At 44.3% G+C, this 70,433-nt stretch overlaps 13 protein-coding genes across 13 annotated transcripts in view; 6 read left to right on the top strand and 7 right to left on the bottom strand.

The window, feature by feature from the left end:
* Positions 1–45, bottom strand: part of C922_04056 (succinyl-CoA synthetase alpha subunit) — a gene marked incomplete at both ends in the record, with an annotated part of 1,368 nt that extends 1,323 nt beyond the window's left edge. The window contains one exon of the mRNA XM_008819641.1: positions 1–45. This exon is cut by the window's left edge and continues 48 nt beyond it. Coding sequence (XP_008817863.1) covers positions 1–45 — 45 coding nt within the window.
* Positions 46–1,633: 1,588 nt separating this feature from the next.
* C922_04055 (CMGC/CK2 protein kinase) lies at positions 1,634–2,641 on the bottom strand (the record flags this gene model as incomplete). Its single annotated transcript, XM_008819640.1, has 1 exon — positions 1,634–2,641. One exon carries the CDS (start codon positions 2,639–2,641, stop codon positions 1,634–1,636), a length of 1,008 nt encoding a protein of 335 aa, XP_008817862.1.
* A 1,864-nt stretch (positions 2,642–4,505) lies between these two features.
* C922_04054 (4a-hydroxytetrahydrobiopterin dehydratase) lies at positions 4,506–5,144 on the bottom strand (the record flags this gene model as incomplete). The annotated part of the gene is made up of 2 exons (XM_008819639.1): positions 4,506–4,730; positions 5,028–5,144. The coding sequence occupies 2 exons, from the start codon at positions 5,142–5,144 to the stop codon at positions 4,506–4,508; spliced, it is 342 nt and encodes a 113-aa protein (XP_008817861.1).
* Positions 5,145–5,517: 373 nt separating this feature from the next.
* C922_04053 (D-tyrosyl-tRNA(Tyr) deacylase) lies at positions 5,518–6,012 on the bottom strand (the record flags this gene model as incomplete). The annotated part of the gene is made up of 1 exon (XM_008819638.1): positions 5,518–6,012. One exon carries the CDS (start codon positions 6,010–6,012, stop codon positions 5,518–5,520), a length of 495 nt encoding a protein of 164 aa, XP_008817860.1.
* A 1,047-nt stretch (positions 6,013–7,059) lies between these two features.
* On the bottom strand, positions 7,060–9,965 carry C922_04052 (hypothetical protein; the record flags this gene model as incomplete). Its single annotated transcript, XM_008819637.1, has 3 exons — positions 7,060–7,128; positions 7,287–7,314; positions 7,468–9,965. The coding sequence occupies 3 exons, from the start codon at positions 9,963–9,965 to the stop codon at positions 7,060–7,062; spliced, it is 2,595 nt and encodes an 864-aa protein (XP_008817859.1).
* Positions 9,966–12,096: 2,131 nt separating this feature from the next.
* Positions 12,097–13,946, bottom strand: C922_04051 (hypothetical protein; the record flags this gene model as incomplete). The annotated part of the gene is made up of 2 exons (XM_008819636.1): positions 12,097–12,988; positions 13,087–13,946. 2 exons carry the CDS (start codon positions 13,944–13,946, stop codon positions 12,097–12,099), a joined length of 1,752 nt encoding a protein of 583 aa, XP_008817858.1.
* A 3,904-nt stretch (positions 13,947–17,850) lies between these two features.
* Positions 17,851–22,797, top strand: C922_04050 (hypothetical protein; the record flags this gene model as incomplete). The annotated part of the gene is made up of 1 exon (XM_008819635.1): positions 17,851–22,797. The coding sequence occupies one exon, from the start codon at positions 17,851–17,853 to the stop codon at positions 22,795–22,797; it is 4,947 nt and encodes a 1,648-aa protein (XP_008817857.1).
* A 9,765-nt stretch (positions 22,798–32,562) lies between these two features.
* On the top strand, positions 32,563–38,441 carry C922_04049 (hypothetical protein; the record flags this gene model as incomplete). Its single annotated transcript, XM_008819634.1, has 2 exons — positions 32,563–35,553; positions 35,733–38,441. The coding sequence occupies 2 exons, from the start codon at positions 32,563–32,565 to the stop codon at positions 38,439–38,441; spliced, it is 5,700 nt and encodes a 1,899-aa protein (XP_008817856.1).
* A 1,270-nt stretch (positions 38,442–39,711) lies between these two features.
* On the bottom strand, positions 39,712–41,577 carry C922_04048 (hypothetical protein; the record flags this gene model as incomplete). The annotated part of the gene is made up of 1 exon (XM_008819633.1): positions 39,712–41,577. One exon carries the CDS (start codon positions 41,575–41,577, stop codon positions 39,712–39,714), a length of 1,866 nt encoding a protein of 621 aa, XP_008817855.1.
* A 2,129-nt stretch (positions 41,578–43,706) lies between these two features.
* Positions 43,707–46,949, top strand: C922_04047 (hypothetical protein; the record flags this gene model as incomplete). Its single annotated transcript, XM_008819632.1, has 1 exon — positions 43,707–46,949. One exon carries the CDS (start codon positions 43,707–43,709, stop codon positions 46,947–46,949), a length of 3,243 nt encoding a protein of 1,080 aa, XP_008817854.1.
* An 858-nt stretch (positions 46,950–47,807) lies between these two features.
* On the top strand, positions 47,808–48,651 carry C922_04046 (hypothetical protein; the record flags this gene model as incomplete). The annotated part of the gene is made up of 3 exons (XM_008819631.1): positions 47,808–47,974; positions 48,208–48,312; positions 48,540–48,651. The coding sequence occupies 3 exons, from the start codon at positions 47,808–47,810 to the stop codon at positions 48,649–48,651; spliced, it is 384 nt and encodes a 127-aa protein (XP_008817853.1).
* A 1,713-nt stretch (positions 48,652–50,364) lies between these two features.
* C922_04045 (DNA repair protein RAD51) lies at positions 50,365–51,417 on the top strand (the record flags this gene model as incomplete). Its single annotated transcript, XM_008819630.1, has 1 exon — positions 50,365–51,417. The coding sequence occupies one exon, from the start codon at positions 50,365–50,367 to the stop codon at positions 51,415–51,417; it is 1,053 nt and encodes a 350-aa protein (XP_008817852.1).
* A 6,750-nt stretch (positions 51,418–58,167) lies between these two features.
* On the top strand, positions 58,168–69,969 carry C922_04044 (hypothetical protein; the record flags this gene model as incomplete). Its single annotated transcript, XM_008819629.1, has 2 exons — positions 58,168–60,783; positions 60,964–69,969. 2 exons carry the CDS (start codon positions 58,168–58,170, stop codon positions 69,967–69,969), a joined length of 11,622 nt encoding a protein of 3,873 aa, XP_008817851.1.
* Between the last annotated feature and the right edge of the window lie 464 nt (positions 69,970–70,433).

The raw sequence follows: 70,433 nt of genomic DNA, 5'->3' as shown, positions 1-70,433 counted from the left end.
TGCCTCCATGGAGGAACTCCAACTTCTCATAGCTCCGCTCTTCATTTATATTAAGTGGGAGTGAAAAAGAAGTGGAATATTCAGTCAAAAGATTTTGCGAAAAGGAAATGCCAATGGTGGGGGGCAAAACTATGACTTTCGCATTTCACGTAAACTTTTCCTTTGTGCCTTCTAAATGTTTTCTCCTTCTTAAGGGAGGAAATTAAAAGTAGCAGAAGGCGGGGTTCCACTTGGGGTTCCAGTTTCCGTTCAAGTTGGTTTTCCAGGTTTGGTACGAAAAGGTGTTCCTTTACGAGGGAGGAATTCCACAGGGTGGGGAAAAAAAAAAAAAGGCAACTCAACTCAAATTCATTCAAATGAATTCAATTCAATCCAAATAAATTTCAATCAATTCAAATTAAGGTACAGACGGATGCGTGAAAAATATGTGAACAAATGAGCCCAGCACACCCAAGGGGATCCCAAGAACGGGGGATGCCAAACCAGTATGCACTGTGCAAACGGATTTTTATCCGCAAGGGGAAGTCATAAAATGTACGTACCGATGGGTGTTCCCCGCAAAGCAGCAACTTTGGGTTTAGCTAGCCGCGTTTTGTCACCCAATCTGAGTGACGTCAGCAGTGTCGTAGTGGCTAAGAAATGGGAAGGGGTGAGCACGCGGCCCACACAACCGCTGCCGCGCATCATCGTAACATAGCACAGGGAAAGAGCGCAGGGGTGAAAATGAGGGGCGTTCTCCGTGGAGTAATTTTTTCTCCTTCCAAATGTGAAAGGGACCATTGGGGGCCCTCTTTTTGTGCCCCTTTTTCTGATGAGGGGAAGTTATGTCTAAGTGCGGGTCTCCTTTTTTTGATAGTCCACAATAGGGGGGGTGTCATGCGAGTGTCTCACATGTGCGCTGAAGGGAATGTGCAAAAGGAGGGCAGCAGCTCTGCCTGCTCCGTTCTCTTTGCGAAGAAGAAGAACTAATCTGCCCTTCGCAGTATGGCGCAAAGTTGATTGACCCGCCAACCTGCCCGCTTCACCGACCTTACCATCGTTGTTTTACGAATCACCTTCGACAAAGTGGCGGCTGCGCATAGAGCTCCACGTAAAAAACAGCGACGGGGCAATTGAAAAAAAAAATATATATCTTAACAATTTCACAGTTTAACAGCTTAGCAATTTAGCAGCTTAACAAGAGGTGGGGGGGGTGCTCAGTATGCGTGCATACACATGCGGATGCAAAGGGGGGGAAGAGAGAAAGGTGCAGGGGTAGAAGTACCCCTTCGCTACTTGCAGGTGTAGATGCACCCACTTGCGAAATCATGTCATATGTGCTCTCGCTTTGCACTGCTGCGTTGGGGAGAGGGGGCCAGGCCTCTACAGGGGGAGGTATTATACGCACAGGGGCACAAAAATGGATGTGAAAAAAAAAGGAGAAAGAAAAAAGAAAAGAACTGAACTTGTGTTCATATTAACAAGTGTGCATTGTACAAAAATGAGAGGAGCGCTTTTCCCCCGGGGGGTTAGGCTCACGGCGATTGTACAACCTTTTCGCAGTGCTGCTTCGGTGACCATCTCAACAGGTGTGGACATCAGCATGTCGGCACATCTGCATATTTGCACATCTGCACGTCTGTCGCAGATCCGGTCAGGACTCCTCGCGGACCTCACTGAAGTAGGGATGCTCCATGGCTTCCTTGGGGGCAATCCTCTTGGCGTGGTCGTAAATAAGCATCTTATCAATGAGGTCAATTACCTCATCCTTGGCGATGTCGATGTTGGACTGAGTGAGGAAGTGAGACCAGGGTTTCCTCTCATACTCTCCCAGGATGTTTAAATAATGGGGCTTCAATTTTATATTGTATTTTTTTAAGTACGCATGAAGATCATCCGTGCCTAACACTTTGGCAATTTTTACAAGTTGATCATAATTATCATGGCCACAAAAAAAAGGTTCCTTCTTAAATATCATGCCAGCAAGCATACATCCTAGACTCCAAATATCTAGAGAATAATCATACAGCTGCAGATCGATGAGAAGTTCTGGTCCTTTGTAATACCTGCTCGCTACTCTCACGTTGTATTCTTGTCCAGGGTGATAAAACTCAGCTAATCCCCAATCGATGAGTCTAATTTGCTTGTTCTCATGATCAATCATTATGTTGTGTGGCTTCACATCTCTATGCATGATGCCCTGACTATGGCAATAATCTAGCGCCTTCAGAATCTGATAAATATAGTAGCGTATATCTTTATCGGTAAACTTCGGATAGAGGGTCTTAAAATCGATGTTATTAATGTATTCAAAAATGAGAGAAGGAGTCTTCGTGACTGGATCTTTGACTATGTCTAACAGCTTGATAATGTTTGGTCCTCCATGTAGGTTTTGCAATATTTTGATTTCTCTTTTTATTTTTTTTTTCTTCACCGGTTTTAATACTTTTATTGCACAGGGTCTGTTGTACTCCGTGTCATACCCATTAAACACTTCGCTATATTTCCCCCTTCCTATCTTCTTCATAATTTCGTACCGATTTGGCTTGTTCCATTGTAGCTCCAAGTTATCATAGTCATAATATTCTTTGGGCTTATGGATATTTACATCAGCGTAGAATTTGGGAATGTAGATCCTTTTGCTGATGGAGCTGGAAGACATTTCTTTTGTATTGCAAAGCGGGGCAAGGTGGGGAAAGAGGCGAAAGAGGAGGTTCTCTTCTGCGCAACTTCTCAGCGCGTGGTCTTCTACCACAGAAGGGCAAGTACAGTTTATGGGGAAAATTGGATGTCTCTGATCATATGGTGTATGTGTCCCTACAAAGAGGAGAGATGTATATACAGGGGCCAGCAGTACGAAGAGGACACTGTGCACACGACGCAAATGACGCAAACTATTGAGTAGCACTACCCACAGTTGTGCGAATATAGAGATGTATACTCGTATATACCACCCCGCGGAAAAATCTGCCTTCATGCTCAGTGAGAACTGTTTTCCTCTCCCACTGTTTGCTCCCGATCAGCGCGCCTCCAACGAATGGGTCGATATATTTCGTGCCCCAGCGCGAACCGGTTGTTCTCAATATACGCAGCGTTCACGGTGGTAGGGAAGTTTCTGCAATTCGCACCGTTCGTCCCGCTAGCGGCTTTCGCTCGGTTAGCGGCTTCCTCTCCTTTAGAGGCTTCCTTTTCGTTAATGGCCTCTGCAGCGGCGCAACCCCTTTCGCTGGGGCTCTAAGCTCACAAATCTTCGTAGATTAAGGAACGGGCTCGCGCTCTGCATAAAGCAGGCACTTGCAAAAAGGTTCACAAAGATGGGACGTTAATTATATTTTTATAAAAAAAAAAAAGAAAAAAAAAAAAAAAAAAAAAAAAAAAAAAAAAAAAAAAGGTAACATGAAAGGAAAAAAAAAAAAAAAAAAAAAAAAAAGAAAAAAAAAAAAAAAAAAAAAAAAAAAAAAAAAAAAAAAAAAAAGGTACAATAAAATGTAGTGAAGCATAAAATAATATTAAACCCCTCCGGAGCGGGCCATCCCAGCTGTGCCTTTTTTTTAATGTACCCCCTACGAGGGTGACGACACTCCCCCCTCAGGTAGTAGGGCACATTCGGATGTGGTCCGTCCACAGAGTTGAGCGTAAGCATATATTATGCTCCTGGACGTATTTTCATATGATCGGTAAGCCTCACCGATGTCATTGCCCTTTTGCGCTTTCATGCAGACTCTCCCTCACTGGGGGCACGGTGGCGCCACCCACGTGGAGAAATAAATAACCCCTCGTGTCGTGTACCTTTGCCAGAACTCCCACGTGCCGCGGCCATGTAGAAATTTTTCGGCCACCGCGATGGCTCGCCGGGGAATGCATGACTGTACGCCGAAAAGGGTACCTTCTGCGCCATAGGGGCTGCTCCATTCGTGCTGCGCCCTTTGTGCTGTTCCAACTGTTTCGCGCGCGGTGTGCCACTTCTCCTTTAAAAAAACCTTTGGTGACTCCCTGCGAGCAGGTAATTTACCCCTTGGAACGGCGAAGCTTGTGGTGTAGTAAGCTCAACCGAAGGCAATCATGCTTTTTTTGGTGTGCCCACACTGCTCCCGTTTGAAGTTTGCCTCGCTGACGAATTAACCTCCCTGTGAAGACCCCCTTCACACGTGCTATATGTCGTTAGTAAAGCATCGAGATGGAAAGAAAAAAATACGAAAAAAAAAAAAAGAAAATTACCCTTGAAGGATATACACATAACGAGAAAAAGGAAAACTGACATGGTAGGAGAAACGTACAAAATGACAGCTACGCATTTTCCACGGAGAATTTATCACGATTTAAGAAGAAAAGGAAAAAGGAAAGGGCGCGAGGGAAAGGGTCTCATATTTAAGTGTCTCACTACAAGTGGTCACTAACCCCTTTCCGTTGTTTGGAAACATTTGCAAAACTCTTGTCCAACATATTAGGATAATCAGTTTAGTGTACCATTCTCACGTTAGAAAAAGAAAAAAAAAAAAAGGAAACCCGTCTAGTTGACGTACCATTTAAGTGTCTCTCTTCCCCCCTGAGTGACTTGCCTTTACCTCTTCATAAGCATAATTATTCAGTGCGCTGTCCACAACATTTGCAAACGCCACGTCCTTTTCTGTTACCCCTTTGGCCGTGTGAGTGTAGATCTTCATTTTCACTTTGGTGTAGTCGCTCGTGTACTTGCAGTGATGGTTCATCTTCTCATTCTGGAGCAGCATGTCTCTCAGGAATGTGGTCGCCTGCGTGGGGGGGAATCGGCGCACCGGTGTAGCGATGTAGCGGTGTAGCGATGCAACGCTGTATTGATGCACGCATGTTGCGGCTACTTCTCGCGCAGGGCACACAGTGGCCTTACCCACAGATTAACTGTCTCACAGGTGGGAAGATATGTTCCCCATGATCGTAGGCCAAACGCTCATGACGCAAATATTTGTGCCACTTATTTAGGGGCATACGTAGACCTGGTATGATGTCCTCATCGTCACCCATCATAACCATTTCGTTAAATGTGTACGCATGGATGTGCAGCTTCTTACCTGCGAGAAGGAGGGGAATACGACCTTCCTCTGTATGTAGTCGTAGCAGCCCTGCTTGGTTCTGTAACTCCAGTGAGGCAGGAGGGCGTTAATTCGATTCTTGTTCAGAAGGGTCATTCTGTTTTGCGGCGACTGACTAGTTGGGGATGTTTGCCCAATTAGCCAAGTTTGCCAAATTTTTTTTTTTTTTTTTTTTTTCCAATTTCGATAAATACGCCCATGGAGATACGCGCGAACGTACGCCTATGTACTTTTGCGGTGTGACGCGTGACGTGGAAATTCCCTCTCGTGGCAGAAGCATCCCATGTTTATCTCTTCACAATGCATGAGGGACAAAGGAAAAAATAAAATAAAAAAAATAACATAATACAGACCAGCGGAATGCAACATTTTGCGCAGCGACACACACACGGAGCGACCATTTTTTCCTGGGTGCACCACCTCGATTGGGGCTTATCGCGGCTTAGCGGTTTACTGCTTCCTGTCCAAATCAGCCATCCAAATTGACGTCGTGGCTGTCAATAAAAATAGTAACAGGCCCATCACCTGTCACTTGGATGTTCATATAGCATCCGAATTTGCCCGTTTTTATTTTCTCATGACTGTAGTCCTGGATAAATTGTTCTACCATCTTGTTGTACATAGCTAGTGCTTCTTTGGGTTCTTTCGCCAGGTGGAAATCTGGCTTGCTTCCCTTTCTCGTGTTAGCAAAAAGGGTAAACTGAGAGACAACCAAAACTTCGTAATTTAAATCTTTCACACTTTTATCCCAACTTTTGTTACCATTTGGCCACAATCGGAGGTTCAGACACTTCCGAATGATATACAGCGCATCCTTCCAACTGTCGTTTTTGTGTATCCCCAGGAAGCAGATGATTCCATTTTGTATTTCGCTGAGAAGTTCTAACTGCTTTTCCGTCTCGTTGCTGCCTTCTTTGATTACACTGACCGCGGCATTTTTAACGCGCTGAATGATGACTCGCATTCTGTTCTTCTCAGGGGTGGTGGTGGAGTCTTTTCGCAAGCGGGTCGCTCAGTAATGGGCGGGACTAGGTAGCAATGTAACTATACTTTCTGTCCCCGTGTTGACGGGGTGAGACTGCGGGTGGGCGGCTATTCCCTATGCAGGGTTAATCTTAACGCTAGCAAAAGGCTATACCCTGCACCTGAGAATACCCCTGCTGCGGTGAAAAGGGGAGGAAAAAAAAATGTGTCGGGCTTATCCTTCTAAGCGGTAACACATCCTCCCTACAAGCAAGATGAACCCCCATTTGCAGGTTCCTCGATCGACTCGCTGATAATCTATCAGATATGGAAGCTTCCGATGGAGAGCCAGAAAAAAAATGACACAGAAAAAAGGTTTATCCCCAAATGGCCTATATTTTTTTTTTCACCTGGCAGAAACGGATATTCTGCATGCTCACTTTTTGTGTTGCCTCGCCATGCAGCGCACCCGTCGTTTATGTGGTCACCCATACATAAGCGTTTCGATCGTACCAGGTACTGTTCCCGTCACTAGTTACGTTTCTCAACCTTTAACCCGTTGGTAGGAGAGGGGAGCGAATTACCGGGAGTGCCAAAATAACGCTGCAAATAGGGACGTCGTGGGGATGCATATCATAATTGCCCCCACCTCCACGGGAACCTCCCACTATGGGTGACTTCGTGGCGGTAGCTCTCCACACAGGAATGTTTAAATTAAAAGGTTTACTTAAAACGGAAAAAAAAAGGTCCAAAAAAATAAAATACAATAAAAGGGAGAAGGTTTACTCCTATATAGAGGGAATACACATATTGTGCAGGCCGAAGTGAGGCGGAGTCAAAGGGGACGGGACAAAGGAAGGAAAGCATTTTGTGGGCGACCTCACAGGAGGAAGAAATCGAACGGGGGGGATTTCGCATAATGAGGAAAAAAATTAAGGCAGTGCTACAAAAAAAATAAAAAAACAAAAAAAAACACATACGACGAAGCACATATGAGTAAAATTCCCCTGTCCTTCTTCCACCATCACAACAGCCACAATTGTAACGGTCATTTTGTCCTTTTTCTGGTCTGCTTTTTTTTCTTGTTCGTCGTCTTTTCTGGGATGCCCACGTCGGCCTGTGAAAATGGTAGGCAGGTGAAAAATATATCACGGGGGACAACAACTCCAGTTGTGCGCGTGCATCACGCGGTAGGAGTCTGATTAAACGATCAAAATAGTGAGCATGTATGCGACGGGCACGTTCCCGATGGGTTGCCATTCTGTGCAGGCCTACGTCGTCCCTCCTCAGCGCTATGTTAGTTCTACAAGGAGAACAAAGAAAAATAAATAATATATACATATATGTTATTGCATATACACACCTCTGCGCACATGTGTGTACAATTTTACGGACGGAATGCACACACATATAGTGTGCCACCGCCCGCCTGGTAGGCGCGAAGAGGGCCCCTTACTTCTTCAGCCGGATTTTCTTCTGACTGGTGTTGTAAATCTGGATGTCCCTCAAAAACTGCGGAAAGGGAGATGGCGTCACCTGAATGTTGGCCTTCTTCTCCACCTTTGTGTACTGATACGGATTAGAAATATTCTCACAGCTGTTTAGGTATTTGAAGTGGTAGTAGTCATCGTGGGGGTTCTCATTTTTTGTAAATTCTCTCCTACTATCAGGGTTTGTGTACGTTTTATTTTTCACCATCTTCTGCTGTTTTTCAAGGTATTCTTTTTGGTCCAGCTGGATTATCCTTTGGGGGTGTTCATTCGGTTCTTCCCCTTTTAGGGGTTGCCCTTTCGGGGACTGCTCTTTTGTGTGCTTCTCTTTTGGGGAGTCTCTTTTCCCTTCTGTTGTGATGCCTTCTTTATCAGCCTCCAACTGGTCACTATTTTGTCCGCCGCACGGATGAATGTGCTCTTCTCGTCTGATACTGTTGCTTGTCTGCTCATCGGCGTGGGTGGTGGTATGGCTATCTTGGGGGTTATCCTGTTTGGGTGTATGTGCCCCATTCGCATCACCCCCTTCACTTGCCATCCCCTCCATCTCATCTGTAACGTCGCGTTCTTCACTCTTTGCGTTGGGCTTCGAGTCATCATCGTTGGTGTCCGTGTCCTGGTTGCCCTTATGGCCGCGCGCGGGCTTAACATAGTCGTCAAGGCAGTCGTCAAATACTCCATCGTCTGAATTGGAGCGGCTCATCCGCCTGGAACAGTTAACCCCGCTGTAATGATGTATGCCCCTGTGAGCCTCCTCGCACCCCTGGCAGCTACCATTCATGAATTTTTTCCCCCGCAGAAGCGTATCGCCCATTGTTTTCCCCTCCACTGAAACAACATCATCATCAATATAATCATCATTTTCAGAACTGTTGGGGGGGAAATTCCCTTGCACGGCTCCATTCGGCCGCCCATCATTCGAGTGGGGATTATTAGCATACTTGGGCGCTGAAAAAGGAGAGTAAATCGCTCCTCTCCAGTCCGAACGAGTCGTATCATTCAGAAGGGAAGGAGTGAATTCAACAGGAATCTTCTGTTGATCCCAAATGGTTTCATTTTCGTTGAAGTTGTGGGCATCCAGAAAGATGGTAGCTCTGGCATTGTTCGAGCTGACGTCAAAATGGGCGGCCATCTGTGTATGTTCTACTGTTGTGGAATTGGCATGTCCATGTGAATGTCCATGTTGGACCCCCTCTTCGTCATGTTTCTTCTCATTTCGGGTGATCTCCTCCGTGGCGTCTTCCAGAAGGAGTCGCTCCTGCTGACTGTGCGTGGGGGGGTATGTGTCAACTTCGCTGCGCAGACGATTACTACGGCTGTTAATACCGCTGTTACTACAGCTGTTATTATCGCCGTTATTACCGCTACCTCTCCAGGAGGTTTGCTTTTTTGCCCCTGTGTGTGCGTGCGACCGTTCCGCTTCTAACGTGATATAACCACTTGGGTGGCTATCCAAATGACTGTGACTATGACTGTTCTGGAGGACTGCCTTATGAGTAGAAGCTGGGATCTGCCCTAGGGAAGGGGGGGTCTCCCCTCGTTTCGCAGGAAGTTCAAACTGGAAAGGGAGGTTTTCATCCTCTCCCTGGTGAGTAGCCTTCGCCTCTTCCCTCGGTTTATCTCCCCTACTTTGGAGTGAACCATAAATGGGGTGTTTATCGAAGTTGTTGTTTTTTAGAAATTCATTAACGTCAGATGAGGAATGGAAAACATTGTTGGCATTGACATCATCTTTTTTTGAGGTCAATTTGTGAATATGGGTAACTAGGGATTCCATGGGGGGTATGAAGAAGAAGGAGGAGTCGCTTACGCTGGGGGAGGAACTCTGAAAAGGTTCACTCTTTCCCTTGTCACCATGTGAATCAGGTTTGCATCGATCGATACGGTAGCCATTTACATCGTTGCCATTCGCATGATCCGCATGATTGGCATGCTTGAATAGACTCTCCTGACTTGGCGCCCCCCCCTCAGATGACTTAAAAATCGATTTTATGTTGCGAAAGGCGTCACGGCAGACCGTCCCGCAGATTTCCAAAATGAGATCTTCAAGATCAGCATAATCGGAATTTTTTAAGTGCTCATTTTTATTAAGCTCAATAAATGACGCTACGTCGTTATATATGTAACTTAAAAAAAGCATGTATTCTTCATCTTCACTTGGGGGTTGCTGATCCGCAGACGCGTCTTCTTGATTTCTCCCGCTGTGATCATCCTCCTGGTTACGTTCGCCTCGTATACTATGCCCAATTTTTTTTTTAAATATATTCGTAAAACGATCCTTGTTGAAAATATTTTGGTAGATAAAATCTTTGAATGCTTGATCTCTTCTTTTTTTATGTGTATCTTTTTTTGTCGCGCTTTGGTTGAGTTGTCCGTCTGGGCATATGGCTGCGTGTTCCGGCGAGGAGGCTGCTGACTGTTCGTTTGGGTGCACTGGCGCTCCTTCGCCCGGGCGCTGCGCCATCTTTCATCTTTCCCTGGCCCTTCCCTCCCTTTCTTTTCTTCGTATCGCGCATGTGCCTGTTTTTCCAAGCGGAAAAGCCGCTATCGCTGCGATTGACACTATTGCCTCGATTGACGCAATGGTGGCGATGTCGGGAAAAGGGCTGCGCGGAGGCCACTCCTCAGGCCAGGCGCTGGGACAGAACGCGCATTTTCGTTAAATCGTGATGAGCTAAGGTTCGGTGATGTTATTTTAGTGCGGGCATCTTTGCGCAGCTATTTTGGTGCGGGCATTTATGCGCAGCTATTTTTTGAAGTAATTTTTGTTGCCCATTTCTGTTGCGCATTTTTGTCACGCATTTCTATCACGCATTTTTGTCACGCATTTCTATCACGCATTTTTGTCGCGCATTTTTGTCGCGCATTTCTATCACGCATTTCTATCACGCATTTTTGTCGCGCATTTCTATCACGCATTTCTATCACGCATTTTTGTCGCGCATTTTTGTCGCGCATTTCTATCACGCATTTTTGTCGCGCATTTTTGTCGCGCATTTTTTTGGCGACCATTTTTGTGCACCCTGTGCTCCAGTCCCAGCCCTTTTGTAGAGCGGCGGTTGGTCCGGCGCCACTGGCACAAATATCCGCCTTGCCGCACGAGACATATATCCCCCCGCTGTCACATCACTCATGCAGACTTATGTGAATGTAGAAGTACTGATCATCAGTGGTGCCCCATCTCCTTTTATACTCCTTGAATGTTTCACTCACGACATTTTTATGCTTGCGCAGGAAAACGTTGTAGAAGGAGACAAACAAAGCGAGAACGAAACCCATTGGAGGAGCGGCACACGGCGAAGCAAAAAAGAGAGAGAGAAAAAAAAAAAAAAACTATAAAATATTCCATAAAGGAGTTGCTCGTGATAACCTGGCCATTTTTAGAAAGTCATAAAAATGAAAGAAAAGAAAAAAAAAACTTCATATTTTTATTTACATACTTACCCGAAGAACTGTTCTAAAACGAACCTGTTAACTTTTTTTTTTTTTTCTGCATGTTTCGTCATTCTGTCGACACACAGAGGGTACTTATCTTACGGGGGCATATTGGTTACATTCATCCAGCGGATCCCACCCGCATGTTCTGCTCTCTTTACCAGTGGTAGATGCGCAATACTGCATATGTAACGACGAAACGGTTTGAACTTCCGCAGTTTGCCTCACCGCGGTTCGTCAGCTACACATACCAACGATGAAGAAGTGAGGGGGGGCGGAAGCAGCAAGGGGGGTAAAGTTACAGTTGTCGTTCCCATTTCTCATGCAGTAACGCAGCGTGGCCATAACACTTAGTGAGCGAACCGCGCTGCGTATTTTGTTTTTTTCTAAGTTGGTGATGCACGGCGTAGAACAAGGTTCGAATACACATGGGGTGGCTCTACAGTTAAACATCTGCAATGGAGATAGGAATGTACAGATATGTATACCATCGAAATGTGTTTTTTTTTCTTTTTCGGAATTTTTATATATTTATTAACTTGGTTGTAATGTTGTGGCGGTCATCAGATTGATGCCTTACGCTCAGTTCTACACAAAAAAAAAAAAAAAAAAAACAAGAAGAAGAAGTCGAGGAAGAAGCGGAGTCAAGTGGAAGAAATAAATTTGGGTTGACTCAAATTGGGGGGGCATAAACCGGTTGCTAAAAATTACCACAAAAAATGACCCCCAAAAGAGGGTAGATTGATGTGCTCTTTGGGTAGGGCGACGTGGCCAGAACGGCTGGCTATACCCTAGCATGTAAATCACTTCCAAGGTATTTGTGTAGCACCCGAAATGGGGAAAGCTTCACTTGGCACATATCGCGATGCCTCCAGTGTCAACCATTCCGTGCGCACAGCAGAAAGGGACACTTATATGGTGAGAACACGTGGGGGAAACACTCATAAACGAAACTGCAAAAGTGACACAAAAATGGGAGCACATGTGAGTGTTACACACGGGGAAAGAAACCCCATCAGGGAGACTCCGCTTCGGTAGTGGGAAAAAAGGCACGCTTTAAAGGTGGGGCTAGAAAAGGGAAGGGGCACACTACACACAAATACGGGGTGTATACATATGTGTATATATCTATATATGTATATACGCGTGTGTGGCTCCGCCTACACGGCAACCCCCTTGCCCTCAATGGAGACCCTCTGGGACTTTCGAACCCTCTTCAACATTTTCATATTATCGGTAAGCCTCTTAATTTTACTTTTGGGCATGATTTTCTTGGTAGAGCTGGTGACAGAAGAGGGGACGTTAATCAAAAAGGAGCATTCACTGTTGAAGGGTATGGTGGCATGTTTCTTCAATTCATTTTGCTCTTCCTCTTTCTCAATGCTAATCGAATCGGGAATCAATGTCTTTGCTTTTTCCAGCACCTTCTTGTGATATTCCGGATTTTCTAAAATTCGTTTTTGTCTTTCTTTTAAAAATTGTTTATAGTTTGTGTTAATTCCTATGATGGGTCCCATCCAGTTTTGCAAAATGCTCCTAATCAGTTTCTTGTTTTCATCAGTTTCGTCTTTATGTGTGTGTAAGTAGGTCATTATTTTCCCAAGCTGGCTGCCCCTCAAGGATTTGATTGTAATGGGGAGCTGTTGTATCACCTTCAATAGATTCGTGCGGATGGTAAAATTGGGAAGTGTATTTTTCGAGAGTGGCATCAGCCATAATGCTAAGACGTGGTAAATATTTAATTTCATAAAAAAGGGTTTCCATTTTGGCTTGGTTAGAATCATACAGACTTGATCAATTATTTGTAACTTGGCTGTTGCTGGTTTTTTTTCTTTTATATTTCTTAGATCCTGTTCATGCATTAAAATCATTTCGTTTAGGACATTTTCGCAATATTGCAGACCGTCGTCTTCGGAAATCTTTTGCACTCTTTTCCTTTTCATCTTTAAATTTTCTAGGATTTCATCAAAATGGGATTTCTTCTTTTTTTCAGATTTACCCGAATGGTTTATGTCTTCGTTATTGTTGTAGTCTCCTTCATCGTCCAGGAGGCTCAGAGGGGAGAAGTTCCCATTGCTGGGTGAATTTTTTTTTTTTTTTTTTTTTTCCCTTGGTCATTGTTGTCGATGATAAGGTCTTCCTCTTCGTACTCCTCACTGTCGCCTTCGCTCTCTGTTTCTTCCTCCCCTTCCTCGGCGACGCTATCTATAAACTTGCTCTTCTTCGTGGCCGACTTGACTTTTTTACTTTTTCCGCCTCCATCGGCGCTTTTATCCTTGCTGGGGCGCAGCTTCCTCTTTTTTTTATTTTCTTTCCTTTCGCTCTTTTGGTTAGCACCGCCATCGTCGTGGTAATCATCATCGAGGTAATCACCGTCGTCGTCATCATCGTAGCCACCTGGGCTGTCTTCACCGACCTGTTCATTGCGAGCCGCCCCGCTGCTCTGGCTGTCATCAGAAAAGTTTTCGTCCCCAAAGATGTTGTCTATCATGGTATAGTCGTTCTCCGCGGAGTGGGTATTCTTTTCGCTAATTTCTTCTTGGTTGCCTTTTTTCTTCAGTTTTGATTTCCGTTTCCTCTTCCCTGCGCTGTTCTCATTCGAGGGGTCTTCTTCTGGGTCCTCCCGGTTTGGATGGTTTTCATCCTTTCCGCCAGGGTCTCCAACAAGATGTTGGTTTCCCTTCGAATTGGCTTCCCCCTTTTCGCCCGGTTCTCCCTTTTGTTTTTTCTCCACCTCCGGGGCGTTCTGCTGTTCCTCCGAGTCGGCGTCCTTTATTTCCCTCTTCTTCTTCCTGGACGGCATCCTCTTCGCAGCCTTCATCCTCCTTTTAAAACTCTCGACGTCGCCGCGTTGGGCGATGCTGAGTTGGATGTTGTCGCGTTCGATATCGGCACGTTCGACGTTTCCGCCCTCCACACTGCTGCCTTCAACGATGCCGCTTTCATCTTTCAATAACTCGGCGCTTTCCACGGGTTCGTCCGTGGCCCTACTGCTCGCGTTGGTTTCCATCATTCGTTGGCTTCGAGCTGGGGTTCGCCTTTGGCGGGGAGGCACAAAAACAATACACAAGTATATTTTCACATACGTACGTATGTATATATGTTTTCCCCTGGGCGTAGCTTGCTCCACTTCTGGGCGTATTTTTTGCGTCCGCTTTTTAACCCCTTTCTGGCCTTTACACTCTCTTTTCTGGGTCACGGCCTTGCAGTACCACACGACTTTTATTTTCTTTTGAATTTTTTTTTTTCACGTTTTTACCTGACCATAACATGACAGGTAAATAGCGATAATTTTTTTTTTTTTTTTTTTTTTTTTTAAAAAGAAGTACAGTTCGCGCTAAAGCAGTTGCCGCTCCGGGGACGAGTAAAAAAATGGGACGCGTCGATGCTGCCCTGCGTCGAAGAGTTTCGCAAAACGGCATGGGGAGATAATAACAGTTTTGTGATTTTTTTCCCAACTTCTGCAGAATGATTTTTGCATTGGAGGGACAGAGGTGTGGTTGAAATGGGCGCTGTGAAGTTTAAAATCTTCCAATTAGCCAAACTGCCAAGCTGGAAAACGACGAAACTGCAAATTTGAAAGGCAAAAAATGTAACCCCACATAATTGCAAAATTGCCTAGTCCAGCGCGAAAAGGACACGTACATACTTAAGGTGCGCAAGTGGGGAATCAGGCCATCTGTCCCCAATACGCAACTCACCTGGTCATGCGTTGCGCCTTTACTGTTGCCAACTTACACTCTACATTTAGGGGAAGAAACAATTTTTTGCCAGCTGAGTTATAAGAATCTTTTTACAAAATGGTTTTTTAACGTATCGCATCAATGTGCCTGTCAAGTGGCTAAACAATACAGGTGGGTGAGTTTACGGCTGGGCTTGGCAGTACCTTGTCAGGTGTTTCCTCCCCTACTTCACGAATTTATTGTTGTTAAGATGAAAGAAGGATTAATTTTCTCACCCCTAGGTGGCGCGCTCTGGAGAAACATCCCCAAAGGGGGGTATCGCAATAGAGAAAGGTAAAGACACACAAATACAATGGGACATCTTTCAACACAGCTCATTCAACGTCACAGCCTTGCATCACTTACGCGGTTGTATTTGGAATGTGTAAACGAGTAACTCATAGTATATGTTTACCTGCTCATTTTTATAAGTGTGCAGCCTGGTTGGCCCCACACCATTTCGCGGAAAGAAGGCATGCCCCTTCCATCTTGCTTCTATTTCGAATGGGCGCAATGTGAGTATAGGGGGAACTATTTTTCCCTCTCATGGGGGGAGATACGAAGCTGTCATTCACAACACTTCAGCTGAAACGTACACGTATAGTAGTATGCCGAAAGTTACACGCCCATTCGCATGCTTCCCAGTTTTGCCTAAGGGTAGAGAAATCCGTGCGGCATGGTTCGCGCCCCTCGACACTTGAGAAAAGTAAAGGTAAGGGGGAAAATAGGTGGAAATTGTCTCGTTCTGTCCAGTTCAGTGTAGTGCTCGAATGTGTGCACGTAAGAACATAAGTGTTTCCTGGGGGGGTAGGAAGATTACCATTCCTCAATTAACACAGACATGTCTGTTATGGACGTCTATACATGAATGACACTACGTAATGCATCGGGCAAACATATGGATGGGGTTCACAAGTTGGAAATTTTTATAACATTTAAAAAAAAAAAAAAAAAAAAAAAAAAATTAAAAAGGGCATATACATACGATGAACGCAGATAACAAAACTGGGTTTCTTCCCTGCTTCGCCCCTTCTGTGGTGTGAAGAATTCTTTTCCAAAATGGGAACCCCCACAATTGTGCCTTCGCATTTTGGGAAAACAATTCGTACATATGAGTAACCACCGATAGGCCCCTAAACATATTATAATACCCCACCCAAAAAAGAAACCTGGGTAGGGAGAGGCAACACACTTGGTGTAGCTATTCAAGTTAGCATCAAAAGTTGTGTTGTAACAATTTGATGTAAGATATATTTCTTAGCAAATTTTGCTTCCCCTCCTTTGTGTGCCACGTATATGTAGACGCGCACGCCGGTTGATTGTCCTTGTGCCGACATTTCTTTTTCTTTTTTCCCGCCCTTTCGTGCGCACATATATATATGTATAATTCCCCTTTGCAAAGGTAGGAACCATCAATTAAGGAGGCCCTATACCAGGCTGCAATTCGCAGTCGTAGACAACAACGGGTGATGATATAAACAATTGGACCACGTCATTAGCATTTTTTCTCCCCCAAAGTGTTCCATGCATGTGTAAAAATTGCAACGATTTACGCAAGCGATGCGTGAAAAAAATGTAGAGGGGGCAAAAGTTTGTCCATTTTGCTCTACAGAGCAGGTCACCCCCCAAAAAAAAAGTTCACAAGTTGGCAAATTTGGAACCTCTTACTATGCAGTCATTTTGCGCAGATAAACTTTATGGAAGACCGGAGAATTGAAAAGTTTTTTTTTTTTTTTTTTCGGCAGGTTTTACGCTGTGCATGCTTTCTTGGCTTGCAAAAACGTGTGCAGAGGTGGTTTTCTTTTTTTTTTTTTTTTTTTTTTTTTTTTCTTCCCTCTTGGCAATTGGGCATATTTTTCAAGGCGGTGCATTTTACGTGAGTTGACTTTTTTGCCCTATAATTCTTCCCATGTGGGTGCCCACGAAACGTTTTAAAGTAAAATAGGTTTACGTAAATACGTGGTTACAGCATGAGCACAACTGGTTGTTCTTTTTTAAAGCTGTCAATATTGTTTCCACATTTTAATTCGACCAAAATTGTTACATTTTTTTTTAACTGGGCTAATATACTGTTAAATCGGTTTTTTAGACCTATGTCATCACCTGTTTTGGGCGTTCACGGGTGAAGTGGTTTACGGCCACTTCCGGATGCCTGTCACGGAAAAGACGTCCACAAGTAGCGGCTGATGTGGAGCGACCGAGATGGGGAAAGGCGAATGAGTGAAGTGATACTCACATACATCGCGCAGGGGTAGTCGCATATGCATTCACATGTCCATGTACATTATATATGCGTAGCTCTACCGTGCGTGTGAATACCAAGTAGGGGGCCCTCTGGATTGGAAGCCCTGGCTCGCCATATGCTTTCCCCCCACGGGCCCATAACGCCGCGGGTCCATAGGCGCAGTTTCCTCCCCATAGACATGTGCGCGACGCCTCATCTGAGTGGGCACACACACGCGTGTACGCATATGTAATGCTACGCATTGCTATGAGCGAGTGGGAGGAGCGAATTTACGCCGGTGGATACCATTTTTTTTTTTTTTGCGAATGCTCGAGGGAAGCTACTCTGGCGCCCCCCTTCCATGGTGAAAAAATTTTTTGTCTAAAATTCCCTTCCCCCTTTGTCCATTTTAAGAAAGTTTTAATTTTTGTGAAAACGCCAACACACTGGTCCGAGACAAAAAAAAAAAAAAAAAAAAAAAAAAAAAAAAAAAAAAAAAAAAAAAAAAAAAAAAAAAAAACAACCACCTGAAGAGACCGCAGCATCTCACAGGAGAGAACCCTCTAAGAGAGAACCACTGCGCAGGGGGATGTGTGCGTAGGATGAGTAAACTGACGAATTTAAGTATACGCCTGCGCGCTGGCACCTTCGCGAAAGTTCGAAGGCAGTAAGGTCAGATGCAGAGAAGCTGTGGAATAATCGGAGGGAGATAATTACATGCCATCTGTGAACCTTCACAAGTGTGAGAAGAGGCGCGATAAGCTAAGAGAGACAGATTCGGTGTGTCCGCATATCTAGGGGGTATATGGGGAGGTGTAAGGCCACGTGAGGGAGCGGACAGCCGAATAGGTCTCACGGCTGTGCGAGGAGAGAGTACCTCCCCCGGCTCTCGGTATAAAGAGACCACATCACGCTGTACAGGGGGAAAACTGGAGGGAACCCTATGAACAAATAGAGAAGCGAACAAGATGAGCGAGACAAGGGAAGAAAACTACAAGAGCGGGTCGAAGGCAAAATACCCGCAGTCACTGATGATGGACATGTCAAGATCGTACATGAATAGGCAAGACAGAATCAACGCTCTGAATCTGTACATCCAGAAATCATCGTACAACCCCCAGCTTCTGCAAGACGATGAGGAGGAGGAAGACGAAAGTGAGAGTGAAACACTGGGAGATATCATCCTCAGAATTTTGTCGATAATATATCCGGACCTCTCCCCAGGGTTATGGTTCATAATTCATTTTATCATGAATTTGATTGTTCTATGTGTAAGTCTCAGTTCTTTATCCGAGCCGAATATACACGATCCGGTAGCGGAACCGAAATATAATAGGACCTTCATCTTTGGTAGCATATACTGTTGCTTCCTCATCCTAGGCGTAAACATAGCTTCTTTTACTCTCATCATGGTGTTTCATGCGATTATTCAGAAGGTGTTTCTGGAAAAGCTTCTACAGCCAAGTGCCCTATGCGCAGCTTTTTACAACACAGTAGACCCCGAGCTGGTGTACCTGTTATGGTCATCTGTTCAGATCATTTACTGGAGGAGTAACATGATTTTAAAAAAGGGAGCTCAAGAAAATGAGAATTATTTTGTTCTTCGTATTTTTGGATACAAAGATCAGGATAACCCCTTCATGTTTCTGAATAGCATCAGCTGGTTAATCACCTTCCCGATATTGCTATACATTGTATTTGCAGCCAGGTTGCTTTTCCTTTCTATCATATCTTTTGTCTTCGAGTTGGGCTTCCTGATGAATGCCCATGACCTGTTAGGGAAGTATTTATCCAAATATGGCATTCTGCGCAAGTTTAACATTGAATGGTTTATGTTCATGGCAGACAAGCAGGAAAATATGAGATCCCTCTTTGGCTATGAATTATACCAGGACGAGAAGATGATCAGACAGTTAGAAACGAATGACATTAGTAAGAATTTTGTCCAAGATAAAGCTGAGTTGTTACTGTTTAAGAATCTGCCTCGCAATTGTACTTGCTGTAAAATTGCTCTAAATAGAAATAAGAAAAAAAATGCCATGAAGCTCTTGGTCCCTCCAATTTTTGAGGCAAAAAATATTGTAAAGACAGAAAATTCTACCATCAAAAATTGGCTAGCTTGTCATTATGTTGTGAATACAGCTCCGCTTATTTTTCTTCTAAACAATAGCATTCCACTGATTAATAAAAATTCAGTTAAAATCGGTGGAGACATACTTTTTAGGCAAATTATCATGTCCTTGAAGATGTATTACCAGGAGAAGAACGACACGTATGCCTTCACCGGATCCGCCATGCATATGTCTTCCGATGAGTTCTCTCCTAATAGGAATTTGATGACTCTGAATCTGAACAGGGACTCTAATTTAACTCCCCAGCAGGGTCCCATCCCGTTCAGTCCCAAAAATGTTGTGAATAACTCCGACTCGGAATCTAGAGCTAAGAAGAAAATAAACTTGGAGAATATTTTCAACGACGTGGATTTGGACGCCATCCGCCTGGAAGCTGCGCAGGAGGAGCAGCGGAAGGAAGGATCGGATGGGGCGGCAAATGACGCGACGAAGAACACGCCATGGGAAGCGGTTGAGACAGGGCGCGAGACGACTGCTGCGCCCGGGATTAGCGAGCCAAAACTTCTGGTCAAGGCGAAAAGTCGGGCCAAGCAGAGGCTCAAGGCAAAGCGCGGATCCAGGAATGGCAGCAGCGTGGCTCAAAGGAGAAGGGGTAAATCGGGAGTGTTGGAACGGGGAGAGGCGGGTACACGTGACCTGGTGGAACAATCCGGTGAGCGACACACCCATGGGTTCATTAGCGGGAGCTCCATCCAAAAGGTGGAGAGGGGGACGTCCTCCTTCGTCAGTGACACGATCGAAATGAAGAAAGCGAGGAGGGAGAAGCAGCGAGGTGAGGCCTTGGATGGTGTAACTTCAGGTGCTTCTCCCCGTGTGCAACATATTAGAAGTCTCAAAGTTACCGACGGGGGGATCCAAAGGGGTCACCCATCGGATGGCGAACCGGATGGCGAACCGCAAGACGGACGGGGTGTAAATGCCGCGGCCCTGAGGAAGGACACCGTGTGGGAGAATCTACAGAGAGAAACACCAAATGGTGGTACGGGGGAGGGAGCGGCGATTCTCCCCCTCGCTGCGATCCGAGGAAAGGACGAGATGGACGAGAAGGGTGAGGACCCAAACCTCAGGAGGAAAGAAACTTCCATTTTGGAAGGCACTAAATTCAACATCTGCATCACGCCGTCCCTGTCGGGGATCCAGGAAATGGCAAGCGAGAAGAAAGACTCCGTCGCAGGGACAAACGGTGGCGGCAATGCGCTGTATGACGATTTGAAAGGCGCGGAGGAGGGGTCGTTTTACCCGCCGCTGGAGAACTACAACAGCATGCAGGTGCAGATAAAGGACTTCACTATCGAGGACGTCCTGCAGAAGAAGTACACCACGGACTCGATGCATAAGTGCGAAATGGGGCGAGGCCCCTCCGGAAAGGGGGCATCGGTCGTGCAGGAAGTGGACAATGCAGACGAGGAAAACGATGCAGAGGAGCCGGGAGACGCAGACGAGGCAGACGAAGCCGATGAGGCCACCCCTCCCGACTTCGAAGTAGAGAACGCGACGCGGCGGCTGGACAGTGAGCACACCGTGGGCGCGCCCCTGCAAAATGGGCCAGCGAAGCGAAATGCTACACTGAACATCTCCAGCGACGAAAGCAATAAGGACTCGTACACGAGAGAAGTGAATTCATCATACCAGCTATTCGGAGACAGGAAAAAAAAAACAAACAACAAAATGAAGGAGTCGATCAAATTAAGCAGAAAAATGAAAAACAACGGATCTACAAACAAAAACACACAGTATTACCATTCGCGTCTCCTGAACGAAGAACTGAATGTTCTGGAGAGAAGCGATGCAATCAATGTAAAAAAACTGAAGGAGAATAAAAAAGCAAAATTGTGCTCATGTCTATGCTTTAAGAAAAATAAAAAAGGACGATTCAGCAGAATAAAGAAAGACATCTCTCTCGAAATTGAAGATCCCTTTGTTATGAATGTGAGGAGTCCAATGCAGATGACAATAAACGGAAACGAATTCATAACAAAAGAAATGATCGAAGTTTTTCTCAAGCCAGAAGAGGCAGAAGAGTTCATGAGGGAATTTGATTTGTCTGGACATGGAAAAATAGACATGCTTATGTTTAGAAATGCAATAAAGAGAGCAATATCATGTCGAAAAAAATTCATAAAAAGTCTGAAGGGACAAGAAAGTATTCTTAAATTGGTTCGTCGATTAATGTCTATTCTTCTTTCCTTCCTGGCATCCGTCGTTCTCTTATTCATCTTCGGAGTTTCTGTCGACACCATCATTGTGACAGGAGCTGCATTCATAACTGCCGTGACGGTCATTCTAAGCTATATGTACACAAGCTTTATCACCTCTGTCATTTTTATCGCCTTCTCTAATCCGTATAATATAGGAGATCGTATAAGGCTTGATGGAGGAGAAGCCATGTACATTAAGAAAATCAAAACGTATACAACCGAATTTGAGACGACGACTGGAAAAATTGTCATTTATGAAAATTCAAAGCTCAGTAACGCCAAAATTTACAATGAAAGTAGGTCCAAAAATGCCTATATAGATATATCCTTCAAGGTGGATATTAATACTCCTCTTCTTGCACTTAAGGAGCTCAGGAAGAGCTTACAGTTTTTGGTGGATAGTAGACCTAGCGACTTTTGCAAAACGAAGAATTTATATTTTGGGTACTCTCTACAGCCGGGTCATTTCTACGAAATCAGCTTTTGGATAAAGTGCGTCGAAGGGTGGGGGAATTGGAGGAAAGTATTCGAGCTGCGGACCGACATTTACGATTTTATCATTTTGCAACTGAGGTTACTGAGTATATCTTACAGACTGCCGACGCAAAAGGTCGGGTTCACTGCGCCGCTGAACATTATGGACACGAGTAACTTGAAGGCGAACCGGAACAAGCCGTACGACTACTCCTGTCCTCCGAAGGAGATCCGAAATCCGCTCTTCATGCCGTCCGCGAAGCATAAGCGGGAGTTCGACTGGTCAGGCGAGGAGAGGCAAACTGGCGACCACCTACGGGAGGAAATCCTGCCGCGCACGCAAATCTGCTTGCCCAATGACGGGGCACACCTGAGGAGTCCACTCGCTGGGGATATCCCGATCCATTTCTTCCTCACCGAAGGGGTGGACCGTCCCCTACTGCACAGGAGGAGAAGCAGAAACACCGAGCAGTGTGGAGCGGGGTGGGGTCAAAATGGGGCAACTGATCAAGAGGAGACGTGCATTGACTCCAGTGGGTTGTTTCTGCCAAAGAGGAGATCCCTTCTCGGGAATCAGCTGCCTTATGAAGAGAGTTACACACATGGAGGGGGAGCCCCTGCCCAAGGAGGACTTACCAAGGGGGGTAACAACATCGGAGTGGGGACACCACCTGTACCGTTTTGGAAGAATCTCAAAGCGGGTCATCCTGCCATCCCAATGAAGAATATGTCCAACATGTGGGATGACAGTGAGGACAGGAATCCAAAACGATGGCCACACGAACCAATGGATGACTGGGAAACACACCCAAGTGGCGATTCAGACGGAGTGAATCCCCATTGTGGAACTACCTTCCTGTATCAGCAGTACAATAGTGAACAGCCTAACCATATGCTCTATCCGCACAATATTTTCCACACCTCAGAACGGTCACAAGAAATTAAATATGACGAGGGAGACGAATACTCCTATGATAGCTCCTCTGGTTATGACAGCTTCGAATACGTAAAGCACTTTACAAATCTTCACGATGGAGTCCGCAGGGGGTTGCCCGTCAAAGGTGGCAGAAGCCTGGCGCGCAAAAGGGATTGCAATAAGAAAGACGAGTAGTCAGTTTATTAGCTTTAACGACTTAGTGGCATAGGGAAAGTATGTACGAATGTTCCCTTTACGCGTTTTTCTGTCAAGGTGAGATGTGTCAATGGATATCTGCCTTTTTTTTTTCCCTTCTTGCTGATATCCTACAGGTGCGTTCGCATTTGTGGTGAGCCGTATCTATGGGTCACCAGTGATCTTTCTCCTTTGCAATAATAAAAGAAAAAAAAAAAAATGTTTCAAAATTAAAATCTGTTTGTATTTTTCTCTTCCCCCACCCCCACTTGCCTTAATGTCGGCATAGTTGTAACACTTTTCCTATCTTCTTTCCTTCCATTGTACCACCATTTCGACGTCATCTCCGTTCGATGTTGGCCCATTTGTCTATGTGTGTGTGTACTTCTGTGTTCGCGCATGTGTGAGGAGAAATAAACGAATGAAAGCTTGTGTCGGCGTACACATACGCCCACGCGCTTACGTCCTTTTCTTCCTTCACATCAGGGGGAGGGGGGAGTTAGTATCCATTTATTTTCCACCGCTTGTCGTAGTATTTCGATACTAACCGGGAATATGTACATATGTGTCTATGGCGATTCCTATGCCTTTGTGTGTTTTTTTTTTTCTCCTCTTTATGAGATAATTTGATATGTTTGTCAATTGTTTAGTTCGTTCGCTGCACACGCGTAAATGGTTCCCTTCTCCTCCCCCGCATTATTCGATCCGACCATCCTCCGCTAGACCTACTTCCGCTTTTCCCCTTTTTATCTGTCAAGAAAAATAGAAGAACCGTGTTTTGCCTTTTGGAAGGCTCATATTGGGCCGATTTTGTGAAATTGCGCTGTTGATACCTTACATGATGACGCGGGTAACCTTTTCGTTTGCCTGGAGAAAAATGCGAATTGTACTTGGTCATACCCACTGCAGTGTTCACGGGCGTTAATTTAGCATATCTTTACCGATGTTCGTTCTTAAAGGGTAGGAGATCGGAGTGCCAACGAAGGGGAAAATGTTTGGTTCGCACCTTCAGTGCGTGGGAGTACTAACCTCCATGCAGCGCGTTGTTGTAGAAATGGATGTATACAACTTTTCATGCATGGGGGAACGGGAAGGGCATCCTGGGATTTTCTTCCCATTTGAGCCATGTTGCGATGATCGGGGAGAAAAAGATCGGGGGCGCGACCTCCACCTGGACGCTATGCCAATTTGTCGGAATTTGTTCCCCTCAGTTTTGCCTTTTTTTACGCACACATTAGCGAGTAGAGAAGAAAAATCTGCAAAGGATGTTGCGCAATACGCTGGTATACAGCGATTGTAAAGAAGGACCATCGTGAGTGAATTTTTCTACCAATGTGTAATGGTAACATGTGCGCCGTGACCGATTAAACTACATTTGACTGAAACAATGGATCACCAATTTAGATACCTTAAGATGAGGGAATTTTTAAAGGTGATTTTTATGCTTTGTGTTTGGCCATGTGATTTTATTTTATTTTTTTTTATTTATTTTTATTTATTTTTTCTTTTCCTGCCATTTCGGCAAAAGAAATGCCTCATTTTTGCAAATGCGCCGAACAAGGAGTGACATTTTGACATGCGCGAATTTTACAAAATGGTTAAATTTATTTGCAGGAGGGAAAAAAACGGGTAAAAATGACATTAACGAAAGAAGGGTTTCAAATTAACGTTGTTTTTCTAACTCGATGAGAAGCGCCATTGGGCGAGAAGTTTTCCCGTGTGTTTCCTCGGAGGATGTGTAAAAAAAGAGAAAAAAAAAAGGATGCGCAGAGAATATGCCAGTTTTCAAAAATGGGGGAGAAAAAACGCGCAGCAAAAATACGACGTCGGGGTTATTCCGCTTAAACGTTGGCATCTTTGGGGGGCAAAGATAGCAGAAAAATGGGGAACCAATGCAGGAGAAAAAGTAATAAGGCGATGAGAAATATACCGAAGCGCGACAGCGCAAAATGTTGGGAGGCGAACTGCTGGGAGGCGAACTGCTGCGAGGCGAACTACTGCGAGGCGAACTACTGCGAGGTGAACTGCTGGGAGGCGAAGCAAAATAACCTGTTGCACACAAAAAATGCAATTTATTTTTTCCCCCCCCCTGAGAGTTGTGTACAACGGCGCAATATGTATCTGCCACATGTGCGATTTTTACAGACTCTACAAATGCCGAGTATTCGCCGCCTTGTTTTTCCGTTGAACGGCGAGCTGCATATTTCTCCGCTTCGCCTCAGCTGTCAGGACAAACGAATCGTTAGCGGGGGAGGTATACACGTAGAGGTGGATGTGCGGTGTGTATAGGTGTACAAAGTTTATCGTGTACATGTGTATAGGTGTACAATGTGTATACGTTCACATATGTATACGACACCTTTCTTATGCGGTACGCGTGTATATACATATGTGATTTTAGTCCTGCCAATTTATCACCCATTTCGCACACAAAATCAAATCGCAGGATACAGCTGTGAATGTACATGCACACACTTCACGTGGAAAAAAAAAATGTCGGGAAAAAAAAAAAGAGAAAAAAAAAAAAAAAACAGCATTCTACCACGCAAATCGCTTTTACGACAACATGAAAAAAAAAAAATAAATAAAAAAAAAATTAATTACATTTTTATCATTTATCCTTTTTTTTGTCAACCTTTGGATAAATACACCATTAACTGTATCTGATAGAAATAGCATTATAGCTTTTATCGTCAATGTTTTAGATTTACATCTTTAATTTTTTAATGGAAATAAAAGGTACATTTTCGAGTAAAATTTAATATCACAACTGCCACTGTAGCTGTAACTGTAGCTGTGACTGTAACTGCGACATTCTCTGCGATCCGAAAGTTTGAACAATATACCGTTACAGAAGTTTATAAAAAAGTTGTGTACATTTCACGAAGCAGGGACTCCACTCCCCGTTTGCGAGTGAGTACATTCGCCAAGTTTTTGCTTGTGTCACGTGTTTCCCCTCATACGATTGATTTACACGTTTGAGTTACACGTTTGTGCCACGCTCCTCCTGCCTCATCCGAGTACATTTTTTTCTTCCCGTATATAAGTTGCGAAAAATACAAATGTATATTAAACCTGTTTAGTCATTCGTTACAAAACCATTCTGTCGTTAAATCGTTCGAACGAACACGGTTTTGTGTGCGCATTTCAGTTTACCTGTGTATCACGGGTACCTGTGTAGAGAGGCACTCTGGCATGTGAGTTACTACTCCTGGCAAAAGTGTGCTCACAGGATGTGAAATGTATGGATGTGCATGAATGTATAGTCATATGTACATTCGTATATGTATGCATAAAGTCTGCGTTCACAGTAAAATCTTGCATATTTTTTAAATTTTATATAAGCTCACGAAAATAGAATAGGGCATGAGAAAACGCACGGAGAAGCCAAAGTCTACGAATTTCGTGTGTTATACCATTTGCGCAGGCTTCCCGTTCTTTAAAGCGCGTTCCTTTGTTTATATTCCCCACAGGAACTGCTTAAACGTTGTGTGTATATTTGTCGTATTTATTTGGTACACTTGTTTACGCCTCTTTACGTTTTTTTTTTTTTTTTTTCATATGCTGAACCATTTGCAGGCTGTACGTGCACCTATGTAATGTCTATATATAGTGGCATATACATACGAACGTACAAGTAATTCTACAAAATTTTTTACTCGGCAAAAAAAGGTATGCCGCGTTGGTGAAATACTGACGTGCGCGCAAGAAGGTGTAGGCCTCGCAAGCATATGCACGCCTTGTCGTGTTACTAAAGAGTGGAGGCAGCTGTTTCCTCCTTGCGGTCCGCATACACAACGCGAACGGAAGGACATAGAACGCATACCTGTTGTATTTTTAAAGAAATAGATTTTACGATCATTTGATGAACCTATTTTTTTTTCAGACTTACATTTTTGCGTTATTTTTTTTCCTCTTTTGTTGCCTCCTCTTTAGTGTTTTTAATTAACCTGTTAAAATTGTGCACCCGGTCCTTAGAGCATTTCCCACGTTGATATGCTGCGAGCAATCACCCCTATTTACGTTTGCATGTGCATAAGGGCGGTTGGGCGCACGAGTGTATGAGTGTTACCCGTGTAAGAGTGTAGGAACATAAGCATATAAGCGTATGTTTCTCTACGTGTACACACGTGAAAGACGCCTATAGGCATCTTACCTACATGCTTATATGCCCCCTTTTGTGCATGTGGAATGGTGTAAAAAATTTCCCCTTGCACATATCACATTTGCAGAAGAGCATTTCTTCTGAGGAATATTTTTTTACACTTGGGCTTTTTGGCATATTTGTATACTGCATTTTGCCCATTCGATTTGATTTGGGACGGTTTGATTTGACACGGCTTCATTTGTTCTGATATGATTTGATATGATATGACATGATATGATCTGATATGATCTGATTTTATTTTATTTTTTTCTTTTCGTATGAATGTGTGAAGACATGCATTTTTATGCCACACGGAAACACACATTGATAATACGTAATCACCCTGCATGCAACTTTGCTAATGCATATTTGTTAGTTCTTCTTGTGTAACGCGGCATAGGTATGGGTGTATACGCGATATGTACGATATAAGCCATAGGAGGCGCATGTGACACATATGCCGGCCACGCGATATGCTGGGAATCTCACGGTGGAGTGTTATTGTATCACCTTCCTGAGGCGTTTCCATCACCGCATATTCCTGGCCCTATGTTAAACGTACATGCACATGAAAGAGGGCATCTTTTTTGCATTTTTTCTGAACCATAGGAAGTGTCAAAAATATGCTGTATAGAATGCGCTGTTATTTCGTTCTGTTTTGTTTTGTTTTATGTTATGTTATTTTTTTTTTCACTCTGCTTAACCTCCTGTTGTAGAAAATTAAAGCTCCCGCATTTTTTGTCAACTGGTGTAAGCCATTAACGATATGTGATATAAGTTCACCTTTTTTTTGTTTCTTTTTTTGCATTCACACCATTTTTTTTTTTGTCCGCTTTATTCTGTGCAAGGTATTAGCACGCAGTCATACACATGCGCGATTGCGTACATGCGAACATACATGTGTACGTATATATGCACATACCTACGCATATGCATTTTTCCGTTTTTTTCACCTCTCCCGGGCATCTAAAACATGCACTCGTCTGAGTAAAAAATTCGTGCCCATCCCCCATTGTGTTGTCGCGCGCATCGCAATTAGTGTTCAACATAAAAAAAAAGGAAGCAAAATAAAGCATAATCAACAAATGTGTGATAAAGTAAAGAGAGATATGAAAAAATTCAGCCAACTATTTTTGTGTCACCTTTTTATTACATTACATAAAAAAAGGTCCTTCCTTTTTACGTTTTGATATTTTTTCACATTCCTTTGTAATTGTCTACATGTCGATATTTTTCCCGTTGACATTCTTGCCCGTGTATATGTATGTTCGTATGCATGGTATGTACGTTTGTTAAGTGAGCTACTTGTGTGCCAGTTAAGGAACACTCCGTGCTCGCGAAGGAATGTGTACTGCGCGCATTCGTCCATCTGTATATGAAGAAGGGAACAAATGGGCCATTTTGCAATTCCTTCGTCGATGGCCTCCCTTTTTTGAACGTTCTGCCGATATATGGCCAGATCGAGAAACGCATTTGTTTGTGCCTCGTTTGTTTGTGCCTTTTCCGGGTAAAGCGGTGCCCCCATTCATGCGGTAAAAGTAGCCACACGTGGGATGTCGGCGTGAATGCATATATGCATATATGTATCTATACATTCATCCATTTTCCCCGCGCGCGTGCCGAGGGATGCCACACTCTTGTACATTTGCCAAATAAAACTTGCCGCTCCGCAAACATCGCCGAACACGCCCCTGTTCCCCACCGCAGGCGTATACCTCGCCGCGTATACGTATGCCGCGTATCGACATGCGTGTACAGAGGTACCCATACAACATCCACTTTGTTATGTTCCGTTTTTTCCGCCCTTGTATTTTCCACTAAACGAGATTTATTTAAACTTGGAAAGAAATTTTGAAAAAAGAAGCGACCAAAAGTGGCATATTTTACCCAGCGTTACCATAACCCCATATCGTGGCAATTTTCGCACTGCTATCTCTTTTCCGTTTACATGTATATTTTACATTTTTTCCAAAGAAAATTGGCTGCATAATTTACTACTGCACCGTATTTTCCATATGCAATTATTTTTACTTTATTTTATTTATTTTTTTTCTTTTTCGAACCCCTTGAGTTCGTTCATTTTCTATTTAAAAATTTGATAGCTTTCGCTCATTCTTTTATTGTTTCCTATTTTTTCTGTTATTTATATATAATACACTGAAGAGGACAGGAAATAAAAGAAAACAACCGCAGAGCAAGGTATCGAGAAAAGAAGCACAGCACAGCGGAGAAATTGCGCCAAAGTCACGCGCAACAACGCATAAAAATACGAAAGTGCACCTAGCGACGGTGGCTCACTAGCGCTACATGCGCGGTCTATGCGTAAATGCTACGCGCTGCTACATCGTATATGCTACATGCGACGCGCTGCATGTCGTAGTTATATATGTGCATGGGAGCGTATGCGAAATACCTATTATTTTATTTCCAGCGCGGTATATAATACGGCAGGGGAATACAAAAATACATGTATGAATTTGGTATATGTATTTATGTATATGTCAGGAGCCAATACACACAATACCGCAGGGTACATACATGCAAGCGATCGGACGGGCCAGCGAGCGAGCGAGCGCGTCATATATATTATGTGACCATATGTAAAATTTGATTGCGGCCGAATTAATTTGATATGAATGGGCGTATTCCTGAAAATATTTTATACCATTCTGTTTATTTTTTATTTTTCGAAAGATATATTTTTTTCTATGCTCGTCATTTCTCCCTTGTTTTTAAAATATATATCACATACGTATATATACATATATATTTATATGAGTTGTCAATATATGCCATGTATTATATGTATAATTCCCCCACCCCACCCCCTGTATGTATACATGAGTATATACATTGTACATACATACATTTCTTTAATCTACTATGTGAGATAATTCTACATAAACGAATCCCACTTGAAGTTTTTCCCTCCTGTTTTTTTTTTTTTTTTTTTTTGTTTCGCCAGTGACGTATATGAGTCACTAAATGGGATACATATTATGCAGTTAATTTATATTATAGAAAATACCCCTTTATTTTTGGTTTCCCCTTTTTTGCGTCCCCCAAAATTTGTATGAACGAGGAGGAGGCTAGCTAGCAGCGTATGCATGGTTAGTCATACATATGTACATATGTCTACATATTTGTATACATATGTACATCTGTTCCTATGTACATTCACGTGGTACCCCTGACGCCTCGCACTTTGTTTGTCGCAGCCGCGGAGAAAACCCACGGTATCATTCATTTTTGTATGCGCGCGAACAAGTGGGGCAAACATACCTGTAGTTCAGGCCGCGTAGATATAAGCATATTTATATAGTGTACCTCCTCTAACCTCACGCATACATATTTTTCCAACTGCGTAGAGAAAGAAAAAATACATTTGAGGAGAAAAGATAACCTTTTCTTTTTGCGGTACTTAAGGACATATATTTATACTTACGAAAAAAGTGAATTTTTTTTTTTCCTTCCTGTCCTTTTTTATTATTTTTTTTTATGTTTTGAGAATACCTCCTAAAATTGTAATCCTTTTTGCGTGAGTTTTGCGCCATGTGGAGTTAATGCAATGCCGCCACGGCAGGCAAAATAATGCATAGTATGCAGTAGAGTGGGAATATATATATGTTATGAGAGTGGCACGCTCCATCGGTTCGCGTAGAAAATACCAGCACTGTATCGCGCGTGTAGTGTTGTATAAAAGCTACTCGCAAATGTTTGTTTATTACCTTTTTCCATTTTCTGCACCCCCTGTGAATTAATGAACAAGTAGATCTGTGGGCCCCAACCCTCTGCCTGCGTGTTCGGACTGTAGGCGAATGTTTAATGCTTTTTTGAACCCGGTTTTTTTAAATATTATTTTTATATGTACAATTAAAGGACCCATTTTCCCGCTGTTTCGTATTTTCCACTTTTTCTTTTTTCTTTTTTTTCTTCTTCTTTTCTTTTCTTTTGCTTTTTTTTTGCTGTTTTTTGGTGTTTTTTCTTCTCTTTCTGCCTTTCTTTTTTCTTTTTACCCTATTTTGCGTGCTTCATCGCTGTACCCTTTTTTAAATTCGTTTAAAAAAGAAGGAAAAAATTAACGATTCGCATATCTTGAGTAATTAAGCCTTATATCGCGTAGAAGATTTGTGAAGTTATGTGTTTTTTTGTAACATGTGTGTTTTGCATGGGCAGGTGGCGTGAAGTTTGATTAAAAAAGTTGAGCTCTGCGAAACCAGCCCAGTAGACCAGCACGCGTGAGTGGCTGTCAATCGGTAGCTGTTTTTAAGAGCAATCCTTTGTGGAGCTGAGCACATGTATACGTATATAGACGCATGTGTATTTATATGTGCGCGGTATTTTATTTACCAATTTGTTTGCTGGCGTGTGCCTGTTAGCGCTTGTGTATGTGCTAAAACGCAGATGCACTCTTGAGCGGAGTCGGGACGCGACGCGTTAGGCGACACAGGCAACATTAGGCTGTAGCCCCGTCTTAAGGACTTCTCAGAAGGAAGCAGGCTCGGGAGTATGTTCTGTTAGTCGTGCGTGCAGCCATTTTGTGCATAACCGTAGGCGTGCTTCGTCGCTTGTTTGTTTGCGATGTGTTTTGGGTTGGTTCGCGGTTATCATACCTTGCTTTCGTTTCTTTTGCTTTTTTTGCGTTGTTTCATTGTTGCTTGTTTCAGTGCGCTCTATTTCGTGCGCTTGTTTAATTTGTGCCCTTTTTATTTTTTGTCATGTTTAACCCCCTTTTGTTTAATCACCCATTTGTTTAATTTCTCATTTTGTTTAATTTTCCTTTTGTTTAATTATTGTAGTTTTCCAACATTTTGACATGCAATTTTATTTATTTTTTTTTTTGAGTAGCTATTTTTGTACAAAGGAGTGCGTATTTTTTTTTTTTGGGTAGCTATTTTTGAAGAAAGAAGTGTGTATTCTTCTTTTTTCCCAGTAATTTTGAAGTGTACATAGACCTTGTCTATATGTACATGTTGTAAAAATTAAGATTGTCTTTCTTTTTTTGTTTTTTTTCAGCGTTGTAACTTCCCATTTTGTCTTTTTGTTTTTCCATTTTTTTGTCATTTTTTAATGCATGTGTTTTCTTTAAAAATTGCATCAAACGGTGTAATAAGTAAGCGCGTGCGTGCTCATACATAGGAGTGTAACTCCCTGCTTAGAACGTTTTATCTGTGCACCTGCCCTTTCAATCCCCATCCGTTGAGGAAAACACTCTAGACAGACAATCGACGCAGGAAATAAATCCATTCATGCAACGGCCTCTAGCAAAGGAGAATACACGCGTGAATCACTATGTATTAAATTTATTTTTTAAGTTAAACGTATTTTTTTCGACAATTTTGCACAAAGCTGTAGTTTTGTTTTTTCAATTTTTCTTTTTTTTCTTGGCCTCATAAGCGGTTAACTCGCATTCTTGTGTTTTGTTTTAACGTCGTTCGTGTGTTTTGTTTTTATCCGTGCGGGTATTTCATTTCCACGTTCGTCGTATTTTTTTTAGTTATCCTTTTGATAGACTTGGCTATTGTGCTTTCTCCCTCCTTGTTTTTTTTTTTTTTTTCTATTTGGCGGACAATCCCGCGCTTTTCCCCCCCCCTTCCGTCTAACCAATCCCCTCGCCAATGTTCTTGCTGAGAAGTAGCTCTAACAGCAGCAGGAAGCAACCCATTGAGGTGGATGGAAATGGAAAGGGACCCACCAGCGTCAAGGGGGAGATCGAACAAGCGGAAGATGGCCAAGTGAAGAATTTGTACAATGAAAATCCATTAAGCAAAATAGAAAGTTACATGGATTATGCGGAGCAACAGACACAAGTTTATCCAATCAGCAGAACTACCACCCCACATCAGATTAACATTGGCAGCATGGAAAGTGTCCATGAGGAAGAAGGGATTTTTAACCCTATTGCGAAATCATCAACACTGTTATCTCATGATGAGGATGAGCTAGCCAAACATATAAACGAGAATGACGATGAGAATGAAGAAGGGATACTGACGAGACAGACCAGAAGTGTCAATAGTAATAAGTACCCTCTTAATGGTGAGCAGAAGGATGAAGCGGAGATTAACCTCAATTCCGGAGTGACAGAATCCGGTGTAAATGAAAAGTGGCCGAACTTCCCAATCGGTAAGGCCCTGCAGAGTATGTCTTCTCCACAGGATGGAATCATCAACGTGGGGAATAATGTTAGCGAGGGCAATGGTGACAGTCAGGGAGGGGAGCAGTTTGCCCCCAATTTTGAAAAGGAGCCCGCTCAGGGAAGGCCGATGGAGGTCCAAGCGGACGAGGCTGAAGAAGACGACGAACTGAGGACGTCACCCCTCAAGCAGAATGATAGAGTGGAGGGAGTCAGTGCAAGGTCGTATGCAGAAGAGCCACGCCTCCAAAACGGAACGTCGCCCGCATATGACGAAGGGAAGCCAAACGATGGTGAGCCCAATCCGTGCGAGGAGAGTAGAAACGCCTACGAAGGTAGGAATCAAATGTGCAAAGATGAAGAATCGAAGGAAAGATTCGAAGAGTCCTTAATCAATGACAGCTGCGTGTACAGCAAGGAGGAAGTGAAATCGCAGAATTCCATTTTTAAGGAAGAGCATGAAAGGGAGAATAACCTGGATGATAAATTTAACGATGAAATGCAATTTAACAGTGAGATGCAGTTGAAGAATGAAAACAGTGAAAGGAACAGCAACGAGCATTTTAAGAATTCATTAATCAAAGATATCTTAATGCAGAAGGAGAGTTCAAATGAACCTCCTTCCCCAATTGACCAGAATAAGACACTTGCCCTGATAAATAACCTCTTTAGCATTAAAGGGGAAGAGGGGGTGAACACTCAATTTGACAAATTATTTGCAGAGGAGAGCAGACATGTGGTTAGCAATGGCTATGACACTGCGCCCATTGTGAATACCTCCACGGGAGGTGCACTCCCCTGCGGAAGCGTGGCTGTAGGAGGGGCCATCCCGGCACCTGTGCATGGTGGTGATGTCAGTGCTGCTGTCCCTGCTCCTGTCGGTGTTGGGAAGAGTGCCTGCCTCAGCCATAGGGAGACCCTTGTTAATCACTGCGTCGAGAGTAGCGCCGTGGGAAGCAACAACGCTGGAAGTAACCTCGTCGGGAGTAACCTTTTGGGAAGTACCTCCTTTGGCAACCTCGCTAGCGGAGGAATCCACGGGGGCTACGCCATGGCCAGCAAAGAAGCCCTCAGCAAAAGTGAAAGCATAAGGAAGTCAAAAATTATTTGTCTCAGCTACCTACGTATATTGAAGCGATTAACCTCCATCTGGAGTGAAACGAACAAGTCCTTCGAATATCATTTTGTTAATATCCTGAACAATGTCGAAATGAATAACTTGGATTTGTACCTATGCTGTTTTTCAAACATAAAAATATCTGCAGCGAAAAGTTTGTTTCTTGATTCGATTGCGGAATGTATTGACGAGCTGGAGATAATAAGGAAGTTAAAAGGCGTGCAGGGCAAGGAGGAGAGTAGCTTGTATGACAAGAGCACTTCCTTCAGTTCTTCTTCCTCAAGTGGAAATAAAAATGGTAAAAATGAAATGTTAAAACAGATCATCGATGAAGTAGAGAGTAACTTGTCCAAAGAAATTGTCGACGAGATGCAGGACTTGTCCCTCAGGAATCCCTATTTCAGCAGCACCTACCATGGGAACAGCGCTGTGACTAATGTCATATCAACAGTGTCTCCTCATGTGGCCGATGGAGAGTCTAGCGTACTGTCCTTGTACGGCTCTGCGCATAAGAAGGGTGATGGTAACCACAAAGTCTGTAGCGATTCTAGTGGCAACGTCGATTTGAAAAAGGGGAAAGACTTCCTGACCTGCGGAGGTGGGGCGCTCGTTGGAGGGTCACTAGTAGGGGCAACACCGGGAGCTGTCGGATGTGGTGGTCTCGTCGGAACAACATTTGCCGGAGAGGGAAGCTTCCCTAGTTACGCATGCAGCTCTCATGGCAACCACTTCGCCTGCCCCAGCGCCCTCCCAGTCAATTGCGCCAATGGGCACATGTACAGCAGCTGCATGGGAAGCGGCACGACAGGGAACAGCACTCAGAGCGGTAATAGCGGTCATAACGGACACAGCAATCAAAGCAATAACAGCAAGGTGAACCCCCTGAGCAGTAACTACAGCGCGAACATGATAGGTTTGGCCGGAAATAACCCTCTAAGTTATAGCAACAGCTTCGGTGCCGCCTCCAACTCGTGCAAGAAGAAATGTAGCTACACGGATGAAAATATTTTGAACAAATTGAATGTCAGCATAGATTACAATTCGTATAACGACTATAGTAACAACTACATTCAGGAGGCCGAGAAGGTGGTGGAAAAATACAAAAATTTGAGCAAGCTCAATTCGAAGGAGAGTGAAAACATGTATAGTACGTGCAGCCAGTCTACGTTGCACGACGTGGGTAACGCTAATGTGAATGCCTATTTGCATTTTAAATCGTTCATGTCGGAGTATGCAAATATGCACAAGGGCGGCGGTGCAGAGAGGGACAAATTGAAGGATGTCGACCTAACCCCCAGTGACTTGAACTTTCTGCGTTATTTCTACGCGCATTTATGCGGATCCGGCGGATGGGAGGTGAGTTTCTTCGCATGGTGTAGTGTTACAATGAAGGAAGACGCTTCTGTCCATGCAGCGCAGCGATCGCATCAGTGCTCATTTTTATGCGCCATGTGTAGCTAGCAGTTGATTCATTTTTTTGACGCCCCCTCTTATTTATTTTTTTTTTTTCTCCCCTTCATCCTCATACTCTGCAGGATAAAGCACGCAACGATGTATACGGTCATGAGAAGGACGCGAAGGATACGAAGAGCTTTTACGACAACAAGCTGAAGCTCGATTCGAGCGTCAACAACGACATGAACAAATTTCTACAGGATTACAAATTTAGTGACGAGGACAACTTTGACGAGAGAGAGTCCTATACGAAATACGGACGAAGGGGAAATAAAGGAGGCATCCTAAACGGATATGACAATAATGGAACATTCTCATCGAACAGTTTCCAGAGCCTAATGAGGAAGAGGAAGTTGAGGGACCAGTCTGCTGCGCACCACCATCACAATCATCACTCTATGCAGAAACGCAGCGGAGGAGGTTCCGGGGCGAATGTAAACCGATTGGCTAATGCAAATGGAGGCATGGTGAGCGGGATCACCGATTTGAATGGAAACTCCGGAAGCGAGGTGAACGCCAACGGAGCCGGTATGGGGGGCTATGACTTGAGCTACCTCCTGTGCAACTCGAATGTGCTGAAGAAGTTGAAGTTTAATTTGTTGGAGGATAAGAAGGATGGCAGTGTTAGCGGTGTTGGCGATGTCAGCGGCATTGGCGATGTTAGCGGCGTGGGGGATAGCGGACCGCGAGTTAACCTGCCCGGAAGGAGCGGTTGCCTGCTTGGAGTGCTAGACTTCTTGAAGAAGGATTCCAGCGATTACTCCGTGGACGAGAATAGCGGCCCGCACATGAATACGAGAAGAAGCTTCGCCAACAAGAATAACTTCATGAGTGGCGTGAAAAACTACAAGGACATTTTGAACATGTCGCAAGAGAATTTTGGCAAGAAGGGAGCCAACGGGGGGGTAGCAGGAAGAGCGACGAGAGGAACAACAGCAGCTGAATCGTCCTCACCGTACAAGAATGGGAAGGACCGCGATCGAGAGCGCGACGTTGACATGCTTCACCACCATCATCATTACCCCCTGCATCATCCATCACTGCCGCATCACCACATAAACCCCAGCACATTGTACGACTTTATAATGAACACAAATAGTGGCTCCAGCGGATCGTTGGACATTTCGCTGTACCATCCACCAAGCCTCCTGATGAACAGCCCGAACGGGAACAATAGAAATGAGAATAAACTGCACGAGAGGGGAAGCGGGAATCAGCGTAACGGTAGTGGTAATAACAATAATGGCAAGATGAATATGAAGGGAGCCTACAACATGAGTGCAAGTGCCACGAGCACCGCGACGTTGAGCGGACTACAGAAGAAGGGCAGCTACGATTTCAGTGCCGATTATAATTCAAAGATAAGTGCTAACGATTCGGAGTTGTCGCTAAGTAATAATGGTAATAGTAGCGAGCTGCTATTAGGTAGTGGCAAAATGGAGGGGGGAATATCTTCCGGAGCTGATGGCTTGAGCACTTCTGTCACTCCAGGTGGCGCACCCGGAGGTGTGAGCCCCTACAAACATAGTAATAAGAATGAAAATGGAAAGACAATTGGAATGAATAATATCTCAAATGGTGGAAGCAAAAATATTAAAAGCGTGAAAAGCTCTTCCACCGTCACGCCAGTGGCATCAACAAATTATGGCATCGGGAAGTTAAAGTATGAAATGCCTGCTGGTGTGAATCCAAATGATGACAAAGTGAAAGGAGTCTATTTTTCTAAATCTCCTAGAGGTGTTGGCAAATGGAATGCCTACTTCCAGATCGCCAATAACAAGAGGCTGTTTACCAGTTTCAGTGTGAGCAAGTACGGATACAATGAAGCGAGAAAGTTGTCCATATTGAAGAGAACAGAGTGGGAAAAAGAATACAGACACCACACCGATATGAAGAACGCAGATGTGAAGAAGGGGAAGAAAAAGTCGTCCGGTCATCAGCAGCAAGAGCATCCACAAGCGCAGCCGCAGGGGCGTCCCCAACAGCAGCATGGTGTTAACAGCAGCTTGGTCAGAAATAATGCTAAAAGTGTGTCAAAGGGGAATAACAACCATTCGATAAATTCTAACAGCGATGAGTCCATATCGTATGGGAAGGAAAACAAACTGAATGAAGAGAGTAGTTTGATGTACTCCAATGACGACGAGGAGGTCTGCTTGATTAGCGACAAACTCGCGGGAGATATTTCGAGCGAGCCGAACGATTTGAGCGATTTGAACGATGTGAGCAATTTGGACAATTTGCCCGATGTGAGCAGTTTGCCCGATTTGCCCGATTCGCATATCTTAACCGGGGGGGGTGGAAAGAAGGTTAACAAGTTAAACCTGTCCAGTGGGAATAATGGCAGCAAGGGCGCAGGTTCAGGGTGTGTTTCAACTGCCGGTGTGACGGCTGGCGATTGCATCAAGGGGGACGACAACATAAACTGCTTCAACGAGTGTACGAAGAACGATAACGACTCGTTGAACTCCGTGGATCTTCTGGGTTCAAGTTTGAATGGCGGGGCGGAAGGTGACAGTAATAATAATGCTGATGGAAGGAGCTCGTCCAGGAAAAGCGCCCTCAACGGTAGTGGCAAACTCCCCTTCAATTCGCTCGGAGACTCCTATGGCAGAGGGGCAGAGAACAACAACAAGAAGAAGCAGTCGGTAAACTCCTCCAGGGTTCTGTCCAACTCTATTGGGTTTCCCAACAAGTACATCCGCAATTTGCAATTTCCTGCGATCGACTCGCAGACGGTGAGCAACTTTTTGGAGTCCGTCACGGACGACCAGAAAATTTCATCCTAAGGTGAGGAAGCGGTGAAGCGATCAAGCGGCGTGCGACAGGCATATGTGTTTGTATTTACATGCTTATCTGCGCTTGCATTGGTAGCTTTTTTGTTTCTTTTTTTTTTTTTTTCACTCGAAAGTTGCGCCTTTGTTTTGGGTCTACCACCTTGCGCCATTTGTCCTTTGCCCGTCTTGGGTCATTTTGCTTCTTTTTTTACCACCTTTCTTATGTCATTTTCCTTTTTTTTTTTACCCCTTTTTTTTTGTGCAAGTGTTTGTACCATCGTTCGTGCATACACAGACTGCGTACACGCGTGGTGCAGGCGCAAACTGTCCTGTGTATGTACCTTTAAACAGATCCTTTTTTAAGTTCCAGCTAGGTTAACATGGCAGTTTACTTCGGCGTCTAGTTTTGTCATGACGCTTTTAAGAGGCAAGGAGAAACGGTCCAATGGGCAAACAGATTACTCCGTGTTGAATTTTATGGCCCAGATTTTGGCCCACACATGTGGTCAGACATGTGGGTATATTTTTTCCTCAAAATAGCGACCGTTTAGGAAGCAAATTGGGGAGAAAATGGAAGGGAAAAAAAAGGAAAGTGTTTTTTAAGTTAAAAGAAAAGGTGACAGAGGGGTTGACGCAAAAATGTACACTTGAGAGAGAACACGTGGAGGCGCACATTTTGTGGGTCACTTTGTCAATCAGTCTGTGGCTCCCTCTGTGCGTAGTTACGCTTTGCCTATATCACGATGCGCTCAAAAAGGTGAACCGTTTCTGCGGCTTGCCTTCGTCCATTGTGATCAGCTTCTATCTTCTTTAAAGCGCAGTTACGCTGCCTCACTGAGGAGAGGCACCTGTGTATGTCCATGCATATATGCGTGTGCGCTCGCCGATACAGGCAATTCTTATGTTATAATTATCCACTGGATCTACGGATTAGCTTTGGCTGCAAGGTCGTTAGGGGCCATGCCAAATGGGTGCGTTGGATTGGCCCAGACAAAAGGGCACACACAAGTACGTGCATACGTAGAATTACGTCTTGTGTAAACAAATGGACGCTTCCTTTTCTTATTCTTCTTCTTCCCCGATAAATCGGCGCCGCTCTTCGCACGTCATCCCCCCTCCCAGACCCAAACACAGACACAAACACAAACAGTCACAGGAATGATAACACTGATAAGCGCATCCTCAGCAGCATGTCCTCGGGATGACTTCCCCGTGCACGGTGCATCGAAGCGGAGTTGCTGCTCACCAACTGTGCGGTGGCTACGCGGGCCAATCTCTCCATTCATTTTGTAGACCCCTCATCCCTGCCCCGCGTCAATTTTTTTTTTTTTTTTGCGCCCCCATGTAGATTCTTCCCCCTGGCTTTATTAATAAACTTGTCAAGGGTCATTTTTTGTTTCCTTTCAGCTCTTTCAATTCTTGTGTACAACTTTCGCTTCTTTTTACTGAGGGCGATTTTATGTCTCTGTATATTTTCCCTCGTTTGGGCTGACTGCATTTCTTTGGCTTTCTGCGCAGCCTCCATGGAGGTCTCCCCCACCGGAACGTAATTGTCTTCATCTTCCAACTCCATCTGGTTATTTAAGCATGCATTTCTAAGTAGTATCAGTTTTTCCTTACTTATCTCATCGTCTGATTTGAGCAATTCATCGTCTTTATTAGCCTGACCATGTTCACAGTTTGTTGTCTCCTCTGCGTCACTGTTCTGGCCATTTTTCTCTGCCTCTTCATTCAGCAGCTTGTTAATCGCGTATTCCTCCTTTTTTACGAAGTTTTTAAAATTGTCATCCTCAATGAATGGAGAAAGATGCACGGGTAAATTTTTCACATCGACGGAGTAGTCACTACATGGGAGGATTTTTTTTCTGTTCAGGCAGTCGAATATGTATTGAGGTTGCACATACATCTTCTCCATTTTTTGCTGCCCCATTTGTTTGCCTTGGCCATAGGGTTCTAAAATTTCGTGCGTGATTCTCTGATCTCCCAACTCATAAGGAGAGTAGGGGGAATTCCATCCTATGGAACCTCCACAGGAGAGGATAATGATAGAGAGTATGTCGAGGGGCATCTCTGTGTGGATATAATATACTTGATTTTTGAATAACTCCTTGAGGGTGTCATTTTGTTCGTCTATGTCGTGTTTTATTTCTTCTTCTTCGCGCTGGTTTGAGGGGAGACTGCGGGGTTTCACTCCCTCGTGGTGGTTCTCACTTTGGCCTTGTTCCCCTACTTGGGGGACACTATCCAGTGTAAGCGAGTTTTCCTCCCCCTGGTTGGATTCCCCCAGTTGGCCTTTCTGACTCCCGAACATCTCCTTGCAGAGAGAAATCAGACACTCATCGTATGAGAGATGCCTGAGTTTTTCACCTTTCAGCAGTTCGCTCTGCTCGGGAGGGTAGGTCATATTGTGCATTTTGTAAAGTTTGTAGAGGACAAATTTTAGCAGCGAAATGTAGTACTCAATAAACGTGGTGATGATGGAGAAGTCAATCGTCTTGTCTAAGTAAGGGGTAAATGTATGAGGGATAAGCCAGGTAACTTTCTTCTGCAAAATTTCGGCCTGTAGGTAATATCCCTTCACAGTGATGAACCCTTTCTTAATTCTGTTCGTTTTGTAAACGTAGTAATGGAAGTGATTCTTTATCACTTCACAGTTAGTAACGAAGCGGTTTAAAATGCCAATCTTCTCATTTGAAGGAAGTAACGAATAGGCAACTACTGCACTTAGAGCATCGTCCAGTTCTTCTATTGCATAGGAAAAAACGGGGAACCTCTCCTTAATGATATGGTCTAATGTATATTGGGGGAAGTTCTTTATTAAGTTCTTACATTTTTCTTCATCCTCCAATCCCACTTTATATTTTTTATACTTCTTCACCCATGTTGTGATTTTTCGGAAATCTTGGATAATCTTTTCATGGGACAATTTGTGGAAGTCATTCTTTGAGTAGTATACCTTTTGTTTGTAAAACTTGCTTCGTAATTTTAATGGGATTTCCTTAAAATCTTTGGGGTATATTCCTTTGAAGATGCATAGTTTCTGGAACTCCTCTTCCTTCAGGTATAGCTTCTTCAATATGCTTCTCTTGGTGAGGTACTTACCCTCCTTCTTCTTTTTTGCCTTCTTGCGTAGCTTGTGGATATGCATCTTGGGAGGGGCGGCGGTGGCTAAGCGGCGGTTACAGGGCGAATAGGCAACGACTACACGATGAGCATGCAACAACTAGTGGACGACTACGCGGGGGATAGGAAACCCTGCACGGATAGGCTGTATATTTACCCCTCGTGTGCTCCCAAACGGCTGCCGCGCTGGAGGATGCTCACTATGGCGTAAAAACAAAAATGAAGAGTACAGAATGACACGATGGGGATTGAAAGAAGAAAAAAAGATAATGAATAAATAAATAAATAAAGAACCCCCTAGCAACGTTTCACCAACTGAGCGGGAATTTTTTAAAACATACGGAGTGGTACATTTGGGGATTGCCGAAAAGATTGTCACTCAGCGCAGATCAGCCAATTTTTTTTTGTTTTTTTTTTTGTTTTTTTCCCGACTCTTTCTACAAGTACGTATGCACTGCCCATGGTTTCGTTTTCACAATTTTTGGCGGTTCACCCCCTGTCCCGTTGGTACCTCTATGCATATATACCGCGTTAACAATCCTTTCGGTGAATAAAAAATACGTTTGGCGTGCCTCTTTTTTGCGAGGGAAACGGTCGTGTCTGCAGTGGTTCGGTTCAGTAACCCCAGCGCGGCATACATTTGCAGAGTACGAAAGCGGCACTTCCAAGTGCATCCCCGTTTTACACTCCCATTTGGAGGATAGCCAAGCGACGCGATAATCCCGTCGCAACAATATTTTTTTTTAATCCTACCCTCTATACGTTGATGTGAACTTATTACCAGTTTTTATTCCTCCCTCCCTCTATTAAGATGATGTAGCTTCTAGAGGATCATAAGAATCGCGTATCAATAGGGATGATTGATGTTCCCTTTTTATTTGGCGCTTATTTCCCCCACGACATATGGACGGACATGAACTGAACATAGTTGCATATGCCCATAGAACATTCCTATGTCCTCACTTGGTGAGAGGGGAAAATGACGGGGGAATTACATATGAGAAATCGCCAATGGGGGCCGATTCTCCCCCCCGTCCATCCCCGTGATCAGTCAGTAATCACTGGGTCGTTTTTCTGGATATGAAAAATAGGAACATCAGCGCATGCGAATGCGGACATTTGGTTTTTCCCCATTCGCTGTGCTTTACGGTCGAGTAGTAATTTTCTCCAAAACAAAGCTTCTCTCTTTGTGTTGGGGAGCACAAAGGATTTTTCTTATCTTCGTAGAGATGCTCCCCTTCTTGTAACCTTCCTTTGCATCGTCTTTAAAGCCAAAGTGGAGGGACTTTGACGATTTAGCAGTTTACCCATTTGGAAGGGGAGGGAGCACCTGCACGTGTGTGATGACAGTGCATGCCGGAAGTGCGTCCCCACATGCAACCGTAAGCAGACCACCGGATGGATCATTTTTCCGGGTCGGATGGACCCCAAATGGGGAAGCAAAAACTGGGGCTGCTTTAACTGCGCTGCTGTCCGCGCAGCAAGAGATCACGACGCAAATAATTGACAGCGAAAAAAGAGCGGGTGTGCGAAATGCCATTTTTTACACAATTGATGTCAGGCACGTCGGTGATATATATTTTTTTTTCCTTCCATGAGAATGGGGTTCATTTTGGAGCGTCTCTCTACCTGGCTTTCTCCGTTTTGCTTGGACGCGTCGGTAATTTCTTTCCGGTAGAACAGTGGGAAAAACCACTGCTGAGAAATTACGCGGTTCCTCATCACAGTTCGTGCCTGCCTCCTTGGTTTTTTTTTTTTTTTTTTTGTCTACCTTTTTGCGGAGGCTCAATGTGGCCGCAGTGAGGTAGGGCAATTCCTCTCTGCTTCCCCCCTCCTTTTGCGCATGCAAAAGGGGAACGTTTCCCCTGCAGGGTTTTCTCCAGAGAGGAATACCCCGTTGCGTTGTTGCGATAAAGTGGGTTCCAAAAATAAGTCTTGGATATCCAAAAAAAAAAAAAAAAAGAAAGAATGGGAGAACGAAAGAGGGTCTATAGAACCGCTGCAAAGAGGTAGGAATTTTCCCCATTATTGACACTTTTCTTTTTCGTCTCTCTCCCAATTTACATTGTGGCGTCTCTTTTTTTTTTTTTTTTCCGCGAAGGAGAGAGAGGCAAATATGGTTCGTACAGACAGACGATTTCTTCATGATGAAAAATGAAGAATGTGCAAAGAGAACAAAAAGGAAAAAAATATAATGATGAGAAAGTTCGGAATAGTGGGACGAACTATCATCCTCTGAGTATCGAAAATAAGAAAGTGATTGACGAAACTTGGTTCAAATCGAATACAGTGTACAGTAATATTAGCGTAGATTCCTCCCTTGACAAATGTAGAGAACACGCTGGGGAGGGGAAAGCAATTGGAGAGGTGTTCAAAAGGGTGGGTGCTGACTCCAAGCGGGATGACATCCCAGGTAGGGATGTGCACATCGGGACGGGAGAACTAACGCGTAAGGAGGATGGACCCACTGTTTTGAGCAAACCAGGTTCTGGTCTCGAAAAGGAATCCCTTTCATCCGATCAGCCCCACGACGAAAATGGCTACGAACAAACAGGCTACGTCAATGTGACCCTCTCGGGGGGAGAAACAACCAGTGAGGATAATACACATTGGAAGGGCCCACTAAAGGGGGGAAAAACAGACGATCTTTTATCCTCGACGGAGGGGAAACACCTGGAGATGAAGCGTAAAGAGAAGAAGTGGTCAAGTAAAAAGAGAGTAGTGAAAGAGACAAACGGCGCGACTCCGATGCCTGACGAAGGGGGAAGCGAAAAACTGGAACACCTGAAAGACATTCTACACGAACAGCTAAAAAAGAAAAAACACATTTTGGAGGAAAAGCTAAGGGTGAGGCTCCACGAAAGGAGTAAGCTCGAGGAAGACGTAAAAAACGCGGGAGTAGAACTGTTTCGAGTAAACAAAGAAAACGATTTTTTAAATAAAAAGGAACAAGAGTTAAGTGAGGCGATAAAGAACATGAAAGATGAGAGGGAGAAGCAGCTGGGAAAGCAAAATGAATTGAAAGAAAATTACAATGAGCAAATGGCAAACCTGAAGAAAGAGCTGAATTACCAATCTGATGTCTTCACCAAATTTAATAACAGCCTCCTCGAACTGAACAATTTGAGGAGGTACTTCGATTTGGTGAACGCCACTTCCCGCATTAGTGAAAATGTGTTGGGGGCAGGGCGGCAGAAGATGCAGGGGAAGGTAACAAGCGAAGGGGGGGCCGCCTCCCTGCAGGGGAGCGCGCGTGAGGGAGAGCCCCCTGTGGAGAAGTCCTTCCTGGGAACCCAGTCAGCCATACAGAAGAAGGAAAATATTCTCAACAAGATGAACCACGACTTGAACGAAATACAAAACGACATCGACACAAAGAAAGACATCGAAAAGAACGAGCAGACAGAATATGCCAATTTGGAAAGACTGATAAGGGAAGAGAAGGAACAGTACGGACAGTTAAAGAAGGGGAGGCATGACATGCTGAAGGAGCTAAACGGCTCGATCAACGAAATGAAACAGAGGGATGAAGCAATTGACGAAATGAACACGAAACTGATGGAGCTAAAGTCAACGATATATGATATGGACATACAGAAGGATGTCCTGACAAAGGATCTTACAACGGAGAAGGAGAAAAAGGAAAAGCTTCAGTCCGAGCTTGGGGCGCTCAAAAACGAGACGGAACGGACTATACAGGGGAGAAGAAACGTCCAGAAGGAAGTGCACACTACTGTGCAGCACAATAAAGAGGTCAAAGTGGAAATACAAAATGAGCGAGACAAGTGTGTACAAATAAACGAAGAAATAGGAAAACTGAAAAAGGAGATACGAAACAGAGAAAACGAAATAAAGATCGTAAAAAATGACATTAACAAAAATATCGATAAAATAATCAATATGTATACAGAAGAAATTAAAGTGAGTCATTTTTCCTCCAAACTCAAGAGCGATCTGGCCAACGTGAAGGAAAACATAACAAGAAAGGAAAACGAAATTGAAAACTATAAAAATGGTATCATCCGAATTAAGATACAACAGATTCTGGAAAGTATAAAAATAGAAAATGTGCAAGAAAAGGTAAAAAAATTAAATGAAGAATTTGAGGAGAAACATCAACTGCTAAAGAACTATGACCATGTGATAAAGAAAAATCATTACTTAATTGAAAACAAGCAACTCGAGGTAGACAGACTGAACGAAGAGTTTGACAAGAAAAATAGAAAAAACTCCGATGACCATGGAATGCCTCTCACATTAAACATAAAAATACAGAAGCTAAGCAAACAGATAAGGGAGGTACTCAAGCAGAGCAGAGATCTCGAAAAAGACTGGTTCTTGAAACAATCCGAAATGATAAAAATACAAAATGAGAACCAAAAAATGAACGAAGAAATGCTCAGGGGCAGAGACTTACGACTCATTCTGAATCAGAAGAAATGCGAACTCCAGGAAAATTCCAAAAACGCACAAAATGTACTTAAAAAAATCAATAGAAATATTATGTACATACGGTTACAGCTGGAAAAGTTCGCCTCCAAAAATTCCGACACACTGGGAGAAATCAACAAAATGGAAGACGACATGCTCAGGTGGAATGAAAAAAAAAATATCAAAGCTGAGGAATATAAGAGGAAAAAGGAAAACTTAAAAAATGATATCAACTGCTTAAAAAGTGAAAAAGAAAAATACCAACAAGACCTCCTACATTATGAAAATAAAATTCTTCTTTTGGAAAACAAAATTGAACAAAAAAAAAAGCTACAAGGGGTTATCAAAGAGTACACGGAAAATAAAGACATCCTCCTATTGAAGAAAAACATACAGGCGAAAAATGATCTCATAGAAAATGCAAAAAAACAGCAAAATATTCTCCTCGCGAATATCAAACAGGCACTAAACAAGCGAAACGAACTCGACAATAAGAAAGAAGATTTCCAAAAAAATTTTGACAACGGAGTTAATGTCTCCTGTAAAATACAAAACGAAATTTCTTTTGTTAAAAAAAATGTTAAGGAGGTTAAAGGAAAGAAGGTGTCCCTCACCAAGTACTTAACCGAACTGATCCAATCGTATGACCAGCTCACAAATCAGGCACATCAGGAGAAGACACACCTCCTAAATATGAACAGACAGTGTGACATCTACGAGGGCATACTGAAAATACAAAATTCTGAAAAGAAGCAGCGATTTCAGGAATTGCTAAAATTTCAAAACGCAGTAAAAAATGGTGGCTCTCTTTACAACTCGAAGAAGCCGTATGAAACTCTGCGGAAGAGCTGCGCCTCCTACAAGAGGAGGCTCGTCAGCATTGAGAACAAGCTGCGTGGCTTGGACGCCACAGATGAGGCGTACGCCAAGCTGATTGGGGTGCTGCTCGAGTGGCTCGCCAACTAACAGAGAGCGGCGCAGCGGAGGGTTCCATTTGGCACACACCCCGTGTTGAGGCGCCCTTCCGGTGACGCGCAGGATTGGCCTTATTTCCCTTTCTCACACTGTGCAGTGAGTCACTTTAGTAGTTTATTCCCTCCCGTATCGAATTGGTAGCCAGAGCGGCACCATGTGGGTGTCTTTCTTGGCGTTTCATTTTAGGCCCCCACTTCGGCGCCATATGTATACTTCTGTTTCGCCACTCCACCCGCTGCCCATGCGTGTTAAGCGGGAGTTTCCTCGAGGATTCCATACATCTCGCACTGAACTATAGAAAGGTGTCAGGAATTTTGGGAAAGTATTAGATAGGTCCCCCAAATTTATGCACTCCGTTTTTATAATAACCTCCCCGCCCCCACTTCGACCTATTTGCAAAACGTGGCGTTTCCTCTCCTGTGCCCGCCCCAACCTTAGGCAGGTTTCGTTGATTTCATTTTTTTTTTTTTTTTTTTATGTGACAGTCGGGCAACACTCTTTATTGATCTTCTCCCTTTTTGAAGAAGAGCCCATTTTGGTAAAAACGTAAAATTTTTTAATTCAAAAAAAAAAGGAAAAAAAGTGTAAACAGAGTGCAAAGAGAGGTAGGGGTGGCGCTGAACGTGACGGTAAAATAATAGTAGCTTCGTAAAAGCGGCGCAACACCATAGGACTAGCGCGTTAGTTAAGGAACCGCACAGGAAAAAAAAACGCTACCTTGTGGTTAACGGTGTATACACCCTGGTCTTCCTTTCCCATTTGTCATTGATCCTTTTTGGCCACGCCACGTCGAACAAGTTAATTGACCCCACCCACTCGGAGCCCACAAAAGAGTAAAATGCAAGCAAAATGAATTTCTACGAAGCATTAGGGAACGCTGCAATAAATGAGGAAAATAGAGAGGATTTTAAAAAGCTAATTCTGAAGAGCGAAAGTTTTATCGATGATGTGCTGCACGAGAAACTTAGGGAACGACAAAAAAGGAGGGATGAGATTCTCCAGGACATTTTTGACATGTGAGTTAGCCAATGAAAAGCTCCCTTCATCCCTGAGGCGGAATGATCTGTCCATTTGCGCATACACCCCACATACGTTTGCATTTATTTTGTATTCACATTGAGTGCCATTTTCACTTAGGGGGATGCATCCCCCGATATGAAAATGCATAGCATGGCCGCTTATATGTCTAGCCCGATTGGCCTAACCCCCAGCACATTTAGCTAACATCGGCGACACGTTACCCCCCCAGGGAAATCCTCGTTGAAAATCTTAAACTTTTCATTAACATGAAGGATCAGAAGGAAATCGAGACGCTTACCTTACTGGGATGCGACAGTTACGTTTATGCCGATATGTAATGAATGGAGAAAGGGGCGAGAGAAGGGGACGAAGAGACGACCCAGAGGGAGCACGTCCGTCGTTGCTCTACAAGAATATATGCGGAGAAGGAACCCGCATGTGTGTGTCATCACTTTTGGGGCATACACTCAATCACTCGCGCAGAATTTGCGTATTACCTCACCGGAGTATTACCTATCTATACCATCACACATGCCGCACGAACATTTCCCCCATGGGCAGATTAGACAAGAACAAAATTTTCATCCAAATAGGATATGAGTTTTATTTGGAGATGTCCCTCGAGGACGCCATCGTATTCTTGAAAAAGAAGATAAATCTTTACGAGGAGTGAGGGCAGAGAGATGTTACACGAGTGTAGACGCGTGGGTCTACATCCGGATTATGCATGAAACGTTTTATGTACCCTGGGGGAGGTGCTTTTTTTTAATAGTTTTCACCTTTTTTACGAGCCATTTCGCTACCCCCCTAACAATGATGTGCCCTTTGCACCCCTTTGCAGCAAAGTGGCCTACTGGAACAAGCAGATATCGCGGGTCAAGGCTCACATACAAATAGTAATTACGCTGAGAATTCCATTCCTCACTGTGCGCTTTTATGAATAGTACATTTTAGTTTAAGTTCGCGTGTTTATAATGATGACAAGTTTTTGTTTCTTTCTTTCTCCGGTACTGCAGCTGATGAGAGCTATTTCAAATTTGGCTTGACCTGTCTCGAAGATCTCTTAAAGGGTGCCTCAGCCGGTGGACGGCTTTGCAGATTCATCGACTCAACCTATTCATCCGATTTAGCCAATTCAACGGATTCGTTTAAGTAAACCCCCTTTTTTGCGTTTCCTTCGATGGAAAAGAAAACATTTTCCACTTTGTGCAAGCTTCTGTGTGTGTGTATATCTGTACACATACGTCTGCTGGTACTCATATAGTGACGCGCATTTAACCCCTTAAGCCTTCCACTGCGCAAAATTGGTATGTCTCCCCGTACACGTCACAATTTACGCAACAAATGAACGTGTATGCCCAGCATGTGTATAGGTTCTCGGCAAAAGCGCCCAAAATAAACCGTTATTAGGGGTCATTTTACACTCCAGTGGAGCGTTCGTTTACCCCTACATTTGCATACCCGTTCTACGTTCAATAAAGTGAAGCAATAAAAAAAAACTCTTACACGCCGTTTTGATTTTTGTTCCACTCTTAAGCCTGAACAGTGCTAGCCATGCAACATTTCAATTCGCTTCATTTTTTTTCTTTCTGAACAAAACGGATGAGAAGTTACACATTTAGTGGAAAACGCATGTGTGTTCGAGAGTGAAACTCCATTTTGAGAACAAAATTCTGAACAAGTCAGGTATATTTTGCATAAATGTTCAAAATGGGGAAAAAAAGAAAAAAAAAAAAAAGAAAAAAAAAAAATGAAAAATAGCTGTTCCATTTTCTGTATGCCTTCTGATTGCGTCATACTTTTGCTTCATTTTGCTTTGTTTAATTTACACCCCTTATTTTATTATTATTTTCAACATTGGAGTGTTACGTTATTGTCAACATTTTAATCGCACGTTTTTTTAATTTTATTTACAACGTTAAAGTTTGTTTTTTCTTTTTCCTTTGCCAACCATTGTTAAGCGTATGTGTTCATGATGAGTTGACAATTAACTTTGCTGTATCATCATTTTGAACGTGACGAAAGAGAGTATACAGTTGGTGAATGGTAAATAGAATAAAAGGAGGGAGAAGCTTTTCCTTTAAGGAGGGGGAAGAAACTCCATGGGAAATTATATCACGTGGGGTCTCGACTGCTTCCGTTTGTGTAGCCTGTCGCCCAGTTCTCTGCGGGAACTGAAAATTATTTCACCTCACGAAGGGGAGTATCGCGCCAGTCGCGCGGCATACCATTCATTTTTGCTTCATTCAGCGCTGTTAAATTTTGTGTAGTTTTGCATATTTTTTCTCAAATTTGCTGAGTTTTAATCACTTTCGTTTAACTTCTTAACCCGCGCGCGCACCTCCCCCCGCGGACAACTTCTTCTCCCCCCCCTTTATGTCTAACAATGAAACCGGCCAACCCGAAGGAAGATGCGACGCACAAAATTCCGAATAACAATACTGTGGACGAAATAGAAGAGGAGCACCTGTACTCAGGGCCCCTAAAGATTGAACAGCTACTGGCGAAGGGATTCGTAAAAAGGGATTTGGAGTTACTCAAGGAAGGAGGACTACAGACAGTGGAGTGCGTAGCGTATGCTCCTATGCGCACGTTATGTGCAATAAAAGGCATAAGTGAACAAAAGGCGGAGAAGTTAAAAAAAGCATGTAAAGAATTGTGTAACTCTGGCTTCTGTAATGCCATTGATTATCATGATGCCAGGCAAAATTTAATCAAATTCACAACGGGGTCGAAGCAGTTAGATTCTTTACTAAAGGGTGGCGTAGAAACTGGAGGGATAACGGAATTATTTGGAGAATTTCGTACAGGGAAAAGTCAGCTATGTCACACATTAGCTATAACGTGCCAGTTACCAATCGAGCAATCCGGTGGAGAAGGCAAATGCCTATGGATAGACACAGAAGGAACTTTCCGTCCAGAACGCATTGTAGCTATAGCCAAGAGATACGGGTTGCACCCAACCGATTGCTTAAATAATATAGCCTATGCAAAGGCGTACAATTGTGACCACCAGACAGAATTATTGATAGATGCAAGTGCAATGATGGCTGATACCAGGTTTGCTTTGTTAATTGTGGACTCGGCCACGGCGTTGTATCGATCGGAATACATAGGTAGAGGTGAGCTAGCCAGTAGGCAGTCCCACCTGTGCAGGTTTTTAAGAGGATTACAAAGAATTGCCGATATTTATGGCGTTGCTGTTATCATAACGAACCAGGTGGTGGCGAAGGTCGATGCGATGAGCATGTTCGGAGGGCATGAGAAAATCCCGATAGGGGGGAACATCATAGCGCATGCTAGCCAGACGCGACTCTACTTGCGAAAGGGAAGAGGCGAAAGCAGGATTTGCAAAATATACGATTCGCCGGTGCTTCCGGAGGGTGAGGCCGTGTTCGCCATCACGGAGGGGGGCATAGCTGACTACGAGGAGAAGTGAGACAGCTGTGCGGCGGAGGCGCGATGTGTGGAGATGTTCACATTGGGGTAGCCACATTGGGGTAGACACATTGGGATAGACACATTGAGATAGCCACATTGAGATAGCTACATTGAGATAGCCACATTGAGATAGCTACATTGAGATAGCCACATTGAGATAGCTACATTGAGATAGCCACATTGGGGCGTGCATGTGCAGACTTCCCCGCGCACTAGTTCTTGCAAATGCACATTTTTTTCGATCTACGTTGTGCATGTACGTGTGTGTTTCATTATTATGATCCAGATTTGAGATCTATGTGAAGGTTTTATGCATCCGACTGTAAACCATACCCTGTTGCTTTTTAATGAACCACGTTATTATTGTTTTACTTTTGTTTTACTAGCACTTAATTAGTGTTTCTTTTTTAAACTGTGAAAAGAAGTGCTCCAGAAATGCAGAGAAAAAAAAAACAAAACGCCTTTTTGTTCATGCCCTTCACAATTGAGAAGGGGGAATAAGCATGCCACGAAAAAGAAGGCACAAAGCAGGCGCAATACAGCCACTTTGTTTTTTCTTTCCCCTACTCTCTACTAATTAATTTTTTTTGCTAACAAAGATAGGACAACTTTTTTTTTTTTTTTTTCGTTGTAATGACACCATTATGGTAAGTAGTAATTCGTCACGTTTTGCAAAATGCGCCACCTAAGGTCGCACACAGGTCGTTCCTTTGGACTTGCTACTTTTGGGCATTTCTGGTGTGCTAACTGTTCTTAACGCTGCTTGTACGAGGGAGGAGAAGGCGGAGATATGTCTCCCTTGGTTTGTACGTCTGCACGTACAGAGGTGCATCGGCGCAGCATACGTTAGGCCGAGTTATGTTATGCTATGTTATGTTACGCTATGTTATGTTATGCTATGTTATGCTATGTTATGTTTTTTTTTTTTTTAAACCCTACGTGTCTGCACACGTCTGACTTTGCCATGTGAAGGAGAGGGGTGTTTTCAAACGGGGTTACAAATTGGGTCGGCGTAAGGTCGTTGGAACATTTGTTACAAAAAAGGTAATCGCAGGTGACAACCTTTATGTGCATTATCTTTCGATGCAAAATGTATAGTTTGGAAGGTAGGGAAGCTTCTCGTGGGGATCTCTGCTCAGAGAAAAATTGCGCGCAGGTGTTTTGCTGACGTGAGGAAGTGAAGATGTGGATGTGCTTTGTGTATTGTTCCTTTTTGATGCACTTGGAAAATGAAGATAATTTCTTCCCTTTTTTTTCACCAAACATCTGGAGTGGAAATGGTGATAATAGGCCGCAAAAAAAATGGGGATAGATAATACCTGCTACACGTTGGTTTATAAAAATGGGTATATCTTTCCACTCGGTCCCCGTGATCGTTTTTCAAGATGCGGCAAAGGGATTGAGTACACCTTCGCTCGTCGGTCCCTACTAGCATTGTTGCAGGGGAGTTGCAAGGGATATAATTTCCGACCTGACCATCGCATTTCCCTCGTATTTTTCTACATGGGGGATAACCGAAATGGATAAAAAAGGTACATACATGGAACACCAATATACGGGTGTGTTTTTTATCCGCACCTGAATATGCCGCGTCGCTGGTATATGCATTTCAAAAGGGGTTAACAGAATTCTGTCACTCTGATGGTTACGTTCGGGAATCAATAACACAGGATTAAATTTTACTGCGCATCACATATACATTTCCTTTGCGTTAGCGTAAATGGTGAGAAAAGCCTGCCGATGGGACATGCCTTTGGGTTAAAATTCGCACCCTGACACGACTCTTGCGCCTACAGATGTTAGCGGTGTATGCTGAAGTATCTGCCAAACCTGACAACCCTAGCGTTGCTCGCGAACAAGCCGTGGAGGCGAAAGGGCTTACTTCACCCACCGTATTTGTCCCCTGACATATTTTATTTATACGACTATGATGCTCTACAAAATGGGGGAAGCACTCCCGCGTGGATGGCACATATGAGAGGTTGGCCTGAACACATGCATGTACCGTTGGCGTAGCAAAGCGGGGGGAAAATGCGCGCGGAAAACACGTTCCGACCTGCCAGCCTACGCGCGCCAGGAAATGTAGCGAAATTGACTTGTGACTATACCGCTGAGTTGAGGCAGCTTTCCTTGGCGCATAAAATGAAGCGGATAGGGTTGTCAGCGAAAATACGCGCTTTCGCATAGAGACGACGAGTGTATGCGTGTAAATATAAAGGCACATGCCCTTTTAGTTGCGTATGCGCGCGATACATTTGGGGGTATAATAACCCGTTCTGGTATACCTTCTGGCATTCATTTCTGTACGCCTTTTCGGTACTCCTTTTTGGTACGCCTTTTTTGTACGCCTTTATGGTACGCCTTTTTTGTACGCCTTTATGGTACGCCTTTTTGGTACGCCTTTTTGCATGTCGTTGGGTCACCAAAAAGGGGCCTGGGGCGGTAAAATAAAATGAAAATAAAACCGCTCTGTTCCGCGCGAATTGGCAGCATCTAAAACCTACGTATGCGTCGCGTTTTGCATACGTATGTTTTATACGTACATTTATCCGTACACAATTTTGTACGTGCGCAACGCCCATACGGTTTGGGGAGTTAATACATCCCGCAAAACCGACGGGTACGACCAAATCGCAGAAGGGCAAAATGAAAAGCCGGCCAAGTCAAACCATTTTTTTCTTTTCCCTCCACTAAGGCAGTGTATACCATAAAGATATAAGGGAAAAAGAAAAATGCCAAATGTGTCAAAATGGCAAAATTCCCAAAATGACAAAAAAATTCCCAAAAAATATAGAGATAGAGAATTCTTAAGGCATATGTAAAAAAAAAAAAAAAAAAAAAATTAACGCAAGAAAAACAAATTAGGGAAAAAAAAAGAAAAAAAAAAAAATCACATAAATATAAACATATAAGAGTATGAATAAAACAAGCAAACTGTTTATGTATATGCATATATACATATGTAAACCTGTTTAATCCACATATATGGATATTTAAGCATTTATATATTACTTACTTGCTATAAGTACGTACGCATATAAGCATGTATTTGTACGTGTATAATTATGTACATAAATATAGCATGTATGTAAATGTAAAACATACGTACGTAAGATACGTTCCCCCCATCTTGCGCGACGTACTCCGTACTCATTTTCACGTTAATTTTCATTTTCTCCTTCGTTTTCGCATGACGCACATTCGTTACTTGTGAAAGCATATTTTTGTTCATGGGTGGATAAGCGCTCAAAAATTTTACGCGGAAAAATATGCATGTTAATGTTATCGCATTGTGAGCGGATAAAAGGTTCCTGAGCTGAGCGCATACGAACACGCGCAAGCGGATGGAAGCGTACAATCTGTGCATACCTATGTAGAAGCATATGCATACATTACACGTTGGAACGGTTATATATATAATTACATATAGACTCCTCCAGCGAGCACGAACCGTATTGTACCTGTGCAAGAAGGCCAAGGTGAAGAAACTCCTTCAGCCATAAAGCCCCTGACGGTACGGCACAGGAGGTGCGACTGATCAGCCGACCCCGACCGACGGCGTATATATTGCGCGGAGCAACCCTCTATATGCTTGTTACCCCCCCTATGCCAATTTGTTCATCGATGGAAGGGGAAACATTTTAACGCTTATTTATTTAAAGCACACTGAGATAGCTCCTTTACGGGACCATCTTCTTGAAAGCGACCAAAACGATCAAAACGATCAAAACGACCGAAGCGACGGAAACGACATCATCTGTGCTCTTCCCCACTTTACGCATGCGCCCAGCTACATTTGTGTATGTTGTACGGATCTGCATGTAAAGGCGAACACTGCGAATTTTCACCATATTTCTTCACTTTTACACAATTTGGGCCATTCGACCCGTGCTCCCTTTTATTCATTCCCCCCTCTGCTACTTGCCTTTCTTGTTACCAGCATAAGCAGCAGTTGTAGGAAGCAATTGTAAGCATCAGTTGTAGGAAGCAATTGTAAGCATCAGTTGTAGGAAGCAATTGTAAGCATCAGTTGTAGGAAGCAATTGTAAGCAGAAATTGTAAGCATCAGTTGTAAGCAGCAGCAGTTGTATCAAGCCCCTCCTCTATTTTTTCTTCCCCTTCATATTCTCCATTATGACTTTACATTCCACGCGTGATTGTTACATTCCCACGTAAACGTTTTTACAGATCAATGTAATAACCCACGTACGCATGTGCACACACAATCGCAAGTGAAAGCGCAAGCAGATATAGCCACTACTTGTACTTTTTGCTTAACGCCCACGTGTTGAGACGCCTGTTATTTTAACACTCAAATAGTCATCACAGTTTTTGTTTACACGTATGATTAGGAGAAAAAAGGAAAAAAAAAAAAAAAATCATATTTCTAATGTTATTTATGTCAAAGTACATTTTATCTTCTGCCCCCTTTTAATTTGTGCATGCCTTGTGTTTTTACGTGGCGGCTTATCACGCCCAATTCACCGCCCACGTGTGTGTACAAATATATACACCTACGCACAGACGCATGTATACGGACGTATGTGCACGCGTGAACATTGGTGCAAGAACGATAATCCTCTCGCCCACTTATACGCATAGACACCCTCCCGCCTAACGACCTATGCCTAGGCGAATTGGACAATCGAAGGACTCATTTGCAGCGCGCCCCCACGCGAACCACAAAAACTTAAGAGGTTAAAAAGGAACCGGAATACATGTGAAGCCCCACCGTCAGAAGCAGAATAAGAAGCGCAAGCAGCGTACATAGCGCACGTAGCATACCTAGCGTAATCAGCCTTAGCAGCATCAGCAGAATTAGCTGCATTGACGCACCTGCACAAGGCTCTCCCCAAAGTAGTGTTCACTCAGGTAAGATTAATAAAACGAGTTACTCGTTTGTGTGTATGCCGCCTGTGTGGAAATACATGCATAGTTACCTCCTTACGTCCGTATGTGTGTGTGTCTGTGTGTGCCTGCTCATTTTGCTTACCATAATGCACATGCGTTACTCCCACGGCACTGGTTACATGCCTCGCGTCGACGGACTAGGAATCGACCAATCCGGAACGGGAAATACATGCCGATGCTACCGTTTGCTCACATTAGAAGTGTCTACATATTAACAGTTTTAATTATCGTGAGGGGCAACTTTCTGCCTCATCATTGCGCCGTACAGATGTATACCTACATAATGCTACTTAGGGATATTCCTGTACATGTGATTTTTTGCCTTCATTTTTGTGTGCACGCTAATTTGAGCCTCTGTCGTTAGGGCCACTGGGACCATTGGGGCCATTGAGACCATTGGATGGTCGTCCCCCCTGTGCATAAATTACACAGAGAGAGAACCCCCCACCCGGGGACGTCCACCACTTTTGATTTTAAAATATCACTTGTGCGTTCCATTTTGTATTGAGGACGACTCGACATTGTAGCGGGAGTCACCCTTCATCCCCCAGTGCCTTGTTCGTTTAATGTTTATCATTTAATCTATTGTTAGGGAGAAACTTTTTTTTTTCTTTCTCGGTGAGGTGAGTTACATATTGACGTCGCTTCCTGATCTCTATAAAGCTCCTTCCTCGTGGAAGTTTCTGTTGCATATGAGTGTAGCAGTGCACTGAGACTACTTCAAGCGTAGACGTGTGCCTGTGCGTTACCCCTGTAAGCCGTGCGTTCACTCCACCTGTGTAGTTGCCGCTGCGTTCTTGCTAATGCCGATATATGAAGAGAACACCGCATCGTAGTGAATGTAATCTCCCTACATATGCAGTTCCGCCTTTTGTTTTATCATCCTTTTTTTTATTTCTTTTAAGTGTTTTCGGGGACGTCTCTCAGCAGTGTGTAATTATTATGCCTTCTTAGCTGCGCTTTCGTAGCTGCGCCTTCGTAGCTGTGATTGTCAATTTGTGTGCATACGGGGCAATCCGCCCAAATGTGCCTTCTCAGAGTGTGTTATGTGTTATCCTCCCCCAATTGCGCCCAAAACTGTGGCACCCGCCCCACTTGCATCTGTACCCTCCCGCCCTATTTCACACTCTAATTATTGTCAACATATTTTAACGTGAGGAGTAAAAGTTGCCCTAGTGATGTTTCGCCCGTTTTAGTAGACCCTACTGAGTAGTTCCCATTTTGTGCTTATCCTTTCGAGAGTGCACAGTAGTTATATCTATACCTCGCTGCGTGTGCCCATTTATATGCTGAGTAGAAGCACAATTGTAGTGTACACTTTTGCGAAAACGTAGGAATGCGAGCGTGATCCTCAGCGGCATTACGCGAAAGTGGCTCAACCCCTTATGTATGCACTATATATGTGGGCTGTATAGTCGACGTTGGTTTACCTAGCGAGGCATTCGTTTTTTTTCCATCGCATGTAGCACGCGCATATGTGTGCCTCCTCCTTTGGATTAACCATTTCCCCTTGATCATAGCTTACAACCCATCATATCTACAACGCATCATAATTGCAACCACTTTTTCCATTTCAGCAGGACCCAAGCCAGTGAACGAATAGGTGTGGTGTGTGCCCCAGGATTGTGGAAGGCGTGTGCGTACATATGAAGATACAGTTTACAGAGCGAGCATTTATGTTGTATGTTATTGTTGCGCACTGGGTGTCTTCTACCGGTACGGTTGCATATTGTGACGGTGTGTTTGTACCTCCACGAGCCTACACACGTTTAGCACCTTAATCGAAGGAGAGATTTTTATACCCGAATCTCTGAATAGTCTCAAATTGTAGGCAAAGATGCAAAGCGACATAATTGTAAGCACCGATTTACCTGAGTATAATAGAAGTAGGATGAACGGAATTATGAATAGAAGTGCCTACAGTGGTAGCGGCAGTCCTGGCTGCAGGGAGCAAACCAATGAAGGTACTACAAGTGGCATATATGAAAATGGGAATGTAATTAATGACGACCATGTAAGTAGTGCCACCTTCAAAGATGACATGGAAAGTAGCAGCGATTGCAATATTTGTCCTGCCGAGATAAACATTGCTACAGAAGCCCAATCCGTTAGTCAAAAAAACGTAAGTAACTCCACCGACATGACAGAAGGAACATCCATTTCTGTAGTGAGTAAAGATTATGACCAGGCTCATGGTAGGCACTGCCCAAATGGTAATTGTGAAATGTTGGTGCAAAAGGAGGAAGATGCGAAGGGCGAAAAAGACGTCCGAGTGAGTGAAGAAACGTTTATGCGCAATGTTGACGATGTGGGAAGCCTCAAAGGAAGCATTACACTTCATAATTTCGAGGTGATTCCTGCCAGCGAGGTGAAGTCAACTTCGGCAGGAGACAGCCGCGGTGATGTCAGTGGATCCGGCGCGGATTCTCCCAGTGATGCGAAAGAACGTGAACTCGCCAGAAAGGAATCCCGGGATCAGGAGACCATGGACCCAGGAGCAAAGTGCCCCAGTGGAGACAGCCCCAGTGTAAGCTTCCCCAATGGAAGCAGCCCCACTGCGGACGCCTCTATCGATGCAGCTAGTGAGTCCAAGAATAACGACGCGCCAGTGTGTTACAGCCAAAGTGGCGCGGGCGACCAGAATTACTCCAACGTCGTTTATGACTCTACGCGCGTAAACAGCGCTAATGCCACCAGCGAAGCTTGCGCGGATGTGTCCAAGTTTAATCCAGTCACCGAAAGTAATGTCAAAATGAATAACGTTTCTGCGTATGCAGACCTGATAGAGGGCAGCGAAGGGCACCCGAATGAAACGACCCATTGCAAGCAGGACACCCCGAAGGAATCTGGACGCAATAATTGCAGCGATGAAGCGGCAGGCTGTGAAGGTGTCACGCGTAAAGAAGGCGACCAGTTCCGAATTGGACTCTCGGAGGAGGGCAATAAAAACCACGGGAGGAGCAGCCACAGCGCGAGTGAAGGTGCGAGCGGCAATGCCAGCGGTAGTGGTAGGAACGATGACAGTAATAGCGGGGAAAACGCCAACAGCGGCAGCAATGGGGGAAGCAGTAACCATGGCGGAAGTAACAATAACAGCGGAAGTAACAATAACAGCGGAAGTGGCAATAACGGTGGAAGTGGCAATAACGGTGGAGGCGGAAACGCGCGACGCAGCAACAGCGGAGAAGATGGCGAAAACGACGGGGATAAACACAGGAAGAACAGCCATCATGACGCGGGAAGCGGTGAAGGTACCGGTGAAGGTAGCGGCGATTTGGAGAACCCCAACAAGGGGAAGAGCGTGGAGGACACGAGGAAAAATGAAAACAGTGATAATCAGAACAACGATCAGAAGAACGAACAGAGTAGTAGCAAAAATGCAGATGCCGCTAACCGAAGTAATAATAACAGTGAGAATGGGAAGAAAAAAAAAAACAGTTACAGCGTTGAAGGGAAAAATGGCAGCGTCAAAGGGCATTCCGTGTCGTCCCCAAAATCGAGCATTAGCAATGGCTCTGCGCCAGTTAGTTCACTAAACGCAGATGCACCTGAGTTTGTGCCATCAACCAAAGGAATGCAAGGAGGCTTATCTTTCAACAATTTAATGTGGAACCATTACTATCAAGATATGTCCAATGGAGCCTTCGGAGGAGTAGCAACGAATGGACTGATTAATAGTTTGGCTGCACAGGGAAGCAATAGTATGATGACTCCTAACCCGTTGTTAAGCCCTCTTGGTGGAATGGGCCATGGTCCAGGTGATCTGCTAAACTTAGCGAATTCCAGTCATATGTCAGCATCGAATGGTGGCATCAGTTTAACCATTCCCAATAATGTTGGTGTAATGTTACCCCAAGTGAATAATCTGAGTAATATGGATACTCGAAATAATGACAAGGGGAATCGTCTTCCCAGTGGTGGTGTTTCTGCCACGAGTGGGCTGAATATAAACAATAACGCAGGTAATAAATCGGTGAGCAGTTCGAAGATGGGGAATAATCTTAATAATGCCACTTCGAGTGATCATGAAAATAACGTGACGCCCACTTCGTCCAGCATGATGCATGACTCAGCAGGGACTGCTATAGTAGGAAAAGCAGGAATAAATAACACTGGAACCGATTCTAACTTTTTAAATCAAAGTGGGATGCTACCTGCAATGAAGAATATGAGAGCTAATAACAACTTTATCAAGGGGTCGGAAAATTCCGGTCCTTCCCCATTTCACACGATAGACCCACATAATGCTGGACATCATCAAACTTTTCATTCAAATGGATCCATGATGCATCCACACAATTTTTACGTCAGCAACCCCTACTTAATGAATAACCATCCGCATGCACATCCACATCATCCTCATCACCCTCACCCGAATGCTTTATCTGGAGGACCCCCCCCTCAGTCATTATTTACTCCAATGTCCTATAGAAACTCGTTAGGATCGGGGACGGTCCATCCTGATTTTCCCTTCGCACAGCCTCCCCCTTCTGTGTATGGTTCCTTTGGCAACAATACAAATCTGATTGGAAGTAACACGACTGCATTATCGTCGTCGAAGAACGGAACGATGAACATTAATCCATACAGTTTTATGTCATGTGGCTTACCTACCCATCCGCCACCCCCCCAGTTACAGCATAATGGCCCATTAAATTTGACTGCCCCTTTGGAAGCACACTTCATTTCGGGCACCTCGGGAAATTTGGGCAGCGCAGCTCCGCCTTTAAAACTCTCGTATAATCATGTGGCCCAGCCGAACAGACGAAACCTCTTTAACCATTTCAACATGGGCACGATGCACGCCGGGGGGAGTAACCTCACTGATACCAACTTCGAGCATAGCGTCAGTAACAATAACAGTAACATTAGCAACATGAGTAATATGAGTAACATGAGTAATGTAATTGGAGGTGCCGCGGCTGCGGGGGGCATTACGTACGGATACGGAAACTTCAGCCCAACGCATAATGTTAATGGTAGCGGCACTGGTAACCTACTTCCTACTGGCGAGAATGCTGGAAGTAATAAAAATAGCGTAACTGCCGGCGCTGCAAACGCAGGTCCAAACATTAGCGTCAATAATGGCACTAACAACAGTGGAAGCAGCAGTACAAGCGGAATGCACCTAACCCCAGGATTAGGAAACAACCTAGGTATGAATGCAAATGGCAGTATGATGTGTATAAATGGACCGTTGCATATGACCAATATAAATGCGGCTAATGTGACTCCCTTGTCGCATCACCATATGAATCAGATGAACAACGTCATGGGGGTAGGAGGAGCTGCCGGTGCAGCTGCCATGGGGAACATCACCCCAGGAGGAATGCACATGGGGAGTATGCAAATGAATCACAACATGATGGTAAATACCATGGAGGGAATAGGCGGACCGATTGGTGGAGCAGTAGTTACCAAGCAGCAGAAGCGAAATAGTACATACAGCGAAAGGGGCATGAACAATGCAGGTGGAAGTAATAATAACAACAGCGGGAAGTCAGGTGCCCATCGAGATAGCAAAGGAGGAGTGAAAGGCAACACCAGTAATAGTAACAACATGATAGCTAACAATGCTGGCTCTGCTGCTGGTAGCGGTAGCGGAGGAGTGTCGTCCGTTTTGACTTCCTATGGTAAACAGGACAGCAAGAAAGGCAGCAAGTACAGTGGAAGTGGAGCAAACAACATGAACGTGAATTTGAATGCCCATTCTGGGAACAACACCAGTCATGTTATCGCCGTTAGTGGATCGAAAAATGTATACGTCAGTGCAAAGGGAGCAAAACAGGAAGTGCTCTACGGAAGGGACGAAAAGGGAAACGCGACTACAACAGCAACCCCTGGGGCGACTTCATCTCCAGCGAGCAACAGCTATTTTGGTAAAGGATTGACGGGCAATAATAATAACAACGTCATTTTGTCGACTGGTTCAGCTAGCAATAACACGAATAGTAACAATAATATGAGTAGTGCTCTGCACCAGAAGGAGTCCGATTTGGGTGGCGGCGTGAAGGAAAATTTAGACGACACGAATGCAAATAAGCTTCTCCACTACGATGGTAGCACCAACGAAGGGGGTAAGGGCTCCTTTAAGGGAAAAGCGGGAGGATACAGTAACGTTAATAACGCCAGTAATGCTAGGAACAAAGTCAGCAACAACAGTAACAATTCGAACAATGTGGTCTGCTCCACCCATGCCGATGTGTCCAGCAGCAACCATGGAACGGCAACAGCAGCAGGGGAGAAGAGATCCTTTAACAAGCATGAAAAAAATAAGGAAGATTATAGAGGGGGCAAAAATTACGCAAGTAACAAAATGAGTGAAGAGAAAGGCAGCTACAATCACATCGGAGGGGCCGTAGCAGGATCGAAGAAGGATGTACCTAAGGATAACAATAAGGGGGGCACAAAAAATGCTGATGTGCATGTGAAGAAGCCATATAGCGATATGCTCGGACATTCGAATAGCGGCAGTATGGGTAGTCAGCAACCCCACCTTGGCAACAACAAGCAGCAGGGAAGTTACAACACAAGTAGTGCAAAATACCATAGCAATGTGGACAAGCGAGTGGGACACATGAGGAATGCCGAAGGAGGCAAGGGTGCAAATGAAAAGAAATTAAAAAATGAAGATGATAAGAAGTTTAAGGAGAAGGATAGCAACATGGTAGCAGGATCTGGAGGAGCGACAAAGGGTTCGACGGTGAAAGTGGGATCCACACCTACGGGAGGAAGTGGAAGTAATTTCACCCTTTCGAATACGAATGATCAGGGGGTAGTTACAAATAAGCATAGCGTGAATGGTAAGAATCTGCCACGTGTTGGAGGAGGTATCGAGGGGGTGAGTGGCCCCTACCCCAAGAACAACTACGACGAAAATGCGATGAGCAGCAACAAAAAGGAAAGTTATGCCAATGGGAAAAATGCGAAAAATTATGATAAGAAGAACAACACGGAATTTTCTTCCTGGGTAAAGATTGCCAAAATGAATCCCACTAAAAAGAAAGGAGAGAAAAGCATCTTGAACGGAAAACAGGAGAGTGAAAGTAATCACGATACTGGGCGAGGCGGTGTTTCTGGACCAACTTCCGTGGCGAATGCTAATTTGAAACACCACGATGGTGGTAACGCAGACAGGGGAAGCAGTGGTCACCGTGCCATGGGAGGCGCATCTGGGGTGAGAGATCGAAGCAGCAGCGCTTATAACAATGCGAAAGGTCGAGGCCACAATAATGAAAGCGGCGCAGCAGGAGGGTACTCAAAAGGGGGCAGTTCCGCCGTCAATGGACCGTTGCATATGAGGCACGAAAGTGGAACCAGAACCCTCAGTAATTCGCAAAGTAGCAGGGATGGAAAGAAGAGAAAGGATGAGGAAGAGCAGAGAGCCGATAGACACAAAGGAATGGTGAGCAAAGTTATGATCGGAATGAGCAGCAGCAGTAATGTTGTCCCTTATAGCAAATCCAGCAAAAAGGGGAACGAAGATAGAAGCGATAATATGATGAGTAATAACGCTAAGAATAAGAAATTGACCTCCTACGGAAGCGGTAAAAATACTAGTTACCATGATAAGGAGAGTATTAAAGAGAGGGGAAGCAAAATGAAGTACGAAAATGCCAGTAGAGGAGGTGTGAAGAAGATCGAAATGGTGAATGAGAGAAAAGCAGAAGGACGAAGTGGTGGTGGAAATGTTATGAACACGTCTGGAAATATTTATTCCTCTCACCGACAAAGAGAAAAAATGAAGATCCAAAATGTCGAAATTAAGCAGATTAATGAGAAGGTTATGAAGCGAAGGAGTGAGGATCGCAAAGAGGCTATAGAGAAAAAAGGAAGGGCCCAAGAACATCAAAAAAGCGTTGGGGGCACTACTAGGAGCAGCAAACATGCCGAGAGGGAGGAGCAATCAGATGCAGTAAAGAAACTAGGCAGGGACCATGCATACGAGGGAAGAACCAAAGCGCATTCTAACTGGGAAGGAAAAAATGCCGAGTATGAAAAACGGGTGGATGATCACGAAGCCGCAGTAGCAGCAGGGGCTGGAAGGGACGACGGTGTTAAGAAGATCCATCTATCGAACGAATGGACAAACGGGTTAAGAAGCGAATCGGGCAGGAATAAAGACGACCACTACCAGAATGACAGCCTCAATGAGAATAACGCGCATGCTGGAGGGGGTAGCTGTGGGCAGGGTAATAATACGCAGATGAAAAAGGGGGAAAACGCAGATATGAACAAGGAAGGCAGCTATAAGTACGGAGAAGGGTCAAGCGAGTATCACAACCAGGCGGCGAACCAGGATGGAAGTGTGAATGGAAATGTCAATGCCAATGTGAATGGAACTGTCAGTTCCAGTGCGCATGACAACCGCTCCGTGTCAACCTACTCTAACTCGAAGAACTCCGTGTGGGACGGAAAGATCTCCTTTGCGGAAATGGCCAAGAGGAAGCCAAAGAAAGAAACGAAGGAGCCGAGGGGAGGAGATGCCAAGAATACTAAATCGGAATCGTCCCACAACGATAGGAAGAGTGTGCACCATGGATCGAATCATAAAGGAGATAAATCGTCCAAGAGGAGAGACCAGCGTGGAAAGAGGTATGACTCGAACAGCACTATTCGTGACAAGCCATCAGGAACGACGGTGCACCCCCGAGGAGGCGAAACTAACGAGAAGAGAAATTTCAACAGTGGTAACCACAATGATGGTAGCAACAGCACCAGCAGGGACAGTGGCCGTGGAGGTGCAAGCGAAATGAGAAAAAGAAACGACCTGAAAGAACACATGAAAAAGGGATATGATGGTGGAAGTGCGGCATCCAATATGAGGGATTCCAGGCGACTCGGAGGAGAAGCCACAGCAGGAGCCACATCAGGAGCCACATCAGGAGCAGCAGCAGATACGCCACTAAAGGGTGACACCAACAGGAGGGAAGAGAAAGATATGATGGGCCATGTAATGGTTAATCAGAATGGCACCCTTTCAGAGGCTGAAGGGTCGGATGACGCCTGTCACAAACGCAGAGGCGGGGAAGCCAAGAAGGGATTGCGAGACGGCATTATGGAGGAACAAAAGGACGAAGCAGACAAAATGAGCAAGAGTAATGCAGCTGTGGAGGAGGAAGAAGTCGTCGAAGCAGTCGAATCCGTCGAAGCAGTAAAAGCCGTCGTAGCAGTCGAAGGTGACCTCCACGTTGAGGCCTGTCCCGATGCCGCTCCCCAATCGGATAGTCTCCGACCAGAAAGGGAAAGTCCCAAAAGAATATTTCACGGGGGCGCAGAAAGGATACTTAGTCCCGTTGCCAAGGATGATAGGGAAGAGGCCCAAATCGTGGAGGGAAACAAAATCATCGGAAGTGACAATAACGTAACGGATGACAGTGGAAGCAGAAATATCGCCAAGTTTTCTCCCCCAACAGACTCAGACGGTACCATGCATCGCACAGATGATTGGAGCGAGAAGGGTGCAAAGAGGCACGGAATGAAAGAGGGATCAGCAAAGGTATTCCCAGATGGATTGTCAAAGTATGAGAAAATGAAATTAGAATATACAGAGGGCAATCTGGAGGTAGTGACCTCTGTAGAAGAGCGCCATGGTATCCAGATCGGAGAGGCGAAGGAGGCCCACGAAAGAATTACCGCAGGTGAGCATTTCTCTGAAAAGAAAGAAATGAACGCCCAAGGTGTGCAAAATGACGGGTTGAGTGTGCTAATCAATGGTAAGATGTCGGAGGCAAGTGGAGACGCGAAATATGTACGCGGGGATGACACCAGCCCCGCGGTGAAGGAAAAGGGAGAATTGAAGAGTGTAAGTAATGAAAGGAAAGTAGAAGCTAAGGAAGTAGAAGGAATGGGAGTAGAAGGGAAGGAAGAAAATGCCGGAACGGGAAAATGCCTCGTGGAGGAGGAAACCAAGTCGGCCATTACCATGGCCACGGAAGAATCTGTCAAAGTAGCCAAATCGTCGAATGAAGATTTGACGATAGGAAAAAGTGAAAAGAACAAATCGGGAGGAAAGAAAAAGTATGGACTCTTTAGCGATATTAAGAAGTGGGCCAAGGGAAAACTGACCACTGGGGGAGGCGCGACAGATGTCGCCCTACAGGAGGAGAAGAAGAGCAAAGGGGATGGAAGTAAGGACAACGTGACGAGAACAGTTGACGCCCCGAGTAAGGACAACGAGAATGACACCATCGTGGGAAGCGCAGGCGATAGGGATCCGATGCTGAAAAAGGCGGACGATGTGGTGGCAAGTGTCGACGTGAAGATGGACGGAACGATCGGCATGACCGGCATGAGCTGCAGCGTGGATGTCGAGCCAGCTAGCTTGAACAGCGAAAAGGAGGTCCCGTCTGTTGGCGAGAAAGAGCAAATGAGTGAAAGCAAAGTGATACCAGCGAAGGAGCAAATCAGTGAAGGCAAAGTGATACCAGAGAAAGAGGAAATAACTGAAAACGAAGTGATACCAGAGAAAGAGGAAATGGATGAAAGCAAAGTGGTACAACCGAAGGAAGAGCCCAAGAGCAATGCTGATGGGCTTCTAGACTCGCTGGAAAAAAGAGCAGACGAAATTGAAGTCGAAAAAGCGAATGAAAAGGTAGAAGCGCAGAATGAGAAAAATCATGAAGAGTCAGAGAGGGAAAAGGAAAGACAACGAATGAAACAGATGAAGCTGGAGAAAATGGGCAAGAGTAAAATATATTCCAAAATTGATTTGCTCGAAATTTTTGTCGGAAATAAGTGGAACAGTGGAGAGGAGAGATTCAATTTTATCTTGTCCTATAATCCCGATGTGGATTCCCATAAAATGGGAAGCACCATGATGGAGGGTTCTTGCAACATAAATCATATGGACGCGAGTGGAATGAACAGTAATAATCACATGGGTGTTGGTACCCATGCACACGAGGGCAAGAATAGCATGTACAGTAAGAGGTACATGAATGCTGGAAGCTCTGGTGCAGGAGGCGGACACGTAAGTGGTGGAAGCGCAGGCATGGGTAATAACTACATGGGTGGAAATAATAATCATGGCATTAGCAGTGGCAAGCAGTTCGGAATTATGTCTGGTAGTGGAGGCAAGAACAACGATGATGTGTGGAGATATGGGCAAGGCGGTAAGAACGGCATGATCAATAGTGGGCACCTTGCAAACGGTGGAGTTAATATGAACCTCAATTTTGGTGACATGAATCACAGTAGTGGAGGTAACAACATGGTAGGGGCCGGAGGTAAAGGCGTTATGGGATCTGGAAGCGGGTCCCTCGATGCGCACAATTCGAGTGTCGGTGGGTTAGGAAAGATGGGCCAGGCAAATCTGGAGTGGAGAAAAAATGACGGAGATAAATTGAAGGGATTCTTTGATTCGACACGTGCTGTTGAATCGCCAGATGCATGGAGACATAAGAACCACAGCGGAGGAGGAAGCAGCAGAGGCGTGGCAGAAAATGCTTGGCTTGTGAAGCAAAATCAATTAAAAGCGGATAAGTACACATGTATGATGAGGAAGTTGAGAGGTATACTTAACAAACTGACTTTCGAAAAATTTGACCTCCTATATGAACAAATAATCCTAGTAGGAATAACAAAGTTAGAAGAAATCATAGGGTTGATGAAGTTAGTTTTCGAGAAGGCAGTGACACAGCATCACTTCGTACAGATGTATGTCCAGCTGTGTAAAAAATTGAACGTGCATTTCCAAAATATGAAGTTGGAAGACGAGAGCATTGTTCAGTTTAAGAAGATCCTAATTAACCAATGTCAAGATTCTTTTGAGAATAATCTCAAGCCGATAGAATACCCAAGCCACTTAACGAATGAAGAGGAAAGGTTCGAATTTGAGCAGATGCACAAGAATAAGGTTAGAGGAAATATGCTGTTCGTTGGGGAGCTAGTAAAATCGGGAATCATCTCCATACCGATTGTCTTTGTTTGTATTAAGCAGTTGTTGGAGAAGAGGGAAAGCTACATTTCTGCTAAAAATGACACCAATGAAGGAAACCTACACTTGGAAGCTTTATGCATGTTTCTGAACACCGTGGGGGAAATTCTTGATACACATGAGAAAGCCAATCAGGAAAAAGTGAAGGAGCTATACAATACTCTTCACGCTCTGATAAATGATGAGAGCATTACTTTCCGTGTTAGATGCCTCATTAAGGATGTTATTGACAACAGAAATGAGAAGTGGAACAAGAAGTTCGCTCACAAATTGGAGGGACCCACCACACTCAGTGTGTTACACGACAAAATATTAAAAGAATACATCGATCAAAGCAACAGAAGCTTCAATAGTAGCAGCCACATGGGTAACTATCACGAAAGCAAGATGAATAGCAGTCTCAGCAATATGAGAAACAATCTCCTTCGCAACGTCAATTTTGGTATGAATAGTAGCAACACTGGCGGGGGTAGTAACCTCGGAGGTGGTGCCTTCGGCAGCAGCGGAAGCGGCAGCAACAGCAATTCCGGCTTTAGCATGATGAACATGAGGAACCTCGGTGGAGGGACGAAAAATGCGGACCCTAATAAAAATATGAAGAAGCTATCCCTAAATTTGATGAAGGCCAAAAATGCCAGTGGGTCAAAGGTGATGGGCGACGATATGATGAAAGGTGTAGGGGTAGGAGGAGTAGGCGGTGCAGCTGGGGCATCCCAGGTCGGATCCAATGCCAGTGGCAGCTTCTTCGACATGATGTCCAAGAATCATTTCGCCTTCAAGAATAGCCTCCAGACCTTTATGAATAACGAAAGCGGTAATACCGGTAATAGCGGTAACGCGGCGAGTGGCGCGGGAAACAACGCCACTAGCAATGGCAACAGCGACACTGGCAATGGCAACAGCGGCACTGGCAATGGCAACAGCGAAGGCGCCTTCTGTAGCAACCTAAATTCGAGGTTCCCGGTAAAGGAGAAGAGCGGAAACAGTGGCAGCGCCAATGAGGGCAAGTTCTTCATGCGAAATGTTAACTTGAAGAATAGCGGTGAGGGAGGTACTACAGTTGGAAGTGGCACCGTTAACGCCGCTGCGAATGATGCGACGGGCAAAACTGAGGAGCAGCCCCATGACGCTTCCGCCTCAGAAATCGCCGCACAAACCGTGAGCGCGGACGGAAGGGGCTCCCCGAGTGACGGCGCAGAAAAGAGCGCCCAGACGGCGGGAGCACTCAACGCAGGGTCAAATGGCGCAAATGATGACTACGCCTTCACCGAGGAGTACCTCCCCAAGGTGAACGAAATACTGGAGTTGTCCACAATCACAGGATCAGACGAATGGGAAACGCTGACCAGAAAAATCGAGAACTTGAATGTGCCCTCCAAATTTAATGAGAAACTACAAGCCAATATTTTAAAGCTTACCCTTAAGAAATACGCCTGCAACAGGAACGTCGAAAAAAGTGCCGATTATTTTGACTGGCTCATCTCCATTGTCCTGTTAAATAAAATCGACTTGGAATCTTTTAAGCCATGCTGGAAGGCCTTTATGCTGGAGAATGACGAAAACAGTTATGAGTGCACCAAGGAGGACTACCCTCTCTTGCCTTCCCTCGCGAAGAATTTCATCAAGGCGATTGAATTGCATGACACGAACCATTTGCTCTACGATGCGGCCACCATCGACGAAATGAAGAGCGTCATCTGATAGGAGGTACGCGGTAAGGAGAAGATACACACAGGGGGGAAATCAGTCAACCAAATAATGCCAAATGGGCACCCGGGGCGGAGGGGATATTTTTTTTTTTTTCACCGAAGTTGCCCCCAGCGCGGTGTACGCTGTCTTTCTGGACGATCACTTGTGTATACTGCATATTGTGAGGACGTGTTCCCCATGGTGTGAGGCATGCATGATTTTTACTTCACCCCCGCTGCTTCGCCTTCTGACGGTGCGCGGCACTTTTCCCATTGAGCGTTACCCCTATTTTCACAAGTGTGCCCCCGCGGGTGTGTAACCCACTTGACATATTCGTCTTAAAATAACGTCCAATTTAGAACTTTTTTATCCGTTGTCTCCAAGTTGCAACAACTGTAGTTGTAATTTTGCTATAATAGAAATCGGTGCAGCTGTTCTTTGAGCGTTCAAGGTTTCGGTTTTGTTTTCTCCTACGT

This window comes from Plasmodium inui (genome assembly GCF_000524495.1).
Source record: "Plasmodium inui San Antonio 1 unplaced genomic scaffold supercont1.19, whole genome shotgun sequence".
Lineage (NCBI taxonomy): Eukaryota > Apicomplexa > Aconoidasida > Haemosporida > Plasmodiidae > Plasmodium > Plasmodium inui.
This window is presented reverse-complemented; position numbering and strand designations above follow the sequence as displayed.